This window comes from Sapajus apella, unplaced genomic scaffold, assembly GCF_009761245.1.
Source record: "Sapajus apella isolate SASKATOON/1434 unplaced genomic scaffold, GSC_monkey_1.0 scaffold33, whole genome shotgun sequence".
In the NCBI taxonomy this organism is placed as follows: domain Eukaryota; kingdom Metazoa; phylum Chordata; class Mammalia; order Primates; family Cebidae; genus Sapajus; species Sapajus apella.
The window spans coordinates 5760689-5816617 of record NW_022436973.1 but is presented as its reverse complement, the minus strand read 5'-3'; the positions used below and the strand labels follow the sequence as shown (position 1 = coordinate 5816617).

Genomic DNA, 55929 nt, shown 5'->3' with positions numbered 1-55929 from the left:
CGAGTAGCTGGCATTACAGATGTGTGCCACCACATCCAGGTAAATTTTTTTGGTATTTTTAATAGACATAGAGTTTTGTCATATTGACCTGGCTGGTATCGAACTCCTGAACTCAAGTGATCTGCCCACCTTGGCCCCCCAAAGTGCTGGGATTATAGGCGTGAGCCACCACGCCTGACCAAGCATTTCCTATTCAGGGATTGGGAGGAGAAAGAGAAAGGAATTGGGTTGGTGAGTGGTATATACAGGGGTATTCAATTGTATCTGTGACATTTTATTTATATATTTTATTAGTTATAAATTATATATAAACCTACATATACATGCATATGTTTGTGTAGGTAAGTTGTTTATAAGTTTTTAAGAGAAGCATGGCCTCTGTGTCCTTCCGAAGCTGACATCTCTCCCTTCCTATTGCATTGCTGTGATTCACATCTATTGTTGCTTGTGGCTGTTGTTCACTCATTTTGACTGCTGGATGGCATTCCATTGTGTGAGGATATCGGAGGATGCAAGTCCCCAAGAACTCTCCGACACTGCTGGTGGAGTGCGAATTGATACAACGATATTGGAAAACAATTTGGCAGTATCTCACGGAGGTGAATATTCAGCAATTCCACTCCTAGGTAAATACCCAGGAGAAACTCTTCCACACACACAGCAGCAGACACGACAAGAATGCTTATAACAGTTCTGCCCACAGTAACAAAAACCTGGAAACAAGCCAAATGCTCATCAACCCGAGAAGGAATGAATGTGCTTGTTTGCTGACAAAATACATTTAAAAAAAATAAATAAGAGGTAAGAACTGAAGCAACTCAGGCATAATTTTAATATAAGTTTAAACTGGATCGTGGGCATATCGGTCTTTATTAATTTGTTCTTTTAATTGCAAGTAATTCATAACAAAAGGAAATTGTGTTTTGAAAAATCCTGAATTGTAGCATCTTGGACTTAGAGGGCCTGTAATCTTTGGTGTCAGAAGTGGTTGGGGTTGAGCTAGTCACATCTGTGACATCGGGAGCTTACCCAGTGAGCTTCCAGACTTTGCCTGTATACTCTCTGCCGTGGAGTGACCCAGAGTGCATGATAAGATTAACTCCACGGGTGGGGCAGATCAAGATACAAATATTACTCTGATCTGCAGATACTGCTCATAAGGAAGGGAAGTGACCTGGAATGATACAGAAAGGGGCTGATAACAAGTCAGGGTGACCAAGAATGGCACTCCTGCCACTCTACAAGTGGCTGACAGAGATAGGCTGTCTAGAGAGGCTTCTGGAAGGACCAGAGTGGGTCAGCATAGCTGGAAAAGGGTGTCCCAGAGCAGAATGTGGTGCATTGGGTCCATCCGATAGTGGGATCCTGTATGTACACATGGAGATGTATATGCACCCTATTTTTTTTAATATTTATTTTGTTTTTGATTTTGTAATACCTGGACATGATAAAAACTTCACACAATGCACAAAGATACACAAGGAAAGTCCATGTCCCAGTGGCATTTTGAATGGTGGAGGAAGGACTTCCAAAAATCTGCTCCTTATAAAAGCAATGAAAATATTGGAAAAACTCTCCAATACACTTTTTTGCAATGCTGGAAATTAGAAGCTTACAACAATCTCAGGAGTGTTTATTTTAATATAACCGAATCTTGGTAAGAACATGAGCTTTACGATGTTTTGTTTTGTTTTCTTCTTCTTTTTTTTGAGACAGAGTCTTGCTCTGTCACCAGGCTGGAGTGCAGTGGCATGATCTTGGCTCACTGCGACCTCCACCTCCCAGGTTCAAGCGATTCTCCTGCCTCAGCCTCCCGAATAGCTGGGACTACAGGTGTGTGCCACCATGTCCAGCTAATTTTTGTATTTTTTTTTAGTAGAGATGGGGTTTCACCATGCTGACCAGGATGGTCTTGCTTTCTTGACCTTGATACATCTGCCTCAGCCTCTTAAAGTGCTGGAATTACAGGCATGAGCCACTGCATCTGGCCTTGTTTTGCTTTTCTAAGACAGGGTCTTGCTCTGTCACCCAGGCTAGAGTGCAGTGGCATGATCATGGCCTGGCAGCCATAACCTCTTGGGCTCAAGCAGTCCTCCCACCTCCCAGTCTCCTGAGTAGCTGGGACCACAGGTATCCACCATCATGATGTTTTAACCTGCCTTAATCCCATTTCTCTTTCCGTATCTCTGTGGTATTTTTGAAAATTGTGGTATTTGGTCTTTTACCTGTCTCTTGGAATATAGCTCCTAAAACTTTTGGAATCTCCAGAGTAATTAGGGTCTTTTGTGTGTTAACGACATGACTGATGGCACAAGGTGGGTGGGGGGCCCTAGACAGCTTTAGGATGGGATCTGATCACTGGACCAGTCTGAGAAACAGAATGAAAAAAGTGAACTCTAGAGCCTCAGAGACCTGTAGGATACCGCCAAGTGTACCAACATGTGCAAAATGGGAGTGTCAGAAAGACAGGAGAGAGAGAAGAGGAAAAAGAATGTTTGAAGAAAAAATGACCCAAAACTCCACAAATGTAGTCAAAAACATGAATCTGCACATCCAAGAAGTGCAACAAACTCCAAGAAGGATAAACTTAAAGGGGTCTGTACCTAGACACTTCATTGTCAAACTGTTGAAAGGCCAATGTAGAGAGAATCTTGAAAGCCTCAAGATAAAAGTGATTCACCAGGTGCAAGCAATCCTCAAGAAGATTAATGGTTGACTTTATATGAGAAACCATGAAGACTAGAAAGCAGTGGGATGAATTTTCAAAGTGCTGAAAGAAAAAGACTACTAACTAAGAATTCTTTATCCAGCAAATTATTCTTTGAAAAGGAATGAGGAATTAAGATATTCCTAGATTTAAAATATTGGAGAATCTATTACTAGAAGACTTGCCTTACAAGAAATACTAAAGGGAGTCCTTTAGGTGGAAATGAAAAGACAGTAACTGGAATCTGCATGAAGAAACAAAGGTCGTAAAAGTAAAGTATAGAAATAAAGAAGAAAGATAGCTACATAGGCAAATATATGGCTACACAAATGTGATTTTGTTTATAACTTTTTTCTTCTATATTATTTAAAAGATAGCTGCATAAAGCAATAATTACAAAGCTATGTTGATGGGTTTATAAAGTAATGTATAGAGATGTAATTTGTATGACAACAATAGTATAAAAGAAGAGGGAGGAAATGAAAGTATATTGGAGCAATGTTTCTGTATATGGAAATTATATTGGCATTGAACCAAACCAGTTTATTTTAATATATTGATTGTAATCTCCAGGGAAGCCACTAAGAAAATAACTCAAAAAATAAAAGAAACAAAAAAGGATATCAAAATAGTATACTAGTAGCCAGGTGTGGTGACTCACACCTGTAATCCCAGCACTTTGGGAGGCCAACGTGGGTGGATCACCTGAGGCCAGGAGTTCAAGACCAGCCTGGCCAACATGGTGAAACCCTGTCTTTACGAAAAATACAAAAATTAGCTGGGCATGCTGGCAGGCGCCTGTAATCTCAGCTACTTAGGAGGTGAGGCAGGAGAATTGCTTGAACCTGGGAGGTGGAGGTCACGCCATTGTACTCTAGCCTGGGCAACAGAGTGAGACTTGTCTCAAAAAAAAAAAAAAAAAAAAAGGTATACTAGAAGTTATCTATTTAATGCAAAAGAAGGTAGTATTGAAGGTAGTATTGGAGGAATAGAGCCACAAAAAGACATAAGACATACACATGGCAAAGCAAAATGGCAGACATGAATTCTACTTTATCAGTTAAGAAAACAAGGAAAAATACATAACACGCAACCCATAACCAAAAGAGCTCTGGAGAGACTATACTAACATTAGACAAAATAGTTTTTCAGACAAAGATTATTACTAGAGACAAAAAAGGACATTTTATAAGGATAAAAGGGTCAATCCATCAGGTATACATAACAACTATAAACACGTATACATCTAACAATAAAGCCCAAAATATATGAAGCAAAAACGGACAGAATTGAAGGCAGAACTATACAATTTAACAATAATAGATGGAAACTTCAATATTTTACTTTTAATAATGGATACAATACCTATACGGAAGATCAACAAGGAAATTAAAGACAAGAATCATATTAAAAACAAACTTGGCCTAACAGACATTTATGGAATATTCCTTTCAACAACAGCATTTTTCTCAAGCACACATAGCGCATTCTCTGGAATAGATAATATGATAGGTCACAGAACTAGTCTTATACATTCAAAATGATGGAAATCATACAAAATATGTTTTCTGATCACATAAAATGAAATTAATTATAAAAACATAATGAATGGCTCACACCTGCAATCCCAACACTTTAGGAGGGTGAGGTGGGTGGATCACAAAGTCAGGACTTTGAGACCAGCCTGACCAACATGGTGAAACCCTGTCTCTGCTAAAAATACAAAAACTAGCCACGCATGGTGGCATGCACCTGTGATCCCAGCTATGCAGGAGACTAAGGCAGGAGAATTGCTTGAATCCAGGAGGCAGACATTGCAGTGAGCCAAGATCATTCCACTGCATTCCAGCCTGGGTGACAGAGCGAGACTCTGTCTCATCAAAAACAAAACAAACAGAAAACAAACAAACAAAAAACATAATGAAGGAACTTTGGGAAAGAACCTTCCAAAAAATGTGGAAATATAAACAGTACACTACTAACTAGCCAATTCATCAGAAAGAAATAATAAGTAAAATTAGAAAATATTTTGAGATGAATGAAAATGAAAACACAACATACCACAACGTATGAGATGCTGCTTAGGAAGTGCTTGGGGGAAAGTTTACAGCTGCAACCACCTATATTAAAACAAAGAAAGATCTCAAATCAGTCACCTACACGTGTTCCCTAAAGAAATTAGAAAAAGAGGGGCAAACTAAATCCAAAGTAAGCAGAGACATTTACATCATAAAAATTAAAGAGGAAATAAATGATTGTACCACTTTATACCTAGTAGGATGGGCATAATAATGAAAAAAAGGACAACAACTGGTGTTACTTGGCAAGGATTTAGAGAAATCAGAACCCTCGTACATTACTGATGGGAATGTAAAATGGATCAGATTGCTTGGAAACAGTTTGTCAGTGTCTCAAAATGTTGGACATAGAGTTACTATATGACCCAGTAATTTTACTCTTAGGTAATACATCCAAGTGAAATGAACTTATTTCCACACAAAAACTTGTTCATGGATGTTCATAGCAACATTACATATAATAGCCAAAAGGTGTGAGCAACCCAAATATCCATTAGCTGATGAATGTGTAAACAAAATGTGGTACATCCATACAACAGGGTATTATTAAGCCGTGAAAAGGAAGAAGCTACAACATAGATGATGCTTGAAAACATTATGCTAAGTGAAAGAAGACACAAAAGGCCACACATTGTGTGATTCCATTTCTATGAGAGATCCAAAACAAGGAACTCCATGGAGAAGTAGCTTGGTGGGGCTGCCTAGGTCTGGGAGCAGGGAGAAATGAGATCTAACTGCTAATGGGTATGGGGTTACTTTTTCAGGAGATGGAAATGTTCTGGAATTAAATAGTGATTGTACAACTTTGTGAGTATGCTAAAGATACCGAGTGCACACTTTAAAAGAATAAATTTTATGGCATGTGAATTATATCTCAATAAAACTGTCATAAAAGTCAATGTCTTCCCATGCCATTTTCTTAGTTTTGTGTATCTTTCCAGCAATACTCTAGGCATGTGGCAGCATATATATGTCTATAAGAAATATTTCTTTTCTTTTTTTTTTGAGACAGAGCCTCGCTCTCTCTTGCCCAGGCTAGAGTGCAGCAGTGCGATCTCAGCTCACAGCAACCTCCTTCTCCTGGGTTCAAGCGATTCTCCCACCTCAGCCTCCAGAGTAGCTGGGATTACAGACATGCACCACAACACCCGGCTAATTTTGTATTTTTAGTAGAGATGGGGTTTTACTGTGTTGGCCAGGCTGGTCTCAGACTCCTGACCTTAAATGATCTGTCCAGCTTGGCCTCCCAAAGTGCTGGGATTACAGGTGTGAACCACCGTGCCTGATCTATAATAAATATTTCATTAAGTCTGAGACTCTATTAATGAAAACAGTATTTTATGTACTGAAAAGAAGTAAAAAATTACTTAATTTTAATTGTAAGGCATATCTCAATTTCAGGGATGTTAACATGTTTAAAATGTGCCTCTTGGTATCAATACAAACATCAGTCATGTGTTTTTCAGAGCGCATATATCAGGATATATCCTGGATGTGGTGGATGTTTTCAGTGGACCTCATAGGTCCCTTTCGGACCACTCCTGCACACAGTAATGGCTTTCTGCGTCTCTATCTAAGGGTGCCTCCTGGGTGTGCGTAGCCCAGAAATGCAGAATCAGTGCCCAGAGCAACCCTCAGCCAACAAGGAACAGGAGTTGTAGAGAAAGTCGGGCATGGGAGCTCATGCCTGTAATCCCAGCACTTTGGGACGCTGAGGGAGGAGGATCACTTGAGGTCAGGAGTTCGAGGCCAACCTGGCCAACATGGTGAAAACCTGTCTCTGCTAAAAAAGTTAAAAAAAAAAAATTAGCCAGGTGTGATGGCATGTGCCTATAGTCCCAGCTACTTGGGAGGCTGAATTCAAGCAGGAGAATTGCTTGAACCCAGGAGGCAGAGCTCCAATGAGCCAAGATCATGCCACTGCACTCTGGCCTGGGCGACAGAGCAAGACTCCATCTCAAAACAACAACAACAACAAAAATCAACCGGGAGTTTTAGAAGAGTACCAACAACCTCCTTGCCCTTCAGAGACAATTCTGAAGTATGTCTCACATGGCCTCTCAGAGGATGTCTAGCAGGACTGAGCCCCAGCGACCCCAGGTGGTGACTCACCCAGAATGCACATTTGTCTCCTCATCCTGGCTGAGATTCCTGGGATTCCACGTAAACTACTTGCACCCAAATCCCAGCCTTAGACTTTTCTTTTCAGAGAACCCAGATTTAAACACTGTGTGCGTGGCTGTGAATGTGGTGCACACAACCGTATTCATGAGTGTATAGGAATCAAAGTATGAATACAGGTGTATACACATGTATGAAAGCGTCTATGGAAGCATTCCTGTTTGGGAATTGGCATGAATGTGTATGTACATGTGTGCATGTTTGTGCGTGCATTTTTGTTTTTTTTTTTTTGAGACAGGGTCTTGCTCTGTCACTCAGGCTGGAGTGCTATGCTATGAATACAGCTCACTGCAGGCTCAAACTCCCAGGCTCAAATGATCCTCCTGCCTCAGCCTCCCAAGTAGCTGGGACTACAGTACCTGCCACCCCATGTAGCTAAAATTTTTTGGCTTTTTATAGAGATGGGGATCTCATTATGTTGCCCAGGCTGGTCTAGAACTTCTGAGCCCAAGTGATCCTCCCGCCTTGGCCTCACTAAGTGCTGGGATTACAGGGGTGTGCCACCACACACAGCCTTTGTGCGTGCTTATTCTCCAACTCAGATGAATCTATTGAATGCTTGTGTGTGCCAGTGTCCATGTCCATGTATGTATTTGTCATATTGCACATAGGTGGGCTCTCAGACCTGCTTAAGGGCGTGTTTGTGCACCGGCATGAGCCAGAAAGGTGAAGGGAACCCGAGAAAGACCCTCAGAGGCTCTCTGGTGCTTAAGAGCTTCTTGTTGGGTGGTGCCGCTGGGAAGATGGGTGAGGAATGCATTGTAATAGTGGCCTGTTGCATGCCCTCTTTCTCTGCAGACGCCTGTCTGGAGACAGCCTCATCAAGTCCGGTCTCTGATGTGTGTTCTCTCTGATGGGAGACATCTGGAGTGGCTGTCAGGCCTCCCTGGCAATAGCAGTGCCTGTGGCGGCACCTGTCAGCACACCTTAACAGTGTTCCAGTGATGGCTGCTGTGAGTGGGAAGGCGACAGGGGCAGTCGTGCTTGGGGTCTGGGAGTCTCTTCGCTGCACTGCTCCTTGATCCCTCTACATGGAAGGGAGAGCCCCAGTTTCTATACATCTGGAATCACATACCTCCTCCCCACGCCACCCCCAGTGGATTAGCCTCGCTGGCCTTGACTCTGGCTGATGCCACCCCCACAATTCCACTCCAGCTGTTTTCCTAAGACAGCACATGATACCACGCCTCCCTGTGTCTCCTGTGTCTCTTGGCCCCTCTGCCTCAAAGGCTCTGGTTTCCCACCTCTGTCTGGTGAATTTCCCCTTTCCAGGGCCAGCTTCCAATTCCCTTTTTCAGACACCCTATCATGCTATGCCCAGGCAGAGCCTTCCTCCCCAAACCTACACAGCCCTTTGCACATTTCTCTTCCATTGCACATATTGGTTGCCAGGAAAGAGAATTCAGGTGGATGCCTGCCTCTGGCTCCCAATCACAATGTTTGAGGCTCAAGGAGGGAGGCCAGGTGGAGTCAGGTGACTCAACCCAAGGGGACAAGGGTCAGAGTTAGGCAGGGCAGGGTCTGGATCCCAGGAAGATAATTCTGTTGTTCTTAAAACAAGACCCCAGCTAGCGATGAGGAGAGAGACCTGGAAGACACAGAGAAGGGCCCAGAACTCTCCTTCATTCTAAGAGGAGAGGCTCATGGGGCAGAGGATCAAGGTTCTAGGAAAGGGGCACAGAGGTCAGGACGAGCCTGCAGTCCAGCAAGAACTGGTGCTCAAGCTTCAGCCTTCTTATTTAACTCACCAGTCTTGAAGGAAACTGGAGTTCCCTGGACCTAGGTTCAAATCCCCACTCCTCCATTTATTTGCTGTGTGACCTTGGGCAAGTCACTTCACCTATCTGAGCCTTGGTTACCATCAGCACAACATGAGGGTAACAGTGCTCAATTTAAGGAGATAATGTCGGGGAGGATCTAGCTCAGAGATGGGCACCCAGCAGGCACTGATCTCCGTCTTGGTGAAAGACAGCTGTGCCCACTGGGGCTACCCAAGGCAAGCTTAGGGAAACAGTGCCAGCTCCACTTCCTTATTGCTGGGGGTGATGTGACCAAGCTGCTGGGATCCTTGAATCCTTTAGGTTCTGTGTGACTTTGATCAAGTCATTTCACCTCTCCACCCCTCAGTTTCCTGCCTCATAAACTGGAGACATTAATAGAACCCACCTTATGGGGTTGTTTGTAAGAATGGATTGCTATTAATTGCTATAGGGAATGAATTAATTGCTTGTTAATTGCTATGAATGTTAAAAATCCATTGCTATACGAGTTAATTGCTTGAAAGTGTCCACCACAGTGTCTGGCACGGAGTGAGCATTCAGCAATCAGCAGCAGTTACTGTCATTGAGACAACATTTGAACACCTGCTCTGTGCCGAGCTTCATGCCAGGCACCCAAAACATCGAGACAGAGGTGCAGGTTGATCGCTGGGTACTCTAAGCCCAGTTGTGGGTGGTGGAGGGGAAGGATGGAAGCACCCAAACGCCTCATGGAAAGTCACAAGACAGAGGCAGAAAAGGGTGAGGTGCAGGAGGGCTTCCTGGAAGAAAAGGTTTTTGACTGCTGCTTTGATAGCTGGGATGTAACAACAGTGTAACTAATATTTACTGAGAATGTACTGTATGCCAGGCACTGTAGGTGTTTTGCCTGTATGGTCTTATTTAAAGCTTGTAATAGCAATAGGTAATAGGGACTGTTACACCCATTTCATGGAAAAAGAAAGTAAGACTTAAAGAGATTAAGATACCTGCGCAAGATCACCCAAGCCTGAATTGGGATTTTCAGATACCTGAGCTCTGAAGCCCTGCACCCTTCGGCACTCCAGGAAGAGGAATGTAAAATTGCAGAATTAGGGGAGGGTGGGTACAAGTGTTAACTGTGCACCAGGGTATACCGGACCCTGGCTGGGACATTCTGCCCACTTGATCACCTACAATCCTTACAACGAGCCATGAGGTAGACAACATGATCATCTCCATCTTGGAGATGAGGAAACAGACTCCAAGCAGTTGGGCATTTTGCACGCAGTTAAACAACCAGCCCTGGGATCCGACTCTGGCTGCTCCAATTCCCGAGCCTGAGTTATTTCTGATACTGCAGGTGTGTTCTGGAAACAGAAAGGAACTGTCCAGCGTGGCTAAAAGTTTGGGTCCTTGCAGAGAACAAAGTATGGAGCAGTCGGGACTGGATTTCGAAGGGCTAGATGTCCGTTCATACAGTAGACAATGGGGAGCCACGGAAGATTGTGGAGTAGGGGCCACAGCTGCATCTTCCAAACATTAATCATGTCGCAGCACCTAAGATGGATGGAATGGGGATGAGAGAGGCAGAAGGGGCCCCATTAGGAGACAGAACCCAGTGACGCTGACTTTAGATGGCAAAGGATATGGACAAACTGGCCTTTTGCTAGGGAAGGAAAACAGAGAGCTCGGGGGTGAGAAACAGCCTGGGGCAGGGCCGTTAGCCTTATCAAAAAGCTGATTGCTCTTAGCAAAGTATTTAATACGATTTCCTGCTATTAGGGCAAACCTGGACTAGCAAGATTATTAATTCTAAAGTTAATCATTGAGCTGGGCGGACCGTGTTTTAATATATGGCAACAGGCGAGCTATTGTCATTTTTTCCCTTCTATCTTGATTGCAGGTCACCCAATTAGAGCTGGCTTCAAGTGCCCCTTCCTGGAGGTAGTGAGATAAGCCTTAATGTCCTCAAACAAGAGCTATCGGCTGTGACTAGCGGCCCATAAATATTAATAAATCTATAATTAGTCCTGTGAAAAGGGGGATCAACCCAGGAGAAGGTTCCGCCCATTAATACTAGAAATCACTTTTGCTGGGAAAGCGGGCTTTTCTGTTCCAAATGCCAGGCTGTCTGACGACGATGCAGTGTTGTCAGGTTTGCCAGACCGACTCACACCTACTCTGCCACAGTCATAGTATCGCGGGGGCGGCGAGAATCCCCGAAGGGGAGAAAGGCTTCCCGTAGGTTGGGCCCCAGTGATCTCGTCTATAATTATTTTAATTTTTTACTTAAGTTCTTTCTTTTGAGATGGAGTCTTGCTCTGTTGCCCAGGCTAGAGTACAGTGGCACTATCTCGTCTCACTGTAAACTCCACCTCCCTGGTTCAAGTGATTCTCCTGCCTCAGCCTCCCAATTAGCTGGGATTACAGGCACCCACTATCACACCCAGCTAAGTTTTGTATTTTTAGTAGAGACGGGGTTTCACCAGGTTGGCCAGGCTGGTCTGAAACTCCTGACCTCAGGTGATCTGCTGGCCTTGCCCACCCAAAGTGCTGGGATTACAGGTGTGAGCCACTGCACCTAGTCTTAAGTTGCTTTATTTACTTATTTTTTTTTAAATTATGTATTTATTTATTTTCAGACAGGTCTCTTGCTGTGTTGCTCAGGCTGGTCTTGAGCTCCTGGGCTCAAGCAGTCCTCCTGCCTCAGCCTCTGGAGCAGCTGGAATTACAGGCATATACCATCATGCTCACATCAGTGACGTTAAGTTGTTTTACTGTTATTGTATACCAGAATCCTAATAAAGAAAAAATGTCTTATTCTTCATGTGAAATTTGAGTGGGATAGCGGGCTAAGTGAGGGGGCTTTGTAAGCTATAAGGCACCCAGAGATAGGAATACATGTTATTCTATTCCAAAATTTTTATTGAGGCATAGTACATACTCAGTAAAATATACAAATCTTTAAATACAACTCAACGACTTTTTTTCCCTTTTTTTTTTCCTAAGATGGGGTCTCGCTCTGTCACCCAAGCTGGAGTGCAGTGGTGTGATCTCAGCTCATTGCAACCTCTGCCTCCCATGTTCACGTGATTCTCCTGCCCCAGCCTTCCGAGTAGTTGGGATTACCAGTGTGCGCCACCATGCCCAGCTAGTTTTTTTGTACTTTTTTTTTTTTTGATAGAGATGGGGTTTTGATAGAGGCTGATCTTGAACTCCTTACTTCAAGTGATCCGCCCAGCTCGGCCTCCCAAATTGCTCGGATTATAGGCGTGGGCCACTGCGCCTGGCCAATGACGTTTTCTACATGCATCCACCTGTGTAACCTCTACCTAGATAAAGATAATGTTTCCATCAACCTTAAAGGCTGCCCTGCGCCATTCCCATTCCACATCTCCCCAGGGGTAACCGCCCTCTGACCTCTGGTCCTATAGACACAGTTTGCCTGGTCATGAACCTCATTCGAACAGAAACATACAGCACCAACTTCTGGGTCTGGCTTCTACTCATTATTATGTCCCAAAATCATTGGCGAAGTATCTGTTTTAAAATAATTGCTATTTGTTTGATATCACAAAAATAATACTGTAGAAATGATATAAAAGCACAAATGAAGAGAAAATGGTGGACATCACCTTTGTACCTGAGCTCTTCTAAGAGCATCTCTCTCTGTTGGATAATGGTAATTTGATGTGCCCAATGTAGAAATTCTGGAAAGTAAAAGACTCGGGCTGGGCGTGGTGGCTCATGCCTGTAATCCCAGCACTTTGGAAGGCCGAGGTGGGCAGACTGCTTTAGTCTGCCACATGACAAAACCCCATCTCTACAAAACAAATAGAAAAATTAGTTGGGCGTGGTGCTGCGTGTTTGTAGTCCCAGCTATTTGGGAGGCTGAGATGGGAGAATCACTTGAACCTGGGAGGCGGAGGTTGCGGTGAGCAGAGATCGCACCACTGCACTCTAGTCTGGGTGACAGAGGGAGACCCTGTCTCAAAACGAACAGACAAAAGACTCTTGGTTGCAACAGACACAAACCCAACTTCCACTGACTTGAGCAAGATTCAATTTGTTGTGTCAAGAAACTGAGAGAACCAGGGGCTCAAACAATGTCTCCGTCTTTTTCACCATCTTTCCCAGGCTTGGCTTCATTTATGCAAACAGGCTCTGTCTATGGCCAGTAAAGTGGCCACCAGCAACCTGTGATTCATTTCCCACCTCAGCAGCCCTGACTAAGAGCATCTTTCTCTATAGCAATCCCAGGACAAACTCTGATTGGCTTTGCTGGGGTCACATGGCCATCCTTGTGCCAATCACTCTGGCTGATGGGGGACTCTAATTGGTCAGCTGGAGTCATGGTGGGGCAGCGTCATGGTTAAGCTGCACCACAGGCAGGGAGTTGGTGAGGGGAGGTGTTCCAAAGGCACCAGAGAAGGAAGACAGAAAGAGTGTTGGGAAGACCTAACTAGGGTGGCCTTGTCCTGCACAGTGAGCAAGATGTCCAGCCAGTTATGGGGGCTCACACCTGTAATTCCAGCACTTTGGAAGGCCAAGTTAGGTGGATGGCTTGAGCCCAGGGATTCTCAACCAGCTTGAGCAATTAGAAAGACACTCCTCACCCTGTGACCCATCTCTACAAAAAGTAAATAAATAAATAAAAATTAATTGGCCATAATGACATGCACCAGTGGACCCAGCTACTCCTGGGGCTGAGGCCAGAGATTGCTAGAGCCAGGGAAGTGGAGGTTGCAGTGAGCTATGATCACACCACTGTACTCCAGTCTGGGTGACAAAGTAAGACCCTATCTAAAAAAAAAAAAAGGCGACTGTCCGCTCTAGGGGCAGGACGTTCCTAAGGATAGGGGCTGGGACTTTTGTCTTCTTAGTGTGTGCCTACCCAAGTGTCTCAATCTTCGGTCCCGTCTTCCTGCCTCCACCTCATATTTTACAAGGTCAAAAAAGCTTCTGGGCTTGAAAAATGAGGATGTGGAGAAGACAAACCTCAACAATCTAGTCAAAACTAGCAGACCATGACCTCCTGTGTGCACCAGGCCAGCCTCCTGGCTGGGTCCCTGGCATGACATCCAGCCCAGAGCCTGGCACAGAGATGGTGTTGAGGTAGGAGGCAGCACCAGACTCCAGAGGCCAGGCTTTGACACTGGATCAAATCGGGGACTAGCTAAAACAGGTCTGGGACGGAAGCCTCTCCCCAGACGAAGCATCTCCCTGTAAGACACGCTCACCAGTGCGCCATGTCAGTTTACCATTGCCATGGCTAGAGCTGGAAGTTACAGACCCTTTTTAAGCCAATCACTGGACAAACCAGCTAGTTATCCTCATCCTAGACATTTTTGCATCGACTGCTTCTTAATTTGCATATAATTAAAAATGGGTCTAAATAGGAGTGTAGAACTGCCTCTAAGCTGATACTCTGGGCATGCTGCCTAGGGTGTAACCCTGCTCTGCAAGGATCAGTACTGCCTCTGCTGCTGTGTACACTGCCGCTTCAATAAAAGTTACTGACACCACCAGCTCGCCCTTGAATTCTTTCCCAGGCCAAGCCAAGAATCCTCCTAGGCTAAGCCCCAATTTTGAGGCTTGCCTGTCCTGCATCAGTGTCATCAGATGTTTGAATAAATGGAGAGAGGTGATAGCAGCATGTATGGTGTACTCATGGAGGGCCAATCCTTCGTAATTCTCTGGACATCTTACTTTAGCCTCGTGTGTTTCAGCCACTGGAGATAACTGTCTTCTGGGGTATTACTTTGATTTCCATATAATAGGTTTGCGATTTTATTTATCTCACTTTTACTATTAAGTGTTTAGGGTGTACAAGAGAAAAGATACCAACTCTTTCTCCTGGAGTTTACAATCTAGTGGATGGGGAAACTGAGGCACACACAGTTGAGCAGAGCAGAATGGAGCATGGGGAGGTGGGTGGGTGAGTCTGGAGTAGCGATGAGACGGACGAGAGGGATCCCCTGAGCTGTGAGGTGGGCTAGAGGAGAGAAAGGGGTCTCAGCGGTGGCTTCCTCCGGTCTAGACCGGTTTCAGCCAGTCCAGGGCGGGCAGTGCTGCTCTCAGCCAGCCCCTCTCCCCTCCTCCTTCCCCCTCCTCCCCTCCGCAGCAGCCGGCTCAGTGATTGACGCGGTAATTGGCGCGCGTAGGCACAGGGCTAATTGAGGTCAGGCTGCAGATTGCAGTGGCTGCTCGCGGAGGCGGTGGGCCGGGGCTGCGCGCGCTCCCTCCCCCTGCAGGGCCCGGTGTGGGGACTAGGTGGAGCGAGGAGGACCCCCTTACTTTTTCCTTGGGGAGGACACTTTCCAGCGGCAGGTGTCGTGGGGAGGTCTCCTGGGCCCTCTCATTTCAGGGTGATGGGAGACTTTAGACAGGGGGAAAGAAAGGGCCAGGGAGCCCTACAAGGCAGGTTGAACCCATCTTGGTGCCTGAACTCCTGGGGAGGGAGGGGCCCGGGAAAGAGCCCACGGGTGGGGGCCGGGGGGAGCCTTGGGGCGAGTAATTCCTCCTCTTTGAGCTTACTCTCATTCATTCACTCATTCATTCACTCAGCACTCACTTATTGAGTGCCTTATGTGTTTCAAGCACTAGAAATAAAGTTAAAATAAGACAGAAGGGTTCCGCCCTCTGCAAGCTAACAGACAGTGTGGAGATAAACGAGCTAACATGTGCTATAGCAAACAGATGCTGTAGGGAGACATTATCTGCAGGGAGGCAACTCAGATGCGGTGGTCAGGGAAGGCCTCTCTAGGGAAGGGACCTTACGGCTGAGACCCGAGGGACAGAACACACTGGGAATGGGCAGTGTGTGAGCGATGGGGGCAGGGGGAACCTCTTCTTTAAGACAGGAGGGAGAAAATGCCTGATGAACAAGGGTCGCAGATGGACCTGTCATTCTGCAACTTGCTTGCTTGGACTTACGTAATCCGGAGATGAAGACACATTGGTACATGTTGTTCTAGTACATTCATTTTGCCTGTGCTTTTTCTACCACGTGCAGCTGTTCTTAGGCAAACAGCAGTTCCAGAATTCTTTTCCTTCCTTCCTTCCTTCCTTCCTTCCTTCCTTCCTTCCTTCCTCCTCCTTCTTCTTTTCTTTTCTCTTTCTTCTTTCTTTCTTTCTTTCTCTCTCTTTCTTTCTTTCTTTTTTCTTTTTCTTTCCACCCTTCCCCTTCTCCTTCCCCTTCCCCTTCTCCTTCCTCTTCCCCTTCCCCTTCCCTTCTCGCTCTTGTTCCCCAGGCTGGAGTGCTGCGATCTCGGCTCACTATAACCTCTGCCTCCCAGGTTCAAGCAACTCTTCTGCCTTGGCCTCCCAAGTAGCTGGAGTTACAGGAGCCTGACACCATGCCGGGCTAATTTTTGTATTTTTAGTAGAGACGGGGTTTCACCATGTTGGCCAGACTGGTCTTGAACTCCTGACTTCAGGTGATCCGCCCACCTCAGCATTTCAAAGTGCTGGGATTAGAGGCATGAGCCACTGCACCCTGCCCAGAATGGTTTCTGAACCCTCAACTGAAGAGGTGGTGTTTAGATGATTTGGCTCATGTGGGGGCAGGGTAAGGAAGCTGGCAGGGACTAGAGGTTCATTGCAGACAGCTAACTGGGGAGGATAGAGCAGAAACAGTACAGGGAAAGACTTATCTGGCCCTGCAGATACTCCCCAACACTTGCCAGTGTAAAGGAGCCAGGGAAACAGACTCGGGCTGGAAGACAAGAGGTGGCCTGAGTCCTCATCTCAACTAAAACTCAGTGTAAAACTTTGGGGAGATTCTTTCCCCTTTCCCATTTGTAAAAGGGGTGTATGTGTGGGAATAAGACAAGGTTAGTCATGTCAACGTGGTTTTCTGTCTGTGTTTTCTTAGATTCTTTACTTGTCTCTTTGGCATCCATTAATCACAAGGCCAACATTTCCCCTGAGATCCCGAGCCTGTACTCTGAATCACTTTAAAAAGTAAATCTCAGGCCAGGTGCAGTGGCTCATGCCTGTAATCCCAGCACTTTGGGAGGCTGAGACAGGAGGACTACTTGGGCCCAGGAGTTTCAGACCAGCCTATGCAATTTAGGGAGACCCAGTCACTTCAAATAATTTAAAAATGAGCTAGGCGTGGTGGCGCACAACTGGGGTCCCAGCTACCTGGGAGGCTGAGGCAAGAGGATTGCTTGAGCCTGAGAGGTCAAGGCTGCAGTGAGCTGTGATTGTGTCACTTCATTCTAGCCTGGGCAACAAAGTGAGATTGTAACTAAAAAAAAAAAACTCTTGCAACAAGGCATCATTTTCACTGTCCTAAATCAACCCAGGGCCAGGCACCAGACAATTAACAGAAAGCCCTTATGCCTCCCACCCACCAGAATTATTCAAATTCTCCCCAAGTCATTTACCCTGCTTGCCTTTCCCAAGGCTATAGCTGCCCCTGCTCCTGCCTGCTGACTAATCCTGGGGCTTCCCATGTGGCCCTGCATGGCATGGCATGGCATGCCCCCTTGTGTTGGGAACTGGAAGAAATGAGTGATTTCAATGGTATTAGTCTGTCTGTGTCATTACTCAGTCACCTTCATAAATTAAGACCTGGGCTTACATCGGTTTCTCAGACTGTTGTGTGTATGCCTTTAGGGGCTGTCAAGAGGACTGGGGAGAGGAGGAGCCGGCTGCCCTGAAGGATTTGGAAGTGTGTGCCACAGGTCCCCTCCCTGGCTTCATGAGAGCTGTTGTCTGGGACATAGGTAGCTGCCACTTCTGGGGAAAGAGTTTTGCTGCTCCTTAAACTTCAGAAAGCCTTGGTCCTATAGGCTTGTCCATCTCAAAGATTTGTTCTGGCACCCAAGTTGGTGTTATATGGACAGAAATCCATCCACTTCTCTTTTGTGGTTTCAAAGGGTTCTTCAATTATTGCATTTGTTAACTGACGACACCTTGTGGGCCAATTATTTGCTGATTGCTCTCATGGCTTCCATCCTCTGAGGTTATTGTGGGGGCTAGAAGTCTGCAAACTACATTTTTCAGATGATCTCATCAGCTGGGGCCAGTCGGTTATGCTAATGGGAGGTTCTAACAAGAGATAAAACATAGCAGCAACAGCGGCAATAGACAATTTCAGTTGACCACAGACAAGTGTGGGCTCTAGCAGGGTCAGTGGTTCCAGCAGTGCCATGGGAGTGGGCCTGCTCAATGGCAGTGGCAGCACCTGCAGCAGCTCAGCAGTGAGCGCCGGCCTGTGGGCCAAGCCTGGAGTGTACCAGCTGTTTGATCATTGGGTGCCACCTTCTTTTCCCGTTTGCTCTTCTGCTGCTCCTGGCCAACAATTTTGTAAGAAATTTTACGCATCCAGTCCCTCTCTGCTTGAAATATCTAAAGTGCCTTCAGTTTCTCCGATGGGACAATGACTGATATACCTTTATACCTTGGATAAATAGGTATGAAAAAGACCACATGCTCACCTGGACATAAGTGCCATCTTTGGCTGCATTTTTAGGAGTATGATATCAGGAGACCTAGGTGATATCTGGATTTCCTCTGTGCTGATTAGAGTCAACATGGTGGACAGTTCTGGGCAGGACAAGATTCTGGGGTTCTCTGTAATCCTGAGTGGGCAGGTGGGCAGTGTGGTAGCTGGTTAGAAGGTGCTATGTTTTAAGTATTGTTCCCTTAAAACTCATGCTGAAATTTAATTCCCAATATGTCAGTATTGAGAGATGGGGCCTTTAAGAGGTGATTGGGTCATCAGGGCTCTGCCTTAGTAAATGGATTAATCTATTAGTGGATTAATGGATTGATGCGTTAATAGATTAATGGGTTACCATGGGAGAGGAACTGGTGGCTTTATAGGAAGAAGGAGACCTGAGCTAGCACACTCAGCCCCCTCTCCCTGTGACATCCTGTGCCAACATGGGTCCCTGTGAAGAGTCACTGTCAACAAGAAAGCCCTCACTAGGTGTGGCCCCTTGACCTTGGACTTCTCAGCCTCCATATCTGTAAGAAATAAGTTCCTTTTCTTAATAAATTACACAGTTTCAGGTATTCTGTTATAAGCAAAAGAAAATGGACTAAGATAGAAGGTGAGATTCTAAATCATCTTTTCTTATCTGAATTATGGAAGCAGCCTCCTCACTGGTCACCCTGCCTCCAGCCTTGTCTCTGTGAGGTCTTTTTCTTTTTTTTTTTTTTTTTTCATCTATAGGTATTTTTTTTTTCACACTGCAATAGTTAATTTTATTTGTTCAAGAACTCACATTGCAAGCATTAAACCAAGCATAGGCTTTGACTCTGTGAGCCCAAATTCACATATTGAAGAAGATCAGAGCAAACTGCGATTCATGTACATGGATGAAAGCTAAAGGCTCAGAGTTAATCACATTGTAGTTTTTAAACTTCTACAGCCTAGGGCTCAGTAGTCACATGTCTTTTAGGTCCTTCTGGATGTCCCACAGGGTATCTGCACTTTTCTTGAGCTGAGCAACCTCATCATCCTTGAGCTTCTGGTTGATAATGCTGGTTAATCCCCAGGCATTGAGGATACACGGAAGGCTCAGGAAGACTTCATTCTCGATGCCATACATCCCCTTTACCATTGTTGATACGGGATGAATCCTGGATAGATTTTTCAACATGGATTCAATAAGATCAGCCACACTTAATCCAATGGCCCAGTTGGTATATCCTTTTAGCTTGATGACTTCATAGGCACTTTCAACCACCATCTTATGCGCTTCCTTCCAATTTTCACTATTGTTGTCAGTTCCCATTTCTGGATTCAATTCCTGAAGAGAAACACCAGCCACATTCACACCACTCCACACAGCCACACTTGAGTCGCCATGTTCCCCCAAAATCCATCCATGGCAGCTGCTGGGATGAATGCCAAGTTTTTCAGCCATAAGGTACTGAAATCTTGCAGAATCCAGATTACATCCACTTCCAATCACACGGTGTTTGGGTAATCCACTCAGTTTCCAGGTAACATGTGTAAGAATGTCCACTGGATTGGAAACCACAATTATGATGCAATCAGGACTGTACTTGACGATCTGAGGAATAATGAATTTGAAGACATTAACATTTCTCTGCACCAGATTGAGACGACTCTCTCCCTCTTGCTGACGGACTCCTGCAGTTACCACGACAATCTTAGAATTGGCGGTCAAGGCATAATCTTTATCTGCCACAATTTTGGGTGTCTGAAGAAATAAGCTCCCATGCTGCAGATCCATCATTTCTCCTTTAAGTTTATCTTCCAAAACACCCACAAGAGCAAGTTCATCAGCCAGAGACTTTCCCAGAATGCTGATAGCACAGCCATACCAACTTGTCTGACACCCACTACAGTGATCTTATTGTTTGAGACCGTTGTCTCTTCTTCTGCAACTGGTGCAATGAGTTTTTCCTTAAGAGTTGCCATTTTGCGCAGGAGAGAGAAGGCTCTGGAGACCGCAGAAACAGTGGTGCGCAGAAGACAATGTCAGCTGCCTGCGTCTCCTCCCTTGCCGGATCCCGGTATTTTTTATTAGAAAAGAAATGAAGCGTTCTCACTAGAGGCTGAAGAAGGAAATTAACAATCTTACAATTCTAGAACAGGCAAACTTCATGATAAGGTATTCTTAAGTTTTCAAAGTGTCGGGGGCTCTTTCACAGATACGCTTTTGGGGTGGGGCTGTAAGCCTTCTCAGATGTTTTACATTTTGTGCTTTAATTTTTGCTGGTGCTCTAAATCAAATAAATGCACAGTGTTCGGGATTATCTGGATGGCCATCTTAAATAACAGAGTGTTCCACATGACCACAGCCTCTGCACTTGTGCCTCTGATCCATGAGACACCAAGAACAACGATGCTTAACTTTTCATATGATTTCTCCAGTTGGGCCCTGAGACCTTCCACAGAATTGTTGAACATTTCCTGTGAGATCGTGAGAGGACAAGGTGGAGCACACTGGTTCAGAGCAGTGATTCTCAGGGTGGGATGGGATGGGGTGGGGTTGACTGGAGAGAGGTGTGTAGTTTGAATGAACACATTCAGAATACTCACTGATTTCATAACACAAACTCCATCAAGTCAAGTGGCAAAACGATTTCAACTAATGGGCAGTCGCGGAAAACCAACTATGGATTCATCATTGTGGAGAAGGAGTCTGGATAAACATAGTTGAAAAGCACTGGCTTAGAGGTAGAGGCATGCAGACACATGGAGAAGAGTGAAAAACGAGAGCCAAAGAGAAAGAACAATTGAGGGTCAGTGAGCAAATCCTAGGCCAAACTTCTGAAAACAGTCTTCTGAAAGCCAAAGAGCATATCCAGAAGAAAACCAAGATGGTCCGTCAACCTTTTTGGGTCTGTGGTTAAGAGCAAGTTGATCCACTTCTTAATACTGAGCAAAAAGAAGAAGACAGCTGTTTGTGCCACCAAATTCATCCACCAGGAAGTGATGTCATCGTTTGCAATGCCATCCAGCTCTTGAGGAGGGACGTCAGCGTGGGGCCTGCTCTGGGGGTACTGCGGAGCTTCAATCTGCTTTAGCCGCGTCAGCAGTTCCCCGCTTTGTTGCATAGTGACTAGATCGCTTTGTTGCATAGTGACTAGATCACTGCATCCACCTATACAGTCTTTAAAGACTCGAGGCACTGTTCTTGCCCCCATGAACTGTTTCAGATAATCTTGAATCTCATTAGTGTGGTTGATAGCTGTGATCTCGACAACTTCCAGAAGCCCCTGTTTGATGGCAATTGACTGAGAATCTCTTGGGTCTTCCTGCAGTACTGGCAGGTGGGCTTGATGAACATAACCACATTCCCAGGCTGGATTTTGCAGTTCACAAACTCAGCCATGTGGATGGGCTGTGGTCTCCCTGGGAGGATCCTCAGCTGCAGGTATTGCTTGGGGTATTGAGCCCATTTTCTTTCTTTCTGTCTTTCTTTCTCTTTCTTTTTTTTACTTTCTCTTTTCTTTTTCTTTTTTTATTTTTGACAGAGACTCACTCTGTTGCCCAGGCTGGAGTGCAGTGGTACAATCACAGCTCACCACAACCTCAAACTCCTGGGCTCAGGTAATCCTCCCACCTCAGCCAGGCATAAGCTACCATGCCTGGCCAAGTTTTGTATTTTTTGTAGAAACAGGGTCTTGCCATGTTATCCAGGCTGGTCTCGAACTCCTGGGCTCAAGCAGTCCTGTCTTGGCCTCTCAAAGTGTTGGGATTACAGGCATGAGCCTTCGCACTCGGCCCCTCCCAGGTCATTTTCCACAGGATGAACTGGAGGGTCTTTCAAAACCATTCCAATGAAGCACCCTCCCTGCCAACCCCCGTCTTAAATCAAGACCTGTCAACAGCTCTCTGGTGCTCAAAATTATAAACTTGCTATTCCAGGCCTTTCCTAAGCTGGCCCCTGTGGAACTCCCCAGCCTCTGCATGATCTCTCCTTGCCTTTCAGGTTATCATCTAGCTGCCCTGAATCACCTGCAGCCCCCTCAACATGCCATGCTCTATTTACTCAACGGTTAGTTATTAAGCAGCCACTGTGTGCCTGACAGTGTTCTAGGCACTGGGGAAATGGCAGGAGACAATTCGGGCAAAGTCTCGTCATTCAAGAATCTCTCCCCCAGGCCCTTGTACATGCTGTTCCCTTTGCTTGGAATGTTCTCTCTGCCCATTTTCTGTCACTTTTCCTCCTTTCACCTTGGTACCTGCCATCTTCAGAGCAGAGCTAAGGCAGCACCTGCTTAGGAAGTCTTCCTTCACCCCCACCCCTTTCCCCAGGCTGTTTGGATATTTCCTTTATGCTCCTACAACCCCCTCCCCCCCGGGCTCCCCGAGCTTCCTCTAACCCAAACATGGATCTCTGAATTGTCACTGTTGGTTCAAACTCCTGGAGTATAGCATTTAGAGCTCCTGGAGGGTAGGACAATGTCTGATCTGGGTCCGCGTCCCTAGACTTTATAGTGTCTGGCACATGAATTTGTTGAATGAATGAATGCATAACCATGGACTAGAAAAGCAGAAAACACTTTTTGGAGGGAAATGACCATGCAGGTCTTGAGAGAGGCACCCAAGATCATTCAGAGACTACTCAGGGTCCTCGTTTCCTCTGGATCCCATTATCCTCAGCCTCGGCATCCAGGTACTTCGAGATCTGCTCCTACTGACCTCTCCAACCCTGTTTGTGCTTTCTCAACCCAGATCCAGCCCTTTGAGCCAAGTAGGATTTCAGATTTGGGCTCAGCCAGGTCCTGGCGTGTGAACTTGGAAAATAACTCTACCTCTCTGTGACTCAGTTTTCTCATCTTTAAAATCATTTAGGGGCCGGGTGCGGTGGCTCACGCCTGTAATCCCAGCACTTTGGGATTACTTTGAGGCGGGCGGATCACAAGGTCAGGAGTTCGAGACCAGCCGGGCCAAAATGGTGAAACCCAATCTCTACTAAAAATACAAAAAAATTACCTGGGCATGGTGGTGCATGCCTGTAATCCCAGCTACTCAGGAGGCTAAGACAGGAGAATTGCTTGAACCCAGGAGGCGGAGGTTGCAGCGAGTCGAGATCATGCCACTGCACTCCAGCCTGGGCGACAGAAAAAAAATCATTTAGATCAGGGGTCCCCAACCTTGGGGCCATCGACTGGTATGGGTCTGTGGCCTGCTAGGAACCAGGCTACACAGCAGGAGGTGAGCATTCCCACCTGAGTTCTGCCTCCTGTCAGATCCGCAGCAGCACTAGATTCTCATAGGAGCACGAACCCTATTGGGAACTATACATGTGAAGGATCTAGGTTACACGCTGTTTATGAGAATCAAATGCCTGATGATCTGAGGTGGAATAATTTCATCTCAAAGCCATTCCACCACCCACCACCATTCTGTGGAAAAATCGTCTTCCATGAAACTGGTCCCTGGTGCCAAAAAGGTTGGGGAGTGCTAATTTAGATGATCTCTGTCTCCCAGGGGTTTTGTGAAAACTCCAAGCAGTAAGCCCTGTAAAGCACGGGGCTCAGGGCCGGGGCCATGGCCAGCACTCAATGAATGGATGCTCTTATTGTTATTACTTATGCTCAGAGCAGTGGAGTGTCATGGCAGCTTTCAGCAGGGGTGGGAGTCATGGGGTTGGATTTGCTCCTCAGAGCTTCAGAGGGGGCTCTGGGGAGGACAGCCTAGACAAGGCAAGGCAGCAATGGGCTCGTGCAGGCTGGTAATTTACACAGCTGTCAAAATCAGATCATTAATGCTTTTGGCCAACGGCTATCGTAAAAAATTTAGAGCAAAATAAAAAATACAATCTAATCTTCAGAGCAAATTATAAAACACAAAGCAGAAACAAATTAGACAGGCAATACAATCTCATTGAAGCAAACCAGTTTTCCCAGTGACAACTCTGGGCTGGGTCAGAAACCACTTCTGCTGGGTCCCCATAGCACAGAGCCAGGTGACAGGAAGAGTCACAAACATATGTGTGGCTTCTAGGGACTTGCGTTTCCAGATTCACTTTCTCTTTTGTTTAAAAATCAATTAAAAAAAATATTGCAACACCAGGTGCAGTGGCTCATGCCTGTAATCCCAGCACTTTGAGAGGCTGAGGTGGGAGTAGCACGTAAATCTAGCAGTTTGAGACCTGCCTAGGCAACAGCAAGACCTCATCTCTACAAAAAGTATAAAAATTAGCCAGGTGTGATGGTGCGTACCTTAGTTCCAACTCTTCAGGAGACTGAGCTGGGAGGATCGCTTGAGCCCAGGAGGTCGAGGCTACAATGAGCTATGTTTGTGCCACTGCACACAATTAAATATTCAATTATTGCTAAAGACATAAGATGAAAGTGTCTCCCTCCCACCCCAAGATCTCAGTCTCCCTTTCACCAATAATAATGTATTGTTTATCTCACCTGAAAATTCCCATTCCTTTTGCAAGTCCGCATATATAAAATTCCCATTGCAAGTCCAGATATATACAAATAATTCCTTTGTTCCAATACAGTTAATATTTTACACCATGCTTTTTTCACTTAATGATGTGTCTAGGAGATCTTTCACATTATTTCACATTAGGGTTTTTTTTTTTTTGAGACAGAGTCTGGCTCTGTTGCCCAGGCTGGAGTGCAGTGCCATCATCTTGGCTCACTGCAGTCTCTGCCTCCTGAGTTAAGTGATTCTCCTGTCTCAGCCTCCTGAGTAGCTGGGATTACAGGCGCATGCCACCCCACCTGGCTAATTTTTGTATTTTTAATAGAGAGGGGGTTTTGCTACATTGGCCAGGCTGGTCTCAAACTCCTGACCTCAAGTGATCCACCTGCCTTGGCCTCCCAAAGTGCTGGGATTACAGGTGTGAGCCACCACGCCTGGCCCATAGTAGTTATTTTAACAGCCGTATAATAACCCAGACTATGAATAGACCATAATTTACTTAACCAGTCCCTACTGATGGATATTCGGGCTGTTTCTTCAGTGAGGTTGTAAGAGAAATTTCTATAAATGAGGTTGATGGTTAAAGGATACAGACATTCTTGATGTTGGTAATTGTTTCCAAATTACCCCCTTTTAAGGGAACACTGTTGATGCTCTCTCTAGAGTCCATTGGATCTTTTACGGATTTGGTGTGCTTCTCCTGACCTCTGTGTGCTTTTTTTTTTTTTTTTTTTGAGACAGAGTCTTGCTCTGTTGCCCAGGCTGGAGTGCAGTGGCATGACTTTGGCTTACCACAACCTCCACCTCCTGGGTTCAAGTGATTCTCACGCCTCAGCCTCCTGAATAGCTGGGACCACAGGCATGGGCCACCATGTCCCACTAATTTTTGTATTTTTAGTAGAGGTGGGTTTTTGCCATGATGACCAGGCTATTCTCAAACCCCTGGCCTTGAGTGATATGCCTGCCTTGGCCTCTGAAAGTGCTAGGATTACAGGCATGAGCCACCGCGCACGGCCGTGCTTTCTTTGCTTTTAAGTGTTCATGCACGTGACTTTCTTCAGAGGCCTGTTCTTCAGCTACTGGAGCTGCCTTGTCCATGGAAGGACCCCGAAATGCCTGACTGTTAAGCCCAACCTAGGGAGGCTTAGTCAACAACAAACTGGGACAGCAGTATGAAAGCCCAGCATCCTTGCCTGGAGACTGTTTTGCTCTCCAGAGCTCCCTGTGGGATGTGGCTGAGGCTGGGACTTTGCTGAAAATCTCACTGCGGTAGGCACACGCTCTAAGATGGCCCTAAGAGGGTACCTCCTATGCCTTGTGTGATCCCTTCTTTTTGAGTGTAGGCTTCGATGTGATGCCACTTCCAAAATTAAGTGATAAAAAGACCACGGCTTCTGTCTTGGGGTGGCCCTCTAATCTCCCTTTCAGAGCTCTCTCTCTCTCTCTAGGGTAAGCAAGCTGCCATGATATGATGTGATATGATGTGATATGCTATGGTATGGTATGATATGATATGATATGATATGATATGTGATATGGTATATGATATGATATGGTATGATATGGTATGGTATGGTATGATATGGTATGGTATGATATGATATGATGTGATATGATATGGTATGGTATGATATGGTATGATATAATATGATATGATATAATATGATATGATGATATATGATATGATATGGTATGATATGATGTGATATGATATGGTATGGTATGATATGATATGATATGATATGCCATGATACTTCAGCCATCGGAAGTGGCCCATATGGCAGGGAACTGATGTCTCTGGCCAACAGCCAGGGAGGACTGAAGGGCTGTCCACACTCACAAGAGTGAGTTTGGAAGTGGATTCTCTCCAAGTCGAGCCTCTTTTTTTTTAGACAATCTTGCTCTGTTGCCCAGGCTGGAGTACAGTGGCACAATCTTGGCTCACTGCAGCCTCCACCTCACAGGTTCAAGCTATCCTTGTGCCTCAGCCTCCCGTGTAGCTGGGATTACAGGCATCCACCACCACACATGGCTAATTTTTGTATTATTTGTAGAGATGGAATTTCACCTTGTTGGCCAGGCTGGTCTTGAACTCCTGATCTCAAGTGATCTACCTGTCTTGGCCTCCCAAAATGCTGGGATTATGGGCGTGAGTCACCACACCCAGCCTCCCAGTTGAGCCATGAGGTGACTGAGCCTCAGCCAACACCTTGACTGCCCCCTCCTGAGAGACCTGAGCCAGAACCATTCAGTGAAGTCACTCCTGGGTTCCTGACCTCAGAAGCTGAGATGATCACTGCTTGTTTCAGATGCTAAGTCTTGGCTAATTTGTTATGCAGCAATAAATACCCAATGCCTCTTGCTGGGCTTCCTTCCCTTTCCTGTCTTGCCTCCCTCACTTCCTCCCCAGCTTTCCCTGGGAGCATTTTTGTGCCTAGGCTGGAGTGCAATGGCATGACCTCAGCTCACTGCAACCTCCACCTCCCAGGTTCAAGCAATTCTCCCTCAGCCTCCCAAGTAGCTGGAATTACAGGTGCCTGCCACCATACTCCGCTATTTTTTTTGTATATTTTTAGAACAGATGGGGTTTCACTATGGTGGTCAGGCTGGTCTCACACTCCTGACCTCGTAATCTGCCCCCTCAGTCTCCCGAAGTGCTGGGTTTATAGGCATGAGCCCCTGCGCCTGGCGTGGAGCACTCTCTTCATACACCAGTTGTGCAGACATCCAGCCTTGTCTGCTTCTGAGGAACCCAACCTAACACACCCCTATTGGCTTGCGCTAATATACATTGTTGGCATCTGGAGGGTGAGGAGCTGTTTTCCCATGGTTTCACCTATACCACCCACATCAAACTTTCACATGCAAATATAGCCTTGAACCAGACAAGCCAAGATAACTCTAATCCCAAAGAGAGTTCCATGGGGAGGTGTGCATTTTGGAGCTGCAGTCACTGATCCATTGCCACTGATCCACCTGCAGCACTTCCTGTAAATTCCCACCTCTCTGACTTTGCTTAGGCTGGGCCTCACCCTCATTTCACCTGCCCGTCTTGTCCTTCCCACAAAGCCCAGATCCTAAATTCCTATCCTCCAGAGCATCTCCTGACCTCTCCATCTAGAAGCGATGCTTCCTTCCCCTTGAGTTCCCTTCACCCTCTGTGCCTCCTTCTGATGACTTTCTGATGGGTTTTACCCAACTTATCATTATTTCTGCTCAAGTATTATCTCCCTGCCTGCACAAAGAGCTATTTGTAGGCTGAGATCCACCTCCCAGAATAGTGCTTGGTACAAAGAAGTCGTGAACACACTGTATGAATGAGGACTTAGACTCAGGGATATCCTGGTGGCCAGATGGGAGCCATTCTGAACTCTCTACTCTCTGTCTGCCCCACACCCAGCAGCCCTCCTCCCTCATTCTCCTCCCTAGAATCCCTCAACCACTGTAGTAGTCCATTTTCACACTGCTATAAAGAACTACCTGCCGGGCGCGGTGGCTCACTCCTGTAATCCCAGCACTTTGGGAGGCCGAGGCGGGTGGATCACGAGGTCAAGAGATCGAGACCATCCTGGTCAACATGGTGAAACCCCGTCTCTACTAAAAATACAGAAAATTAGCTGGGCATGGTGGCGTGTGCCTGTAATCCCAGCTACTCAGGAGGCTGAGGCAGGAGAATTGCTTGAACCCAGGAGGCGGAGGTTGCGGTGAGCCGAGATTGCACCCCTGCACTCCCCCCCAGAAAAAAAAAAAAAAACACCCCCCCGACTAAAAAAAAAAAAAAAAAAAAAGAACTACCTTAGACGGGGTAATTTATGAGAAAAAGAGTTTTAACTGATTCACGGTTCTGCAGGCTTAACAGAAAGCATGACTTGGAGGCCTCAGGAAACTTACAATCATGGTGGGAGGTGAAGGAGAAGCAAGGATCTTCTTTACATGGTGTCTGGAGAGAGAAAGAGTGAAGAGGGAAGTGCCACACACTTTAAAACCATCAGACCTTTCGAGAACTCAGGCTGGAGTGCAATGGCACGATCTTGGCTCACTGCAACCTCCTCCTCCTAGGTTCAAGCAATTCTCCTGCCTCAGCCTGCCAACCAGCTGGGACTACAGGTGCATGCCACCACATCTGGCTAATTTTTGTATTTTTAATAAAGACAGGGTTTTCTCCATGTTGGCCAGGCTGGTCTCAAACTCCTGAACTCAAGTGATCTGCTTGCCTCAGCCTCCCAAAGTGCTGGGATTACAGGTGTGATCCACCACTCCTGGCCTAGATATATATATTTTCTAGCATTACTTGAAGTAAATTCAAACTATTCAAACAAAAAAGTTGGATCCTGAACACCTCCAAACCTAGGGCATATCCCCAGCAGCGTGCATGTTGTACTTAAACACTGATCTCATCCAATCCCTGCTCCCTGCATCCCATTGTAAACTGAGGTCCAGAGAGGAACAAGTACAGAACTGAAGTCATAGAGAGAGTTGGCTGCAGGGTGGGTGCTAGAGTCCAGACCCCTCCACTGTTCCTGCCGTTCCAAGGTAGGAGCCCTTGCTGAAATAAGGGGCCAAAGCATTTCCTTCTTCCAGATATTTGCATGTCCTGTGTCCCCACCTGGAAAGTCCTTTTCCCTTAATTGTCCCAGGCCAACTCCCATTCATCCTTCAGAACTCAGCGTGAACACTCACTTTCTCTGTGGAGCATCCCTGGCAGGCAGAGCAAGTCCATCTCCCTCAGGTAACACCCCGTCCCAGATTATACTGTAATGACCTGTTTGGGAACCTCTCTCCACACTGAGACAAGGAGACCCAGGTGTGATTCATCTCCACCCTGAATGTGTTCCCTGGGGCTGGGCACGCAGGAGGGCCCAGGCAGCACTGATTAATTAGGGAAATCTGAAAACAGTGGAGCCCAGAGCCCTGGGTCAGTCCTGTCTGGGTCCCAAGAGGGACAGGGCCACCAGCCTGGCAGCTTGTCCCAAGTGATGAAATAGTTCAGCTATGGCCCCCATCACTCCACTAGATACATTTCAGCTGCTGAGAAAGAAGTTCAGGGGCTCACCTGGGTCTGTTGCTTAGCAACAGGAGGCTGTAAATGACATCGCTCCTGACACTTTAACTAACCCCTCCATGGCAGGCGGAGGATAATGAAGGCAAAGGCAGACAGTGAGACGGAATTGAAAACCAGACTCAGGAGTGCACCGAGGCCGGTTCTAGGAAATATGGAAGGCTGTATGTAGCCGGCAGCTGTAGGCCTGGCGATATGGGAGGGGTCACAGATATGGGAGGGGTCTTTGAGACTGTGGCTGCTCTGTTCCTGGGAGTTCTGTTCAGGAATCCTAGGCTTATGTTTGCCAGCCTTTAAAGGGGATTTGCTAGGCTTGGTCCCTAATAACAAACAGGTGAATACTTCCAGGGCACTATGCCTGTAATTCCAGCAGTTGCCACTAGGAGGACAGCAGCAACTTTAAAGGTAGACCACTAATTTAATTAAGGGCAGACAACTGTAGACCTATCAAATCTGAGTTGGCAGGGAACCTAGTTCAGAAGGGAGCATTTATTAAGCACCGCTTTACTTTTGTTAAATCACAATGTCCTCATAATAACTCCATGATTAGAGAGGTATTTCCACATTAAAGAAGAAGAAACAAAGCCATTTATTCAACAAGTATTTGTTGAGCTCTTTTTATAAGGCAGGTACTGTTCTAGGGTCTTCATAGACAGCAGTGAGCAAGACAGGCAGAAATCCCTGCCCTCATTGCATTCTAAACAAGGGATAGATAGTAAAGAAGAGCAATAAGTAAAATATATAGTATATTAGAAGACGACAAGGGCTATGGAGAAAAATAAAGCAGAAAAAGAGATTGAAAGGGACCCAGGGGGAGTGGATACTTGGAGTAGTCAGAAAAGGCTTTAGGGAGGGGCATTTGAGCAAAGACAAGAAAGAAGTGCGGAGGAAGTCATGTGACTATTCAGGGGATGTGCATACTAGGCAAAGGTCTTGTGGTAGATGTAAGCTTGGTATATTTCAGGTTTAGAAGGAGGCCAACATGGCTGCTGCTGGGTTAGAAAGGAGAAAAACAGAAAGACATGAAGTAGGCCATTGTAAAAACTCTGGGTATTTCTCCACCTGAGATAGGAGCCACAGGAGTATGAGTGTTGACTTTGCCAAATAAAAATACAGGATGACGGCTGGGCAAGGTGGCTCATACCTGTAATCCCAGAACTTTGGGAGGCTGAGGTGGATGGATTGCCTGAGCCCAGAAGTTCGAGATCAGCCTTAAAAACATGGCAAAACCCTACCTCTACAAAAACATAAATGTGGTGACACGTGTCTGTAGTCCCAGTTACCCAGGAGGCTGAGGTGAGAGATCACCTGAGCCCTGGAAGTTGAGGCTGCGGTGAGCCTTGATTGCACCACTGCACTCCAGCTGGGCAATGATGTGAGATCAAAAAAAAAAATCCATAAAAGGATGCCCAGTTAAATTTGAATTTCAGATAAAGCATACACACAAAAATTTTACATAAGTATGCCCCCAATGTCACATGGGATATGCTTATAATAAAAATTATTTGCTGTTTATCTGAACTTCAGATTCAACTGGGCATTCTGTATTTTATCTGACAAAACAACATGGGAGGGTTTTGAGCAGAGGAGTGCCATGGTTGGACTTGCGTTTCAAGTAGATCTCTCTGGCCAGTGTGTGGTGCACAGTCTGAGGGCTGTTATGGTAGAAGCCGGAAGCCCCATGAAGAGGTCATTACAGACGATCCAGGTAAGGGATGCTGGAGAGTCAGAGCAGGGTGGTAGTCGGGGTGGTGGTGAGAAGGAGTCAGGTTCTGGACACATTTTAAAGATAGAACAAAGCAGAGCTTCCTGTTGGATTAAGCGTGGGGTGTGAAAGAAAAAGGGGTCAAAGCTGACTCTGAGGTTTTGGGCCTGAATGGCTGGAAGGAGGAAGGAGTCATTTACTGAGATAAAGAAGGGTAAGGAAGAGTGGATTGGGGGGCAGAAAGGGGAAAATCAGGATTCAGGTTTGGGCATTTTAAGTTTGAAATGTCATGAGGCATTCCACAGGGAGATGTGCCATGGGATGCTGTACTGGTTAAATAGTGTCACTCAGAACCTGTGAATGTGACCTTATTTGGAACTAAGGTTTTTGCAGGTATAATAAAGTTAACATGAGGTCAGACTGGACTAGGGTGGGCCCTCATCCAATGACTGGTGTCCATATAAGAAGAGAGAAATTTGGGCCTAGAGAAAGATACAGAGGGAAGACGCTGAAGACACGAACACCATGTGAGGATGGAGGCAGAGACTGGAGGGAAACATCAAGCTTAGGCTGATGTCTGGAAAATGGATTTTAAGAGTGTGAGAGTGGAAGTGGGGAGAACGGAGAGGTGTTTTTTGTCGTGTAAGAGAGACAGGTTGGTAGCTGGGCTAGGGCATTGGATATGGTGGTAGAGGGGAAGGAGGAGACAGAAGTGTTGGGATGGGTGGGATGAATGGTATCTTGGCTGGCAGGGAGGGTGTGTTGAGGAGTCAGGCTTGGGCTTGCTAGCAGGGTGGGTAGTATGGCTGATCCCCAAGAGCCCAGAAAACAGGGAGAGCAGCGGGCTTTGAGGTCTGATGGGGCATTTGGTTGGAGGCTTGCTGCAAAATGCCCACACAGAACATTTAAGCAAGCTGTTGGTTGTGCAGATCATGGTTCAGACTAAGGCAGTGACATCTGCCTCAACTTGCCAGAAACGAGTATTTGAATAAGCCTGATTTTTACTTGCTTCGATGTGCAGTTGAAAATAAACTGTCCAGGAGAAGTGACCTCAGGCTGGATCAATCAGAGAAGGTGTCATGGATGAGGTGGGACTGAAGCTGGGTCTTGAATGATGGGTTTGAGGAAGGGAAGGGAGGGTGCACCAGGTGGTATGAACAAAGGCACTGAGGTGAGAATAGGGATGGGGCATGCCAGGGGTCACAGAGAGTGTGTGTGTGTGTGTGTGTGTGTGTGTGTGTGTGCAGATGAGACTCAGTGAGGAATCTGAATCTGAATCCGTAGACTCAAAACTGGGGGCAATATCAGTGTCTTTCTTTTCTTTTTCTTTCTTTCTTCTTTCTTTCTTTCCTTCCTTCCTTCCTTCCTTTCTCTCTCGCTCTCTCTCTTTCTCTCTATCTCTCTTTCTCTCTCTCCCCTTCCCTCCCTCCCTCCTTTCCTTTCTCCCTCCCTTCTTCTCTCTTTTCCTCCTTCCCTCCCTCTCTCCTTCCCTCCCTCCGTCCCTCCCTCCCTCCCTTCCTTCCTTCCTCCCTTCCTTCCTTCCTTCTTTTCTTCCTTCCCTCCTTTTTTCTTTCTGATGGAGACTTGCTCTGTCACCCAGGCTGGAGTGTAACGGTGCAATCTCAGCTCATTTCAACCTCTGCCTCCCAGGTTCCAGTGATTCTCCTGCCTCAGCCTCCCAAGTAGCTGGGCTTACAGGCACCCGCCGCCATGCCTGGCTAATTTTTGTATTTTTAGTAGAGATGGGGATTCACCATGTTGGGCAGGCTGGTCTCGAACTCCTGACCTCAGGTGATCCACCTGTCTTGGCCTCCCAAAGTGTTGGGATTATAGGCATGAGCCACTGCGCCTGGCTCAATGTCAGCCTCTCTCCCACTGTCCTGCCTCCTCTTGCCTTCCCTCTCCTGCCTAATGCCCAGGACTAATGGGAAGGAAAGCCCCAAGAATATTCGCAGACCTCCTGGCAGCCGTACCCCATAATAGGCCTTTGGGGCAGCCCCTTTCTCAACTCAGAGGAAGCAGTGCTGCTTTACGTGTTGAGCTTCTGCAAAACGTTTGGTTCATAGAAGGGTTTACACGTCGCATAAAGCTGGGAACAAGTGGAGTGTCCATCAATGTGTTAATCAATGTGGAGAATGGACAAATAAGCCATGGGTTAGTCATACATGGGCGATAGACAGCGGCAAATGTGAGTGAAATAGAGCTACTGGGTGAAGCTCACAAACTTAATAGTGAGTGAAAAAAGGAGGTTGCAGAAAGATGCAGAAAATGATGCTATTTGTCTAAATCTAAAAACAAAGCAATAGGTTTTGCACATACACACCAGAGTAAAGATGTAAAGATGGGCATGAAAATGCTGAACAGCCCGTTTTGGGTGATGGCCTCCTCTGTGGAGGCAGGGAAGGAGGGATGTGGTCCAGGAGGGGAGGTCAGGAGCCCTCAGAGTCCTCACCATGTTCTAGTGCTTAAGCTGTGTGCTGGGCATACGAGCATTTGCTATGTGGTGAACTCTACTTTCTTTTTCTTAGATGGAGTCTCTCTGTCACTCAGGCTGGAATGCAGTGGTGTGACCTTGGCTCATCACAACCTTTTCCTTCCAGGCTCACGAGATCCTCCCACCTCAGCCTCCTGAGTAGCTGGGACTACAGGCATGTGCCACCATGCTTGGCTAGTTAAAATATTTTTTTGTGTTTTGTAGTGATGAGGTCTCGCTATGTTGTCCAGGCTGCTTCAACCTGCTGGCCTCCTGCCTCCCTCAGCCTCCCAAAGAGCTGGGATTACAGGCATAAGCCACCGACCCTGGCCGAATTGACTCTATATTTTGTATGGTTAAGATCATTTTTTATAATTCATGGTCTAGAGGGGCAAATAGAGGGGAGAGTAGAGAGGGGTATCTTAGGCTTGGGTTTACATTGCAGCTCCCTAATGGTATGACGTGGGCCTATGGATAAGGGATTTCATGCATTTGAACCTCTTTTAATCTGTAAAATGGGCATGAAGAACTCTTTCCTCATCATCTCTCCTTCCCTCCCTTCTTCCCTTTCTTCCTTTTCACTCCCTCTCTTTCTCTTCCTTCCTTCTGACAAATATTTACTAAACGTCTATAGTATGGAAAGCCCTGCAAAAGGTCCTAGAGATATGCTCCCTTATGGTACTTACAGTCTTGAGAGAGACAGACAGGAATCAAACAAATAAATGAGTGCACCACTGCAGATAGTGATAAGAGCTATGAAGACGACAAACAAGAGCTTCCATGGTGGAGAATAAACAGATACTTAGGCAGGGGCCAGGGAAGGTATTTCAGAGGAGATGCGAAGGAATTTGCCTTGGAGAGGGTGAAGGGATAAGGGAATGTGTCAGTCAGAGTACACAGCATGAGCAAAGGTCCTGAGGTGGGATGCACACGGAGAGCTTTGCATGTTGGTGCTCGCAGCGCAGCCAGAGAGGGGAAGCAAGGGGGAGAGAGGCGTGGCAGGAGAGGCTGGGAAGATGTGTGCCTTCAGGAACGTGGGCTTGCAGAGCGCGTAGCATGGTGTTTGGTGTGTGTGCTCAGGAAACGTTGGTGGCTTTTCCTCCCACCCCTTCTTGGGAGCCATGGCTAGGGTGACAAATGGACATCTGAAGGCAGAAAGGGGGCTTGGAGGCCCGGGCAGCCTCTAAAGAGCACCTATAGTAGCCTTGACTATGAGGCCAACTTCTTACTTCCTCCCCAGCTTGCCCCCATTGAATGTTCCCACCCTTTACCATATTACTTTGCAGTGCCCTCCCACTGTGACTCGAGTGGACATTGCTCAGCTGTGGGACTTGCTCTGGCCAACGGGATGAGAGCAGAGGTGCATCAAGCAGGGGCTTGATAGGTGCTTCCGTGGTTGAACTTGGCTGCTTGTGCCTCAGCTACTGCCACAAAAACATGCTCTGATTGCCTGCCGGTCCTGGGAGGAGGAGCGGGCAGAGCTGATCTACCCTAGTCAAGCCAACCCAGCTGACCCAGAGACTTGCAAGTTAATTAAATGCTGCTTGTTGTTTACCATGGGGATTTTTCTGGCTGTTTTATGTGCAGCACTCAGTTCCTTGCTCCAGGGGGTCCCTGGATGCTGAGTCTTTTCTGCCTTCAGCCAAGCCCAGGAATACTAGAAGAGAGGTGGGCCGAGACCAGGATTCTGACCTTGGACCTGCTGAAGCCTCACTGTAGGCACCAAGCAAGTCTTTCTCCACGTGGGGTCTCAGTTTTGCCATCCATTTAATGAAACATCTGGCCCTGATAGCCAGAGCCCTCATAGGGACCAAGAGCTCAGGTTGTCCAAATATGACTATGTCTCTTCCTTACTTAAAACACTTAATGGCTCTCCATAGCTTTCAGAGAGAAGTCAAAGCTCCCTAGACTGGCATTCAAGGCTCTGCGTGGCTTTCCTCCTGTCCACTTCTGCAGCAGAGCTCCTACCCCTCACTCTTTGTTTCAGTCATGCCTTATTGGTTCCAATCTTCTCATCAGGCTGTGCCTGTTCATGTGTCTGGGGCTTTGCACCTGCTATTCCCTCTGTTTGCAAAGCCTGCCACTGCATTTCTCTGCTTTGTGAATTCCTATGCATGGGTGTACCTTGTTTTTAACTAACTTTCATTTCCTCACATTCACTGAACTTTTACACTATGCCAGGCACCTTGCTAAGCCCTGTGTTCTAGCTTAGTCTTCCTGGCAACTCTACGATGTAGGTATTATTATCATCTCTATATTTCATGTGAATAGAAAGAGAAGTAAACTGACTGATCCAAGGTTACACAGCTAGTAAGTGGTGAAGCCAGGACACAAATCCAGGCATCTACAACAGACGTGAACCTAGGTCTATCTGCTTCCAGAGCCTGTGTCCTATGAAGTCACCTCTCTATGATGCTTCTTGCAGAATTCGCATGCAAGTGCATGAGCTATATTCATTCAACTCAGACATTTTCTTGAGTGCCAGGCACTGTGCCAAGCTCTTCATGAGAAATGACTTCCTTAATCCTCATACCAGCCCTAGGAGGTCATGATTCATACTGAACCCATTTTGCAGATGAGAAAAACTGAGGCCCGGAGAGGTAAAGGGACTGGCGCTAAGGTGGTGAAACTAGTAAGTGGTGGTTGGAACACACACCCGGGCAATCAGATAGATGCCCAGACCCAAACTCGACCTCTTGGCCACAGTGCCTCTCAATTTGCCATAAATTTCAAGATCCAGTTTGGGTACCAACTCCATGGTGCTGAATGGCTGATTCATGGCTCTGGGGAGCCAAGGGATTCATGGCTCTGGCCTGTCCAGCCCCCTTCCCCACCCCCAAGGACTTCAGAGCTCACAGCCCAAGATGCAGTATGGTTTTGACAGGAGTCAGATGCTTGGCAACACTTTTGGGCATCCCCCCTCTCCTCAGTTTTCAGCCCGATGCAGTGACCCCAACCCCCACCCTTCCCCTCGGGCCTCAGGCTCTGAATCCAAATAAACACAAAGCCAAATGACTTTCACTCTGTCCCTTCCAACTCAGTGATTTTGGAGGAGAATAAATACCGAAGCCACTGGCATGAATAGAAATTAATGTAAAACTGTGCTAACTGCACAGGGATGTTTTTTAAAAAGAAAAAAATTCTCAATTTAAAATCTTACACAAATAGACTCTTCTAAGGTCAAATGAAAGATAAATGCCTCAGGAAAGCAAAGAAGTCATCATTTAGGCTGAATTTTTTTTTCTCTCTCTCTCTTTCATTTCCTTTCTCTCTCTCGTTCTGTCCCCCACCAATATTTCTTTCTCTCCCTGTCTTTGACTCTCTTATCTGCCACTCGCTCTTCCTGTCTGTGTGTTTGTATGTGTCAATCTCTCACTTCTATTTCAGTGTCAGGATTGCTGCTGCAGTGAGTATGACCTTGGTCAAGTCATTTCCCAGCTTTATGCTTCTGTTTTCCTATCTTTACATAGGAAGCACAATTACTTTTTGCAGAGGGATACGAAGCATAGCAGGACCTCATAAAGTAAAATGATGCTTCTAATCAGAGCTGGGCAGTCTCGCCCACCCTCTAGGTTTGGGCCTGGAGGATGGAAAAGATTAGGAGCAGGCACCATCTGGTCACCAAGTGATGCCAATGAACCAATGAAGTGAATGGCCTTCTGACCTTGGCCTCTTTACTGTCAGTCTGATTCAACCTAAAGTTGTCTCAAGAAAATGATTCTTGTATGAAAAAAGGAGAAGCTGAGAAACATGTAAGGCCGGGGAAGTAGAAGGCATTTTAAAGGTGAGATAAGAGCCACCTTGAATGGGAAAACAACGATATGATGAGTTTAAATCAAAGCCAGAGGGATTGTGATTAGTAGAAGGAAGATTTCCTTGACAACTGAGGGGGAACAAAACACTGAGGAAAACCTACTGGAATGTGACAGGCAGTAGGCTGTGATCTTTTTAGGGCAGAGATTACATCTTTCTCGGTTACCATTATCTCCACAGGGCACAACAGAGGGTCTGGGTCCATAAATATTAGTGGAGTGGCTGACTTGATGAGTGAGGGTTTCTATTCCTGGAGCCCCCTAAGACAAGACTAGATGCCATTTCCCCTGGAACACAGAGCCTTGCTCACCAATGAGCAATGAAGCATTGCACAACAATCTTTGGATGCATGTTGAATATGTGAGTTTCCTAGCTGCAAGTATTGGTACTACTGTACATGGATCTCTTGAAGACTGAGTGGATATTGAATAGGAGAGGCATCTCCACGGTGGAGCAGGAATTGGGGGAGGGGTCACCTAAATGACACTTTGTCAAGTAGCCTAGGAATTTCTGCCTTGCTAGTTTGAAGTATTCTGCTACCTAGAGGGAGAGTATTGGACTGCAAAAATTCTGATAGCCCAAGTATCATCTCCTTCTGAGAGGCACTAAGCCAGTAGACTGAGAGGAGAAACCTGGGACAATGGAAAGATGGGAAGGAATAGCTTTTTGTCCCAGGAAAACCCTTGATTGGGAGTCAGAAGTCCTGGTTTCTAAACTCAAATTAATGTAAAACAAGAACACCAGGAAGACACCCCAGAGCCTCCTAACTGGCAGGACCTGCTCTAGTCATATAGCACAGATAGGATTTCCTGGGAGGGAGACTTAGAGATGGAGACCAGCATGTAGGGTGCTTATGAGGGCATGCTTTTAGTGGCAACACCTGTGGATGAGAGGTAAGGAAGTGGGACAGAGCAAAGGGAGGAGTAGAGTTGTGATACAACCTCAACAGAGACCTTAGCCATCCCTATAGATGGTTCTGAAGCTGGGGTGCTTCAGAGTTGTCCAGAGTTGGGGTTGGCCTTTCCATTGCCATATCAATCAGTTATTGGATACATGCTGCCTCAGGAAGAGGTGTTACCTTGAATGAAGCAACTCTCTTCAGCTGAGGCAACTCCTACAGGGGACTGACAGCTGATGGCCTCCTGCCAGTGACACTCCCAGTAGCTGGTGAGATAAAGCCTTCCATTATGAAGGGGGATCTGGGTGTACATTGCAGTTCCCACAATAGCATGCTACTCCCATGAACACGAATCCTTATTGCAATCCTACAAGCTAGATATTATTATCACAGATAAAAAACTGAATTTTGGAGTGTATCAAATTGCCCAAGCTACATGACTGTTAAATACTAGTGGTGGAGCTAATTCAAACCCATGTCTTCCTGGCTTTTAGTTCCTTCCTTTTTCAACTGCACCTCATTGCCTTTTATATCTTCACCCACTTCCCCCAACCCAAATTCCAACTATTCACTCTCATGATTTTGAAAGATAGCCTCCCATCCCTGAGGCTCAGACTCTCCATCTGTAAAAGAAGGAGAATAAATTATATCTGAGATTCTTAACCAGGGATCCAAGAACCCTATGAAATAGTGGGCTAATTTTGGTATTTATGAGCAAAATTTTGACTTTTAAATATTTTTCTTGGTAAAGGGCCCATGAGATTGTTTATATCCAAAAAAGTTTATGGCTCCCCAAAGAGGCTGAGATATAACTGGACCAGATGGTCCAAGGTCCTCTTCAGCACACACATGCTGTGATTCTGCACCCTTGACAGGGGAAGGACCACAGACAGCACCAAAGCCATTCAGCACCACGGACAGAGCCATGCTCCGACGTCTGCAGAAAAGTCCCATCAGCTATTACACTGACCCAAAGAATGAATGATGGAAGACCCCTGCGTGCCCAAAATCAGTGGGATAGGAAGTCAGAATCTGCAATAGACACAGATGGCTTTTCCTCTCCCCTTGCCTTTCCTGTAAAAGAGTCCCAAATGTTGCAATTGTCCTCACAGTGACATTTCCCCCATCCTGGAGGCCTCCTGTCCCTCTCCCCACAACAGTGACGAAGAGGGTATCGAGCGGGGCAGTGGAGTACCCTGGTGACAGATTAGCACTGCCAACCACCGACACAAAACCATTTGGTGTGGGGAAATGATAGATGTTAACACTCATTTTAAACACAGGCAACTGAATTCCTGCAGACAGGCGCCACGGCTGGAATTTAGGGCACAGCTGCTAGGTTCAGATAAGGTGCAGAATCAGCCCAGCATACCGCGATGTTACTTAATAATGAAAATGTGGTGATTGATGCTGCTGTCTCGAGAATATAACCTCCCCATTTGGAGGCTTTCCGCTCCCAAATCATCCATTCCACTGTTTTTTTCCTTTCTGTCTTTTTTTGGAAAGGCAATGTGTGTGTGTGGTTGGGGGTGTGGATAAAGGGTTGATGGGCCCTGGCAACATGAAGCTCATGATCCTACAGAATTTTTTTTAAAAGTCCAAAGAGCTTAGTTTGAAAGAATTCAATTCTAGCAAGCTCACCTGGGACAGCAAAAAAAAAAAAAAAAAAAAAAAAAAAAAAAAAAAAAACTGGTCTGGACAAGTTACCTTCCACATTTTTATGGCCAAAGGCTTCTTTTACAACCCCCCTCCCCATTTCTATGATGTCACAAAGAGCCAATCAGAGTTTTTGATACAGGACCTCAACTCCCACCTGTTTCTGAGCTCCAGGAGAGATGGACCATTTATCTACTGCTTCCTGAACAGCACACCTTGGAGAAAACCTCAGATTCTGCATGTCCAAAACTAATCTAGGTTAGAACACCCAAGCAAGCCCCTTTTTTCTCATTTTGGCAAGTGACACCACTCAAGGCCAACACCTGGGCATTGTCCAAGACTCCTCCTTCCCCCTCATCTCCCAAGTCTAGCCTCTCAAACCTGGTATGTTTATCTCCCAAACCTTTCTCTCTTAAGCTCACCTACTTTCTTTTTTTAGCCCTATAACCTTAAAATACAAACTCATCCCCCTTCCCCTAAATAGCCACCTGGGCTCCAGCTTTCTTCTCCGATTCTTCTTTCATTCTGGCCCTCAGAATAGTTTTCCTAAATGGAAATATACCATGTCACTCCTCTGCTTAAAACCCAACATCCTGTAGGCATTCAATGTCCTGTAGGACAAGGTCCAGTTTCCTTACCATAGCATTAAAATATTTAACGATCTGGTTTCAGTGTATTTCTTAATGTTCCTCACAGTCTTTGCCAAAACCACCTGAAATATATGCTTATTTCTGTCTCCTTGCCTTTGCACATGCTGTTCCTTCAGTCTTGTGGACCCTTCCTCTCCTTTGTCTACCTGAAAGGCATTCACTCTTAAAGATTCAGGACTCAAGTTGTTTCTCCTTTGAGGAGTCTTCCTTACCATCTTCCCCACTCCTGACAATGTCAATTTCACTTTCTTCTGTGCTGTTACATTTATAGTCACCCTGTATTACAGGATAGGTTGCCATCATTCCCTCACTTGCTAGAATTGGGTTCAAATCCATATTCCATTATTTATCAGTTGTATTGCCTTGAGCAAGTCATAGGATTCTCTCTGGCCCTCAATTTCTTCTTCTATAGACTGGATATAATAATAATGCCTATCTCATTATTAAATGACAGATGTAAAGTATCCAGTTTGTACCCTGGGACACAGTAGGAGCTTAATAAATATTAACTTCCCAGTAGAGAAAAGTTGTTAATCTAGAGCCTGTGGAAGACTCTTGGGAAGTGCCTATCTCAGGTCAGGGTCCTAGAAGCAGAGCCCCGGAGGAATTCTGTGCACAGGGTTTATTGAGGAAGTGCTCTTAAGGAAAGGAGAGAGGGAAGCAGGAGAGGGAAGGGGACAAATAAGGATGTTGTTTTGGGTAAAGTCTGTCTTGGGCCTTATCCAAGTGGGGTCTGGAGCATAAGTTACACCACAGAATTGTCCCTACCTAGAAGCAAGGGAGTTGCCTTCTGTACCTTCTCGTCAGCCATCGCTGGCTATGGGCTGATGCCAGGTGGGCAAACAAGGGTGTAACCTCCCAGATCAGGTGACCCTCATCAGCTGAGAGCAATGCCACAAAGAAGGGAGCAGCTACTGAGGGAGCATCGAAGCCTACAACAACAGGGGGCAGATGTGCCTGTCAGTGGGAGGGGTCTGGATGCAGTGTCAACAGAAGCTTCTTCAGTCATGAGAGAGAGTTACTGCTTTAAGGAGGCTGAGATGTTGTTTTGTATGGAAGGAGGCAGAGTCCAGACTTTATAGATATCTCAAGTTTCATTCATGCGATAATTCATGTATTCATTCAAAAGATCTTCATTGAACATCTACTCTGTTCCAGAGAGTTTAGTGGGCCCTGGAGATGCTGGAGAGCAAAACATGGCATCTTTACAGAGCTCATAATCTAGTAAGGGTGACAGATATTCATCAAATGATCTGTCTTCAAAGACAAAGGTTTCTGAAGAGAAGGAGCTCATTTCTGTGAGAGTGTATCACAGGGACTCAGTTCAGCCTGGGGCGTTTAGGAGGGCTTCCCAGAGGAGGAGGCTTTTGAGTGAACGTATGAAGGATAAGAGTTCGCCGGTGAAAGAAGGGGTGATAATTAGGAGGGTATGGGAGACGTGTGGCTCTCTTCCTGCTTCCTTTTGAAAATCCTGCTAAAAAACGTGAGGGAGCATCTCTAAGGCAGGGAGCGCTGCCTTGCAGTTGTTGGTCATTTACCCTTGAGTATAAATGACATTTTAATTTTTTTCCCTGCAAATAGTTTGTTGAAAGAGAATGAAGAAAAAAACCTGAGGGTCACTGAATGCTTTGGCGAAAATCCATAAAATGGTCCAAAATAGGAGGCGGGTAGAGAAGGGCTGTAAGACAAACTTGCTGATTTTGAATCTTGCAGCATCGCCCCTTCCTCTGTCAGGGCCGCTCTCCCTGTTTCTCACAGACCTTGGTGCTGGTAGGAATAAGTTTGGCTTGGAGCCAGCCGTGTCCAGCATCTGCCTTTTTTGAAGCCAGAGGTAGCAGCTGCCCTATGCAACATGATCTGAGTGTGCAGCCCTGCTCTCACTCTGCCCAACCCTACTGCCAACAGCCACTGGTCATCACCTGAAATTCCCATCATTACCATCTCAAAGCCTAGGCTGGGGGTCCTAGGAGCTCCATTCTCATTCTGGCTGTCTTCTTCTGACCTTGGGCACATTCCTTCCTTTCTCTGGATGCAAGGGCAGGATTGGATTCTGCTTCTCTGAGGTCCCTGCAGCCCTAGCTGTCTATGTGTTTTTTCCTCACCACAGTTAACCTATTAAGGTTGCAAACTCAAGGTGGTGATCTGGAGACCCCCAAGAGAGCTGGAGGATGTCTGATCACCTGGAATTCAGGCTGGGCCCCTTCCTCAGTCTTCTGGCTGGCAGAAGCTGTGGCCCAGGAGTTGGGAGGGAAAAGGGCTCTTGAAGAGGCCCTCAGCCCCTTGTGGCCCTTTAAACACTGCCAAAATGACTCCTGCTCCCTAGATTGCTGCCTGGAGCTGTCAGACACGCATCAAGGTCAGGGGTGTGCATCTGCCCCAGACACAGCTATAATGGCTTCTAATGGACTGTAAACAGGTGAAGTTTGCTACAAAGACATTGCTGCTGCTGGAACAATAAAAGCTTCTTTCTTCTTAACCCTCTCTTGGATTATGTTTTTGACGCAGGGAGGGGAACACCACACACAGGGAACTGTTGGGGGGTGAGGGGCTCGGGGAGGGATAGCATTAGGAGAAATACCTAATGTAGATGACGGGTTGATGCGTGCAGCAAACCACCATGGCACGTGTATATCTTTGTAACAAACCTGCACATTCTGCACCTGTATCCCAGAATTCAAAGGATATATATACATATATATCCTTCTCCTGGATTTTGATTATGCCATAACTACACTGTCTTTAAACAGGGCCTTCTCCAAAGATGTTCTTGCCTGGAATCTCATCCACCCTTAACAACAAGAAGGTTATTATTAGTCCACCTTTCAGCTGGGGAAACTGAGGCCCAGAAAGCGGAAGAGACTTACATGAGGTCTCAGACCTATGATGAGGCACAGCCATGACTAATAACTTAAGGCTTGGTCAGTCCCATAGCCCAAGCTACTAACCACTACTCTAACCTGTCTGCAATTACTGATGATGTACACTGGACTTTGCTAAGAGATGTAAGAGAGTTAAACAGTGACCTGGAAGGTCTGAGGTCCAGAAGGAAAAGTGAAGACCTTCGAATCACAGTGACCCGAGTTTAGATCTTGATCTCTTTAACTTGCTGTGTGACCTTGGGTCCATTAATTAACCTCTCTGAGCTTCCGTTTCCTTATTTCTAAGGTGGAGCAATAGGCTGATTGTAAGCATTGAAAGAAATTAGGACTTCTCAGCTATAATGGTTTCGCCAGGAAAAAGAAAAAGAAATAAATTAGGTGCATGAAATGCTTGGCACAGAGGTCTCAACAAAGGTTAGTCCCCTCTCCTACCTGCAATCCCTGTGAGTAAATCTGGGATATTTGAAGCTTCCTAGAGGAGGTGATCTTAGCACTGGGACTGCCAGATGAAAACCAGTGACCCAGGTCCCAAAGCCCACCCCTCCTCTCTCAGAGGTGCTGTCCCCAAGGTCATCATGTGCCAGGAAGGCAGAGAGCAGCCCCATCTCCCTCCCTCCCAGCCCTGGGCTGGCGGCAGTCGTGAAGACAGTGAGGACCATAAACAAGGCCAATGAGGAAGCGGTAATTCCGAGGCACCACCATTTCCCATCATGCTGCTACTTTTAGTGCCGGGGCAGGGGAGGTTGGATGGCTTCTCCCCTGGGCCATGTTTTTGAGCCTGTTAGACACCAGGCAAGGGGGTGAGGAGAGTGAGGGCATGGGTGAGTAGGGGAGGAGAGAGTGGGGCTTCACCTTGGCCTCACCCACCTCCACCCAGCCACTGTGACTCTGCCCTTTCACCCACAGGCTGGAGAGCGCCTCCTCTTAGATCGGCTTCCCCGGTGGACCCCAGAATAGGATCTTCGACCTCTACTGTGGACTGCACCCGCCCGAGGCTTACATTCTTGCCCTCATTTCTTTCCCCACTCTATTTCTTTCCAGAGCCCTTGTCACCTTCTGACATGCTTGAAAATTGACTTACTTTTTTGTTGTCTGCTTCTCACCAGCAGAATGACTCTCCACTCTCGACTCTCTGAGGGCAGAGATTTGTGCCCGTTTTGTTTACTGCTCTATTTCTAGCACCTAAAACATTGCCCAGCACATAGTAGGTGCTCAATAAAGTACAGGATGTAGTTATCCACTCATCCATTCTTATTATCGAACGTTTCATTCAAAACACATTGATGCGAATAAATGAACTTACCTGTTCTAGGCATGGGGTTTAGTGCTGGTGGAATCTAAATGAACCACACAGCCTCCCCTTTGAAGTGGGAGGATCCACAGTGAAGTGGTGTAATCATGGAATTACGATTACTGACTGGAGTCAGGATACCTGGGTTTACCTGTTGTGTGACCTTCTGATTCCAGAACTTACACACAAGAGGCCAGAGCTCAGGCTGGGAAGGTGGGCAGGGGCCAAAGTCCAGAGGCCTTATTGACAGATGGAGATATGAGGTCCTGTCTGCAGGGCAATGAGGAGCCATGGGAGGATTCTCAGCACCCAGCAGGATGGCTGGCACCGAGGGGAACCCCGGAGAAGCTAGATCCCACTGGCGGGCATGGGCCCCGCGACCTCGGATTGGCAGGGTGTAGGGAGCTGCCCATCACCCCCTGCCCTGCACTTTCCCCAAGCCCAGGTCCAGAGGCTGGCAACGGGGTGCTACCCACGACGACTGCAGCATACATCCTTCAGCGTGACATTGGCACATCAGTGGGGGAGTAGAGGGTGACGGAGCACCATTCCAGGCGGTAATGGCTCCAGCGCCGGGAGGAAAATGACATAAATAATATCCCATTAGAGGCACTGAGCAGCTCCGCTGAGTGCCTTGTTTTGCTGGCAACATTATGGGCTTCATAAACAGACTCATTCATTTTCCAGTCCTTGCTCTGGTGGATGGGGGGTGCAGGGGGATGGGGGAGGTGTCAGGGAAGGTGACTGGGGGCTGCAGAGGCAGTGAGGGGCAGGAACAGCACAGTCCAGCCCTCCAAGCCTCAGCTCGCATGCCTCCAGCTCAGGCCACCAGACCGGCCTGCCCTGTCCACCTCCAGACTTTTGCCCACATGCGCCTGGAATGCTCTCCCCAGCTCAGTCTTCAGAAACCACACTACTTCTTTCAAGGACTAACTCAGGTTGCTCCTTGGTGCTGAGTTCTCTGTGCACCCTTCCTTAATTCCCAATTTTTCTTCTTCTTATTATTATTTTTTGAGATGGAGCCTCACTCTGTTGCCCAGGCTAGAGTGCAATGGTGTGATCTGCAACCTCTACCTCCCAGGTTCAAGCAAGTCTCCTGCCTCAGCCTCCTGAGTAGCTGGGATTACAGGTGCACAGCACCATGGCTGGCTAATTTATTTTTTATTTCATTTTGAAATGGGGCTTCACTCTATTGCTCAGGCTGGAGTGCAGTGATGCAATCACAGCTCACTACAGCCTCAACCTCCTAGGCTCAGGTGATCCCCCACCTCAGCCTCCCAAGTAACTGGGACTATAGACACATGCCACTATGCCTGGCTAATTTTTGTATTTTTAGTAGAGCTGGATTTCATTGTGTTGCCCAAGTTGGTCTCCAACTCCTAGGCTCAAGCAGTCCACTCACGTTGGCTTTGCAAGTGCTGGGACTGCAGTCGTGAGCCACCGTGCCCGGCCCATTCCCCATGGCCTCGAGGCTCCCTTAGCTCTGGTGAGACAGCCTAGCACACTGGAGGGCGTCCTGGAGACAGACGGCTCTGGATTCAAATTCTGAGCTGGCAGTTGTAAGTCTGGTGAGCTTGGGTTAGTAGTCCTTAAATCTCTCTGAGCCTGTTTCCTCTTGTGAAAGGATATCTTGTTTTACTTTATTTACTTTTTGTTTTTTTGAGTCAGAGTCTCACTCTCTCACCTAGGCTGGAGTGCAGTGGCACAATCTCGGCTCACTGCAACCTCCGCCTCCTGGGTTCAAGCAATTCTCCTGCCTCAGCCTCCCGAGTAGCTGGAACTACAGGTGCCTGCCACCACACCTGGCTAATTTTTGTTGTTGTTGTTGCTGTATTTTTAGTAGAGACAGGGTTTCACCATATTGGCCAGCCTGGTCTTGAACTCCTGACCTCATGATTCACCCACCTCGGCCTCCCCAAATGCTGGGATTACAGGCGTGAGCCACCGTGCCTGGCCGAAAGGATATCTTGTGAGGGTATCTCACAGGCTTGTCATGAGAAGCCTTTTAGGTTTGTCTGGAACACAGTAAATTTTCATAAATAATTGCTCTTCTTGTCCTTTTTACTATGTAGACATTTGAGTTCTCCTCTCCCCAAAGGGGCCGTTGATTTTCTTGTGTCTGTCCCTCCTGGAGCCTAGTCCTGGGCTCCGTGCATGGCAGGTGTTGAAAGCAGGTTTGAGGGTGCATTGAGAGGAGCTCTATGTCAGGATTGTGGAGTCCTGGGTCTTGTCCCAGCTTGAACCTTGTCCCAGCTTGAGCTGTGTGACCTTGGGCCAGTCCCTTCCCCTCTCCGGGCCTCTCTGCAAGGGTAAAACAAAAGGTTACACAAAAGGACATCTGTGGCCCTTCTCAGTTCCCACTTAGAGGACCTCAGGCTAGTACCTCATGCCTTGACCTGTTAGGAGGTGGCCTTTGGCTTTCAAGTCAGAGAGAATCAGAGGATCCTGCTCTGCTGTGTGGCCTTGGGCAAGAACTAAACATCTCTGAGTCTTAGTTTCCTTGTCTGAAAAATAGAGACAACAAAGCCAGCTTTACAGAGTGATTGTAGTAACTTAGTGAAATTATTAAATCAGTGATATTTACTGAATGCTTATTATGTGCCAGGCACCATTCACTGCTGGGGATACAGTGGTGAACAAGATAATGATTCTTCCCAGGGCTTATATTTAAGTAAGAGAGAGAGAGAGAGAGACAAAAATCAGCCATCACATAATTATGTAATTACCAATTGTGATGTATGTTATAAAGAAAAAGTAGGCTAGGCACAATGGCTCACACTTATAATTTCAGCACTTTGGGAGGCCGAGGTGGGAGGATCATTTGAGCCTGGGAGTGTGAGCCCAGGAGTGCTAGACTAGCACGGGCAACATGGGGGACCTGGTCTTTATAAACACTGAAAAATTAGCTGGACATAGTGGTTCACACCTATAGTCCCAGTTACTCGGGAGGCTGAGGTGGAAGGATCGCTTAAGCTGGGGAGATAGAGGCTGCAGTGAGCTATGATCATGCCACTGTACTCTAGCTTGGGCAACAGAGTGAGACTCTGTATCTAAATAAAGTAAAATAAAATAAAACGGAAATACACTGTCCTGAGCTAGTCCTCCTAGTTATGGAGGGCTTCCTGGGGAGGTGACATCTTGTGTTCTGGTTACTTATTGCTGTATAACAAATGAACCTAGTAGCTTAAAACTATAATTTTTGTTGATGCTCATCCTTTCTGTGGATCAGCGATTTAGAATGGCTCTGCTGTGCGGCTCTGACTCAGGGTCTCTCATGAGGCTTCAGCTAGATGGTGGCTGGAGCTGGAGCTGGAAGCTGCTGGACATCTCTTTCGCTCTGTGTAGGTGATCTCAGGGATTCTCCACATGGTATTTCTGCGGAGGCAGGCTTGGGCTTCCTCACAGCATGGCGTCCTCAGGACAGTCATGCTGCTTACATGGTAGCTTAGGGCTCCACAGCCCATGTCATAGCCTGCCTCAAATCAAGGGCAGGGAACATGGGTCCCACCTCTCCCCAGGATGAGTCTCATGGTCATATTTTATAAAGAACACTTAGGATAAAAGATGCTGTTGTGACTATCTTTGCAAAATATGCCCTCCCATAGATCTGAAGGGTGAGTAGGGGTTAAACAGGGGGAGGAGAGAGTTTCAGGCAGAGGAACGGCTGGCACAAGGCTCTGGGGTGGAACAGAATGTATGGTTTGGACTGGGGAAGCACTCAGGGACACAGTAGTGAGTAAGACAAAAACACATAATGTTTGGAGTTTCCACTCAAGTGGGAGAGACAGACAATAAATGCACAAAGAAACAAACAACACAATTTCAGGTTGCAATCAGTCCTTGAAAGGGAATACACTGGGGACTGTGACAGAGTGAGATTGGGAGCTGGAGGAGTATTTCAGGATGGCAAGACCTTTCTGAGGGGGTGGCAATTGCAGTGAGAGCAGCAGATGAGAGGGAGCTGGCCAGCCATGGAAAAGGTTGGGGAACGTGTTCGTCTCCAAGGGAACAGCATGTGCAAAGGCCAAGCGGTGGAAAAGGGATGGGCAGTGTGGTTGAAACTTGGTATTCAAGGGCTGGCAGGTGTGACATGAGGATGGGGGAGGGCGGGAGATGCCAGGTTTAGCAGGTCCCTGGTAAGGAGTTTGGACTTATTTCTAAGTGTGACAGGGAGCTATTGGAGGGTTTTATGCAGGGGAGTGATGCGATCTCATTTTGTAATAGCGATTCTCTGGCTGCTGTGGCACTGAATTCTGGGCGTGATGCCAGACTTCTGTTCCTGGCAGTACCACGAATGTGCTGCGTGACCAGAAGCTAGTCACTTAACCTCTCTGAACTGTAAAATGTGAAGAATAGAATATAGTGGGCAGGAAGCAGAGAGCCCAGGGAGAAGGCTGTAGCATCATCCAGGCAGGGATGGTGGTGACCTGGACCAGGGTGGTTGCGGTAGAGTTGTTGGTAAGAAATGGGTAGGATCATGACAGACTGGGAGGTGGAATGGACAGAACCTAGTGATTGGATGTGGAGCATGAGAATGAGGAAAGCACAACTCCTAGGTTTCAAGAAAAGCTTAATCTTATTTTATAGCTCAGAGAAGTTAAGTGACTTGTCTGTGGTCACACAGCACATCCATGGTACCCAGAATTTAGTGCCACCCTCTGGGCCAATATTGGGCCTGGGGATCCTACTGATACTGGGGCCTTGGCCCTTCTCTCTGTGTCTCCCTTACCCTGCCCCTCCCATCACCTCCCCTTCTTCCTCCCAGGACGCTGGTGGCTCCGGTTGACGCAGTCCCAGCAGGTGTGCCTCGCCAAGCTGTCGGTGTGATGAACAGCTTCCCTTGGCTGAGCAGATAACAGTACACACACAGGTCACGGGGGGCCCATGTAGCCCATCCATCAGGCCCAGGAGTGAGCGGAGGGCCGGCACACCCTTGTGCCTGTTATCTGCCACAAATGTGTTTTTCCCCCAAGGTTAACAGGAAGAGTGACGGCCAGGCGCCTGACATCAGCAGGGCTGGTGTTCGCAGGAGCCAGCCAGACTCTCCCTCCTTTTCTCTCCCTTGGCGTCTGAAGATTCCTGGGTGTGGAAACACTTAGAGCCTCAGAACCGCAGACTCTTCAAGTCTTGAGCCCTGAATCTTCGAAACTTAGATGTGTACCATCATCCTCCGTTCGTTGAGGCAGGATTGTGTGCTAGTTAAAAGCAGGGACTCTGGATCCCGCGTAGCCTGCTTGGGTTCAGAGCCCAGTTCTGACACTTACTAGCTGTGTTATCTAAGGCAAACGCCTTAGCATCTCTGTACCTCATCATGAGGGTGTAATAGTGTCTAGACCATGGGTGGCTGTGGGGATTATAGGAGCTAATCTTTGTATGTAAAGGGCTTAGAACAATGCCCAGCGCATAGCATGTTGCTCGTATTGGTAGAAATAGAGTTCTTAAAGACACAGAATCTTCAAGTCTAAGTCTTAGAGACACTGAACTTTAAAACCTTTGAGTCTTCCTAGGGCAACACGTTTTCAGAATCTTACTATTTCAAGTGATTATAGTCACACCTGCAGTGGTGGCTGGAGGGGTTTTAACCCTTCATAACCTCTGTCACTTCTTTCTCATTTCTTTCACATGGGCAATTGCTAGTTTCTCAATCTTATGTAAAATGTTCCACAAATATGGTGGCAAGCCCACCTTCTAGCCAGACTGTGGGACCCACATAGAAATTCTAGAGCATCTACTGCACAGGACCTCACAGTCTCTATAAATACGTTTATCTAACTATCCACCCAGTCCATCCATCCATCCATCCATCCATCCATCCATGCATCCATCCATCCATCCTCCCATCTATCCATCTATCTATCCACTCATTCCATCCATCACATTCTCACATCCCTCAATCAACCTACTGTCTGGCCATCTATATGCATTTTCCCATCTTTCCATCCGTGTATCCATCCATCCATTCTTCCATCTGTCCATCTTTTCATCCACCCATTGATCCATACTTTCATCACCCATCTGTCCATCCATACATACATATTTGCCCATCCCTCCTCCCTATCCATCCACGCTTTTAATCTCTCCTTCCTTCCTTCCTTCTTTCTTTCTTTTTAAAATGTTCTCATCCATTCATCTATCTGTCTATTCACCCAACACTTAGTCACTTATTGCGTATCTATTGCATTCAAGGTACTGGTTTGGGCTGCAAGAGGACGTCTATGCACTGCTGTCAGTTTCCATCTTCCCTGAGCTTCCAGTCCAGCAAGCCAGAGAAGACCCAAACACAAACCAGACAACGTGCACGCGGCTCTATTCAGCAGAGATTAAAAAGCCATGCTGAGTGACAGAAAGCAAACTCTCCTTTCTGCTGGGGCTTTTGGGGCAGCTTTATAGCAGAGGTGGTATTTTATCAGGATCTTGAAAGACCCTGTCTTGATGACATTACAAGTGGTGTCACGTTTCAAGGGACTGGGAGGAAAAGAAGTCTGGGGAGTCGTAAACACCATCTGGTCCGCCTGGATGACCACTGCTTGGAGGTTTACTTTCTTTTATTTTTTTTTAATTTAAAGATATTTTTCATTTTGGTTTAGTGAAGGGGACCAAACAAAAGGAGGTTCCCTTCAAATGCTATGTGAAGAAATGCTGCAATCAGTCCCTTCTTGCACACCTCCAGAGCCGAAAAGCTCAATACCAGACAAGGACAAAGGCCTCTCAAAGTCTACTGTGCTCCAGGAACTGAAAGGCACAAAGGGCCTGTTTGATCTTCCTGACTCCCAGGGACTGTCTATTACTGTAATATGCTGGGGGTGGGTAGGAACAGTGCTCCAGACCCAGTGTACCTGGCTCACATCCCAGCTTCCCATTCATGAACCATATGACCTGGAACAGGTTACTTCACCTCCTAAGGACTCAGTTTACTCATCCATAGTATGGGGATAGCAATTAGAGTACCTCTCATGGGATTGCTACAAGGATTAAATGAGCTAATACATTCATGATGGTGTTTGTGAAATTATTGTTATTAAGGTTTTGGACGGTTGTATTAGTCAGCGTTGCGTCAGGGAGCTCAGCGGAGAGCACTAATCCGGGGAAATAGTGGTAGTGGTTTGAAGAGTTGAAAGTGCAGTCACTAGAGCTCATCAGTAGCAGAAAAGACACCACAGACCATGCCCGCCAGCCAGGCATTTCCAAGGCATTGCCTCTGGACTAGTGAGTGCTGCGCAAGTAAGCAGGGTGCTGTGAGGAAAAGAACCCCAACACTGGAGCAACAAAGAGAAGAGTGATTTTTTTTCAAGACAGGTCTCCCTGTGTCACCCAGGCTGGAGTACAGTGGTGTGATCATGGTCCACGGCTGCCTCCGCTCCGGGCTCAAGCGATCCTCCCACCTCAACCTCCTGAACAGCTGGTACTACAGGCATGCACTTTCATGCCTGGCTAGTTTTTTGCATTTTTTGTAGTGACAGGGCTTCTTCATCTGCCCAGGCTGGTCTCGAACTCTTGGGCTCAAGCAATCCTCCTGCCTCGGCCTCTCAAAGCGCTGGGATTACAGGCGTGAGCCTCCGTACCTGGCCAAAGAGGAAGTGATGTTACAAGAAAGAGCCCAGGAGTTGGGGCTGCCTAGAAGGAGCTGGAACCAGAGGGAGAGGCTGCTACTGCAGGACTGGAGACCAGGGAGGAGAGGCAGCTATGGGATGCCCTGCCCTGAGTAGAGGGAGCAGAAAAATGCCCTGCGTCTCCCTCCCTTCTGCCCTGCAGTCTGTATGTGCTGTCGTCTAGGGAGACAAATCAGTGAGGCCTGCCCTTCCAGCTTGCAGAGCCCAGAGGATCATTTCATAGGGTATGCTCCTTACGAACCTAATCTGCAAGATGCTTCTTTAGAAAAAAGTTTTTAGGCAAATCAGCCTTGGAAATGCTGCAGGCAAGAACTCTGTCTTGCAGATCTGCCAGGCATGTTACTACAGTGAAGATGAGCAGCAAGGTAGTTAAAACACCCAGGCTCTGTAGTCAGACTCAGTTCCCTCCTCTATCAAATGGGAATAGTAACAAATGTACTTTACAGGGCCATTTATTCATTTGTTATTTTGTTCGTTAATTGAATGGATACAATGTGTCAGGGTCCAGGGATATACTGGTGAACAAGACAGACATCGTGTCTGTCCTTGAGAAGCTTACATTCTAGAGGAATATAAATTAATGGGGTAATGAATGCCAACTGCTTAGCACACTGCCTGGAATACAGTAAATGCCCAATAAATGTTACCCTTAAAGGCTCTGAGAAGTCCTGTAATGAATACATTTTAAACCCAGGGCTTCCAGACATATTTGGCCATGAACTCTCCCTCTTTTTTCCCTGTAGTACTCTATTCCTAGGCTGCAGCACTCACCAGTCTGAAGAACGTATTTTAGAAATGCTAGTTGGGCATATGGTCTATACACACACTTACACACAGAGACACACAAAGATACAAATAACGACTTCTAGTAGCTAGTGAAATATTAATAGGGCCTTGAAGAAACAGGAATAGCTCATCTCTTGTTTCATTTTAAAATGACCACATTTTGTATAAATGTTGTCTTGGAGGGTAGTAAATGGAATTCACTTTGATGAGTTTGTTTTGAAAACCAAAGGAGTCATTAATAAATTGATCCACTCAACAAGCATTTACAGCAGCCTCTTTCATTCTGTGCTGCCTGCATGGCACTGGGGTCAGATTTCTCTGGCCCATGAAGAGATTTTAAGGCAACATGTAGGATCAAGATATGCCCTATATATTGTGACAGCCCCAAAAGAGGCTGCCTATGACCCTCTGGGAGGGCTTCCAGGAAGAGGCGAGATCTGAGTTGAGTCTAAAAAGATGAATGGAAGCTTAGCCTAGAAAGGGAGCCCTATAGGTATTGGTATTCCCTGGTCTTGGCCCTGACTCCCTGGGGTCAGCGTCAATTTTAGGTCCAAGAAGGGAGAAGATGGTCTGGCCCCCAGTGGTTTCTTCTCTACTTGTGTTGGGGGCTTGGGGGTCATGAGAGGAGCACTGGAGTGGGAGTCAGACAGCCTCGGGAGCAAGTCCAGTGTCCCTCACCCACTACCATGTGACCCTCAGTAACTCATTCCCTCTCTCTGAGCCTCAGCTTTCTCATCTGGGAATTGGGGCTAGCAGAGCTTACCTCACTGGGCTGATGGGAAGAGCAGGGGAGGTGATGGATGAGGAAGTGCTTTGTAAGCTGCTGAGTGCTGCATGCTGCAAAGCTCTATGTATACACAACACATTGACTACATGTCTTGGCTCAAGATCCAGTTCGCAGTAGGGGCAGAAAGAGTTGCTGAACCAAATTCTTCTGCTACGTTTTGGGCTCTGTTCCTCTGGCTCTTTAAAGTGTTTTGGTCTTTCTAGGTCCCTTATTAATATACCAACACCCTGAAAGGTGTTAATCCTTATTAGCTAATATCTTAGTGCTGGCACTTTCATTAGCAGTTAACACCTTTAGTTAGCAGCTAACTCCTTAACGGGAATCATCTGACATTCATCTGAGAGAAGAACTTTCAGGAACGGGGCCAGGAGGGGCGCTTGGTGGTCTTGGGGCACAAGGGGTCTATGAGAGAGAAAAAGATTGTCCAGGAGAGACATCACTGACAGAGCTGTTTTGCAAAGGAAAATTCCATTGCCTGTCCACTAGACTGAGCCCCCTAGAGATTGGTACCTTGAATCACCTCTGCAGCCTTCTCTAGCAGAGAGGCTTTGGGCAAACTACTTAACCATTATAAGCCTCAGATTCCTCCTCTATGAAATGGGGATACTCAACCATACATTTTAGGGTCACCATGGCTAATGCCATGTTTCTCAGATTTGCTGTGTATTTACAGGTCGTACATATAATTTTCATTTTAAGAGTGAAATGCTTTTTATCCATCAACTTAAATAAACTCATGCTGGGTATCAAATGACCTTCCCTCAAATCTCAATGACTTTCAACAATAAGGATTTATTTTTTGCTCATGCTACCTGCCCATCACAGGTCTGCTTTGATTTTGCTCCACGTTGTCATTCTGGGAACCAATCTGAAGGGGCAGCCCTGCCTAGAACATGCTCATTACATGGCAGCAGAAGGAACAATAGCGGAATCCCACCATGGCTCTTAAAGCTCCCATTCAGAAGTGGCAGCCAACAGTTCTGCTCACATTTCATTGGCCAAAGCAAGTCACATGGCCACATCTGATGGTGATGAGGTGGGAAGCATACACCTTTGTAGGTTGGCACCTGGTAAGGAGGGGCCACGAGTATTGTTGAATAATTAATGCAGTCTAGTGCAGTATTGATTTTCACGTATATTAGAAAAAAAATAGGCTGGACATGGTGGCTCATGACTGTAATCCCGGCACTTTGGGAGACCCAGGCAGATGGATCACCTGAGGTCAGGAGTTTGAGACCGGCCTAGCCAACGTGGTGAAATCCCCATCTCTACTAAAAATACAAAAATTCACTAGGCGTGGTGGCGGGCACTTGTAGTTCCAGCTACCTAGGAGGCCGAGGCAGGAGAATCATTTGAACATGGGAGGTGGAGGTTGTAGTGAGCCAAGATTTTGCCACTGTGCTCCAGCCTGGGCAACAGAGTGAGACTCTCTCTCTCTCAAAAAAAAAAACTGTACATATACATAGTACACATATATAGAGACAGCAAGAAAGAGAGAATGATAAAACAAACATGGCAGAATGCATACAATTGGCAGGCCTGGGTAAAGGGGCATATGGACGTTTTTTGCAACTTTCCTGTAAAGTTTGAAATCATGTTAAAATAAAAAGTTCCTTGTGGGTAATGATAATAGAGAAAAAAATCCCCAATAAATAAAAAATAAGTTCCATATATATTTTTTATATCTAACCATGATGTCATCATGGATCTGATATCTCTCTCTCTCTCTCTCTC

The 55929-nt window shown here is 46.6% G+C and overlaps 2 pseudogenes across 1 annotated transcript; both read right to left on the bottom strand.

Moving 5' to 3' along the window:
* Positions 1 to 18897: 18897 nt before the first annotated feature.
* Positions 18898 to 20207, bottom strand: LOC116562713 (annotated as a pseudogene). Its single transcript, XR_004274074.1, has one exon. The product of XR_004274074.1 is annotated as an L-lactate dehydrogenase B chain pseudogene (transcript).
* Positions 20208 to 20954: 747 nt separating this feature from the next.
* Positions 20955 to 21532, bottom strand: LOC116562598 (annotated as a pseudogene).
* Positions 21533 to 55929: the final 34397 nt, after the last annotated feature.